Source organism: Camellia sinensis, chromosome 14 (genome assembly GCF_055761805.1).
Source record: "Camellia sinensis isolate YWXY chromosome 14, ASM5576180v1, whole genome shotgun sequence".
In the NCBI taxonomy this organism is placed as follows: Eukaryota; Viridiplantae; Streptophyta; class Magnoliopsida; order Ericales; family Theaceae; genus Camellia; species Camellia sinensis.
In genome coordinates, this window is record NC_138974.1 from 52,064,144 (window position 1) to 52,136,232 (window position 72,089).

Consider the following 72,089-nt stretch of genomic DNA (forward strand, 5'->3'; position numbering starts at 1 on the left):
GAGGTCTTGTAGACCATCTCTCAGTGGTCGTAGGTGTAGATGTCCCCGAACGCCCCGGGAGGACGAGTCCCCCCGTTCCGTTCATATTGGGTTCACTACAGTTCAAGACTCTCAAATTGTCACGGTTCTTAATCTGAACCAAAGAGTCCAAATCCAGCAAATCGTTTTGAGAAAACAAATTTTTTGAAAGAAGTGCCAAACATGGACTGCTTTGCCAGATACAGAGTTGCCACCTAAATATTTTTATGGGGGAATTTAGGAAACCCTGACTCGGTGCCAAAGGCCACGTGTCCGTCATCACCAAAGTTGCCTCGGCTCGGGAACTTGGGTACGATTGGGGAAGGTCAGCTATGAGCACCCCCTGTCGCCCAATCAAAGATCGGCCTCTACTAACCGTGATATCCAGTTTTGAAAACGTTATGTGTTCTTATTCCATTTATTAGCCTAGAATTACTATGTTATGCGCGTAGCAAACAAGTATAGACCAAATCGCCTAAATTGGAACAAAACATTGCATGTTTGTTTGGAAGATGGTTTGCTACTCGCAAGTAGGCTAAAATGCAGGTTTTGCCACCCTCGAGTGGGCTTTTAGAAAAGATGGTTTTGCCACTATCTAGTGGGCTTAAAACTCACAGTTTTAATGCATTATTCCAATTTAGGTAATTCAACCTCCATCCACAGGCATTCAAGCAGTTATATCACATAAGCAGCTAGCCTCATGGTAATCATGTTGTTATGGCAACACTCACACGCATGCGGTATGCTAAAGCATAAATGCTTACCGAGTACTCCAAGCCAAAACAGAAACTAGTTAGTAATCATATGCATGATCCTAGTTTAAGATGGCTAATGCAACACATGCGAAATGAAACTAGAAATGGGCTCGGCTATTCTAAACATGGCATGTGAAATGCTACAACTAACACGTATTCAATTTGGAATTGAAACACAATGCAGTTAGCATGATGTGCCGAGCCTGGTGCATGCAAGACAAATGCATGAATGCACGCATGCATAGCATAAGATATGCTAATTTAAATATGCCCTAGTCTACCATCATAAGCGGGTAAATAAAAGGGAAGAAAGACGTGGGGTTGGAAAACATACACACACTCACGCACACTTATTACACAATTGCCCTCGCTCAATAATTATTGACTCGTCCGAATAATACAGTCCAAAAGAATAATACAGTCCGAATAATGAATCAACTATCCTAGCTAATTAATTATTACAGACCCTCTAATTAATTAACAAATTAATAACAAAAGAGGGTGGCCACAGCCCCGCCTCGGGATGCGTGAATGATGCATTCTTGACTCGTCTCGCCCGGAAACTCGCTGCCATAGCATTGCTGCCTTTGTTTTTCACTGCCCTACTCCTCTGAGGACTGCCAAAGTCCAAGGGCATGCTCTCTGGATGTTGGGGAATACCACCGACCAAGTAGAAACACCACCAGCCTAACAGGATGATCACCGGCCTCCTTTTAACTCGTCAGCCACAGATTCCTGGCCGGTCGGCACTGTATTTAGCCGACCGGCCAAAGGTTCCCGCAGAACCGGCAATTGACAGTAGCAGAGGGCAAGCAGTGTATGGCATGGAATTTTCAGGCAAATGTATGCATGGCCACACCCCTATCATGCAATGGACTCAAGGGAGCATCCCTCGGGCCACCAATTGCGTATTTCAATGCATGATGGCCGAAGAGTCAAGTATGCATTTCAATGTCAAATGAAATACACACAAAACATACAAGGGGCCCAACCTCAATCATGGTTGATCAAGAGGCGAGGCAATGCGCAACGATGCACATGCGACCTAAGCATGCAAGCAAACATACAAACATGCAATGCAACTACATGGCACACACAATGCTAACAACATAACATGCACAACGCATTGAAACATGGCATACACAATGCAGGATGGACTTATACCAATGTGAGTGGACCTCAGCCACACTCACATCAGTGGCCAATAAGATGGAAATGAGGCAATCGAAATGCCCACAAACATGTCCAATGCATGGACCAATCCTAAGATACAACACGCAACTCTAACTAAGCATGGAAAATGATGAAACATGGCATATGAACACGCAAATTCCAGCACTGAAGTATGATGCTAAACAGCCCCAAAACATGGAAATATGGCACCCGATGCACGAGATGAACCCCGAAACTCAAAACTAGGCATACGCAATGACCTATAGCTATACAAAACACGCATTATTTGATCATGAAGCATAAAGACAGATGCAAGACAGTCCCAAAACATGCATATTTCCAGTTTATAACAAGGCCAAAAGATGCTAGCAAGATGGACTAAAAGAGCATGCAATTTTGACTAGCAAACATGGTTTACATGGCAAGTATAGGATGCACATGGAATCTCACCAAACCACCAAAAATCAGTGAATAAAACATGTGAAAATAGGCCCAAATAACCACTGATATGCAACCATGGCATGCAAAAATGATGAGTTACTTTAGAGGGCCATGCAAGGGATTCTTAAGCACATACAAGATGGACACTTAACATAGCCAAATCAACTCTGAAAAACAAATATTATGGTCCCAAAACTCACCAAATTAGCCCTAAAAAGGGACTTCAAAGCATGCAAGATAGGGTCTCTTTGGAAGGCCAATAAGACCATCAAACAAGGCAAGGAGAGAGGGGGTCACCCCCCTCTAATTTTGAGGCTCAAAAAAGTGTTCTAGCCACTAGAAATCCAGTGGATTTCAGTGGCTAGAAGGCCAAACAAAGCGTGCAACAAGAGCTTAGGTGTAAGGCTCAAAATAAGAGGCAATCAAGCATACAAGGAAGCATATGACCTCAAACAAGAAAGTGCCCTTAATCAAACATCAAGAGGGCCTCAAAAATTTTTTTTTTCCAGTTTATAGTAAACCTCGAAAATATTCACAAGTAGGGCTAAAATAACATGCAAAAATGGTCCTAAAAAGAGAAATATGAGACAAGAGGTAGTATATGGCCTCAAACAGAAAAGAGTCCTTCAACAAAGTTGAAGAGGGGCTCAAAATATGGCACTTTACAGTTTGGGTCGGAGCCCAGAAATGCTTTCAAGTAAGACTAAGATATCATGCAAGATAGAGCTTCAAAGAGAGAGAAGAGGACTTACCCTTGTAGCACAACAATGCAGCAGCTTTTGGTCCCAAAAATCAGTCCCTTAGCCTCTAAAAATGATCTCCAAGAACCTCCAAGCAATGGTGGAAGTGTGTGGTTGTGAGATGGTGTGTAAAGGGCCAAGAGTAATGGACTTTTGAGCTTTGGAGAAGAGAGCTATGGAGGAAGAAGGGTGTATCTATCAGATATATATGTATATCTCTTGTTTTTTGTTCAACCCTTGACAATGGAGGAGGAGAGGTTCTTATATAGACAAGCCAAGTGGCTTGAAGCTTATAAGACAAGCTTAAGAGAAAGGGTCAAAGGGAGGCAAGGGGGGTCAAGGCTTATCAAGGAACCTAAGGCAAGGGTGAAAGCTTCTTGAGGAAGCCAAGACAAGGGGTCAAAGCTTCCTCAAGAAGCCTTGAGGAAAGGGTGCAAAAAGAGGGGTCAAAGGTGGTCAAACGTACAAAATAGCCACACCCGTGCATGGGGGGACGGGTCTGTGTACTCCAGCTGGCACAACTGGCATGCACCATGCTTGAGGGGTGCAAAAGGGTCATATCGGCCATGAAAGGAGGTCATCGGCCAAATAAATGTCCGGTCGGCACAACAAATGGTTGGCCTGCTATTTGTTCTGGCCGATCGGCTAAATGGATGGCCGATAGGTGGCTTCCAAGGTCAAAAAGTGGCCCGTGGTGTCCATATTGAAGCCCCAGAAGTTAGCTTTCCAATGGCGCAAACCTTGCATTAAAATTCCTCTTGTGGAAAAAGTTATGCCCATTTTGGTGAAGCCGCGCAGATTCGATCCAACCGGGATGATACCCAACTTCAACCAATCATATCTCCCCCACCCGAACTTGGCTCTAGGAGATTCTTGAGTACAAAATGAAGCCCCAGAAGTAAGCTTTCCAACGGTGGTGGCCTCATAGCTAAAATCCAAGTATGCCAATGAATAAGTCCAATTCAGCGAGGGCTCCTCAACTCTCTCGTACCCAGATTCATACCGAACTTCTCCCAAACTAGTTTTCTCCTCTCCTTTCCTCTTTTCTTCAACTCCAAACCCCTAAACAAAGTGTTTTGAAAGATTTTTCAAAGATTTCATCTCTCTTTCATTCATCTCCAACTTGTCCTTGCTTGGTGTACCGAAAAGCGCAACATTTACTGAAATGTGAGCGTCGAAACATCGTAGGAATTTTATTTTCAAAACATTTTGAAAGAGAGGATTTTAAAATCTAAAATCTTTTGATCAAGATTGTTTTGATCCAAAAGGGGTATGAAGTTGGGATTTGACTCTCTCATTGCTGACGAATTTGAACCTTTGCCCTGCACACCTTTTACCACCAAGTAAACCATCAGTAACGCCCAAGCCTTAAGGGCGGTCAAAAATGGGGTGTCTACAGTAGGCTCCTTTTTGTGGTCGTAGCCTACTGTTCCCATTTGGAGACTAGTTTTCGATTTTTGGAGTCATCGGTCGTGCGCCTTTGCTCGGGACTGCTTAACATTCTTCGTTTGGCACGGTTTTCGGAACACACCTCGTTTCCTTTGTCTAGAGGGACACTGTGGTTTGGGAGACCGCTTTTGTGGTCGTATGCCACTTTTGATGCTCGACAGCTGGTTTTCGGGGCTCCCAGCCACGCGTTTTGCTTCCCGAACCCTCGTCTTCCAGCCGTTTTGGTTTGTCTTGGGTATAAACCTTACTTTCCTTGTTTGGGAAGTGGTACAAGGGTGGGAGACCAGATTTTATCCTTGGAGACCACTTTTCTCCCCGCCAACTAGTTTTTTGGTCGGGAAACTGGTTTTCTTAGTCTTTGGGCCACATTTTTTGGTTTCCCACCCCACCATTGGCTTGCTTTCAGTGTGGAGACCACCAATTCCACCTACCGACCACTTTTTTTCCTGGGAGACCACTTTGGGTGGTTGGCCAACTACTAAAAGTAGTAGGCCGACCAACTTTTCTGCTCGGCAGCTTTCCCCCTGCTTTGTCAGATTGAATGGATGCCAGCTGTGCCAGCTGGAGGGAACAGACTGTATCCTCCATACACGTGTATGGAGGGATTGCATCCAAGTTTAGCTTCTCCAAGAAGCTTGAACCCTTTGTTTTTCTATAAGAGAGGGTCTCCTTCTCCATTCCAAAGATTCTAAATTTTGCCTAAGGCACAAGTGTATATCTCCCTCTATATATCTATATTTGGTGCCTAAAGTGTGTGTGGTTCTTCACCTTTACACCACATCTCTTAACCATACACCCCACCATTGAACAGAGGTTCTTGGAGGACCTTTTTGGAGGTTGAAAAGCTGGTTTTTGGCTGAAAAAACTTGCTGGTATTGCAGTGCTTCAAGGGTAATCCCTTTTTCTCCCCTTTTAAGCTTTGTCTTGATTATTCTCTTAGCCATACTTGCATGCTTATTTGAGTTTTGTTTTTAACTAAAAGAAAGCTCCACTTTTGAGCACTTAACATGTTTGTTTAAGGCCTCTTGGGTGCTGAGGGTCTCCTACCCTCTTGCATGCCTTGTTTGGCCTTGTTTTGTGCCATGCCTTAGGGCCTTTGAGCTAATCCTTGCTTGGCCTTTTAGCCATTGAAATCCAGTGGATTTTCAGTGGTTGGCATGTAGTTTTGAGGTCCTAAATCAGAGAGGGGTGACCCTCTCTCTTTTTGTCTTGTTTACTTGCATTTTGGCCTATCAAAGGAGCATACATTTTCATACTTTCAAGGCTTGGTTCAAGCACTTTTTGGTGACTTTTTAGGGCCCGCCTAGACTCTGTCCATGGTTGGTTTGGTCATCCTTGGCATTCTTCTCATATGTGTAGTGTATTCCCATTTATGGCTCATCATGGTAACATGTCAATCTAGCATGTTTTAGCTCCATTTCAGTGTTTTTTTGGTCATCATTCGATATGTCATAGCTGTATCTTTGGCTGGTTTAGTAGCCTCTCACATGCTCCATATGCTTGTAGTGTAAATCCTGTTTACTAGCTTAGTTCGCATAAGGTTTTGGCTCTTTATTCTAGCACATGTTAGATTTGCTCCAACATGGTTTTGTTCATATTTTGGGTTGCCTTAGCTCTATTTTGAGGCCTCTTGGTCGAATGATGCTTGCCATGCATGCTTGTTGTGTAATAGCCTTGACTAGCTTTGAGTTTTGAGGTCTTTTGCATGCTTAACTCAAGATATTTGCATGTTTTGGCATCATTGTGAATGTTATTTTAGAGCATGTAGGGCTGCCATACTTCCCTATTTTCCCACCCTTTAAGTGCTCTTTAGAGTTATGCTTTTATGCCCTATTTGTAAGCCATTGCATGAGCCCCATTTTTGTGCCTTTCAAAGCCATCATCCCAACTCATTTTGCTACTGTTTTGGCCTGCATAGGGTCTGTTTGGGGTTGGTTTGGTCATTTGAGCATCGCCTTGCATGTCAATAGTGTAATATGCTTCATTAGCTTTCGATACTTGAGCCTTTCAACATGCATTGCGTGAGTAAGTTGCATGATTCGAAGTCATTTTGTATGCCATTTCAGTGCTGGTACACATGCCATTGTACTCCATGTTTCATCTTTTCAATGCTCTTGGAGACTTGTATTTTGTGCCTTAGACTTGGGCCATTGCATTATGCATGTTTGTGTGTATTTTGGTGCCTTGAGTCCATTGTGCATTGAGTATGCCATGTAGTCCATAGCATTGAGTATGCCATGTGGTTGCATGATTAGACATTGCATTTGTGCATGCCGTATTCATTGCATTGTGCATGTTAGTTGCCACGTGCATTGTGTATGCTAGTGTCATGAGCATTGTGTATGCCATGGAATTCATAGCATTGTGTATGCTAGTTGCATGTTCACATGTTTACCCCTTTGCATGCTTGCATGTCTAAGTTATGTTGCATTAAGTTGCATGATTGAGTCGCATTGTGTATGCCATGTTTGTTGCATTGTGTTTGGAATAGGCGTTAGCCCAAACACGGGAAACGAGGCACGTTTCATACTCGAAGTGATGAAATGTACCTCGATTCCCGGTCACCGACACTCTTGACTATACATGACGGAGTTCTAGGCTTTAGGTGTTTGTATGTATGTGCATTCATTCCATATTGAGTTGCGCAATTCGGCCCCTCGGCCATCATGCATCGAGATGCGTGATTGGTGCCTTGAGGGTTGAGACCTACACTCGCTTGAGCTTATGTAATGATAGGGAGGGTGGTCGCGCATACATGTGTTGCAAATACTTTGCCATGCCCCTTTCTTGCCCTCTGTTGTAGAAAACCAAAAACCAGCAGCAAAAACTTGTCGGCCGACCGGATAAAGTGGCTGGCCGACCACTTTTTCTGGTTTTCACCACAAAAAGTGGTCAGCAGGTGGTCTCCAAGGCCAATATTTGGTCGGCAGCATCCCTACAGATTCCCAAGGTGGAGTTTCATCTCTCTGGAGCTTGGTGCAAGTTTCTGAGATCAATTGCAAACAGAGGCAAATCGGGGCGTCGCGAGGAATTTCCGAACAAGGCGACTCGAGCATGGATGCATCCTTTGTCATCCAAAGCAGAGCTGAGGCAGTCTACATCATATAGTTTATATGCTTATTTAATTGCTAGCTTAGTTAATTTGTTTACATTAGTTAAGGGTTTTGTAATATTTAATTAGCTAGGGTAGTTGATTAATTATTCGGTTTGTATTATTTATTCGGACCCTTCGTCGAGAGGGCGAATTTTGTAATAAGTGTGCATGTGTGTGATGCATATCTTCCACCCCCCATTTCTTTCTCCCTTTTATTTACCAGCTTACGATGGTTAGCTTTAGGGCATGTTTCAATTAGCATCCATATGCTTCGTATGTTTGCATTCATTCATCTGTCTTGCATGCACCGGGCTCGGCGCATCATACTAACTGCATTGTATTTCAATACCAAGTTGAATACATGTATCAACTGTTGCATTTCACATGCCATTTTAGAATAGCCGAGCCTATCTTAGTTGCATTCTTGCATGTGTTGCATTAGCCATCTTAACATGCACTAGGATCATGCATCGAATACTAACTAGTTTCTGTTTTGGCTCAGAGTACTCGGTAAGTGTTTATGCTTTAGCATCCATGCATGAGTGTGAGTGTTGCCATGATAGCATGTTTGCCATGAGGCTAACTGCTTATGTGATATAACTGCCTGAATGCCTGTGGGTGAAGGTTGGATTACTTGAATTGGAACAATTCATTGATTGCGATTTTTAAGCCCATTTGAGAGTGGCAAATCACCATGTTTTCTAAGCCCACTTGAGGGTGGCAAAATCCGCATTTTAGCCTACTTGCAAGTAGCAAACCACTTTCACAAACAAACATGAGATGTTTTGTTCCAACTTAGGTGATCCAGTCGATACTTGTATGCTGTGCGCATCACATAGTAATTTTAGGTTAATAACCGGAATAAGAGCACATGTGTTTTCAAAAACAAGATATCATGTTAGTAAAGGCCGATCTTTGATCGGGCGAGCGGGGGTGCTCATTGCATGACCTTCCCCTCTCGTACCCAAGTTCCCGAGCCGAGGTAACTTTGGTGATGACGGACACGTGGCCTTAGGCACGAGTCAGGGTTTCCTAAATTTCTCAAAAATAAAATATTTAGATGGCGACTCTGTATCTGGCGAAGCAGTCCATGGTTGGCACTTTTTTCTAAAAATCAGTTTTTCAAAACGATTTGCCAGATTTGGACTCTTTGGTGATTTATCAATCTGGCATTGCACTTTGCAAGATCAGATTAAGAACCGTGACATTGAGTCCAAACTATAGTGAGCCCAATGAACAAAACGGGATTTTCCCGGGACGTTCGGGCGCGCCCACAGCATTTCAAACACACCGCTAAATATCATAGTGATGTCATAGTACCATTAGGATAGGACATTTGGCGGCTTTTTTAAAAACGCTGCCTATACTAATATAACAACGTTTTTCAAATGCCATAAAGCTATAGCGATGGCCGCGTTGTTGGTGTTTGGTACCAAATGTCACAAAAAGAATTAGCGACGTTTTTAGTACCTATAGTGGCGTTTTTAAAACGCCGCTAAAAGTTGATTTTCCAGCAATGAATGTTTCATAAGCTCCTGGAAGGGATGACCCAAACCCAAGGTCACATCTAACACGATAAGGGTTTTGAAATCATATTTAAGTTATTAGCTTACATTTAGATTTTCAATAAGATGTTATAGGCTTAAATTGGGTGATTTTAAATATTATGGTGATAGAAGTTATCTCAAATCTTCTCCCCCCCAAAAAAAAGGATTGTCTCAAATCCATCCCAAGAATGATTCTAGCAGCACAGAGGCCCTAATACAATATATCTCCGATACCTGTACCTATCTCAAACCTATCCATTCTTCCACTCACTCAAGTCTCCCACTCCAAATTCCTCAAAAAAAAAACAAAAAAAAGGAAAAAGTCTCCCACTCCAACTTCATTAACCATTGCTTCCAAGTACTTGTGAATTTGAACCCTAAAATGCACTTCACTTCATATACATCCATACAAACACCACTATTTTATATTCTAACAACTTCAGCCTAGCCAGACAGGTTATGCATCTCCAGGCTAATTCCAACCAAATTGTCAAAAAATTCAGCTAATGTATATGTTTGTTGATCAAATTTCCCCTCCCCTATATTCCCATGACCTCTAAAATTCAGACTCCTATTGTCCAATTAACATAACAAATGTTAACTAGGTTAGGTAGCTAAGTCAAGTACCAAATGTAACTGACGTTTGTTATTATTGAATAGTGTATTCAGGAAAGAAGATCCCACTACTAAGCAATCATTATCCAAAAGATTTACTCAGCCCTTCACAAGAATGCAATAAATTTTGATATGAAAGCTAAATATCTAAATGAGATTAAAAGTTCAAACTAGTTTAGCTACCTAAGATTTTGAGGAACAGGCTGGTAAAATTTCTGCTAGAGAAACTAGATGATCATTATTTCAGGGTAGTAATTTGACTAAAGCTATATTCTTATTTAAAAAAAAAGAAAAAGAAAAAAAAAACTAGCAGCTCTTTCAGGCATATTCTGTAATTTGTTCAACCAAATCAAAGTAAAATAGCAATACTAGACTGTTTGAGGAAACTTATATCAAAATTTAACACAGTCCTGGAGTGGCAAGCTACCTCTCCCACTATACATTTATGGAAAGCACTAGGACTTGGTTGCTTTGAGGAGTAGATATTCTAGCGTCCATTATGAAAGCAATTAGTTTAACGTTATGAATGTGTAGCTGACCGAACATGGTTGAGTTATTGTCAATGACGGAAACCCTCTCAACCATGCTTCAAATTTCAACTAATAATACAGAGAATAGATTTCAAACCAATTGATGAGTTTTGAGTTAGCAATAAATGCACATTAAGCTAATACATTCCCCCCCCAAATATACTAGAAAAAAGAATTCAAACTAGTAACCCAGACTAAACTACTCACGTTGATGCGGTGAATTCCAATGAAACTAAGCATGACTCGCATCCAAAATAAGACAAGTTTCAACTTAATAATGAAATTTGACATTTAGTAATAGGAAAATGCTATTCATACAAAAAAAAAAAAAAAAAAATTACAAAAATGATGTGGTAATGCAATTTTAGTAAATAAATATTATTTTTGGAGTTGTTTTAAAATAAATGGTCTATATTGAATCATAACACAATGAAAAATTTTGTGTATCAAATTTTTGTTTCTATACCAGTACTCTTAGTGATGAATTACTATTCTTTTGGATCAATATTTTCGTCTATAATTTTTTTTTGCCATTGTTTTATTAGCCATATTTTTATAATTTTGTCACTAAAAGTCTTTTTCGATATTTTGACATGACCCTTTAGTGAGGCATAAATTAGTTTTTTAACCTTTTTTATAACAAAATTTTTATTTTTAAGGACAAAGTTTTTAGCCATAAAATTCTTTTACAATCATTGAAAGTCATTGATTGACATTAATCGGTTAACAAGGTGGACTTGGGCCGATTCATGCCATATTTCTAAAGTCTAAACTCTCATCATGGGCTTAAAAATATAGTTTAGGGAACTGACCCAAAGGTCCAAGCCCAACATATTACGCCCCATTTAGACCCAAAACAAATTCAATACTCCATTAAGTCTTCAAATTATCAATCAGATGAAAATACCCTTAAATATCATCCCATTTACACGCGCGCAACCTCCACTCACGATCATCTCACAGTAGTCTGATCAGTACACTATCACATCTCCGCCGCTCGCCTCTGCATTCTCAGTCCTCCATCTCTCCACCGTTCGACTCCATTACCTCTGAAACCCTACCCTAACCACAAAACGAAGCCGTTCATCTTCTCAAATCGTCGACTATCACCAACACAACAAGAAGTCGTTCATCTTTTCCAATTAGCGACTCTCAACAACACGAAGAACCATCGCGACTTTGAAGAAATTTCATAGTTTCTGACTTTCGATTCACAGAAATGGGGAAAAGAAAAAGTAACATCTCTCTTCACCTTTTTATTTTTCATTCAAATTTGTACATTATTCTTTAATATTTTGTATATATCATACCTTTTCAATAACACTTTCATAAAAAAACCCTTGTAAAACACATTTTACATACTTCAAAATGTATAAACCCTATTTTATATAATCCCCTGTTTTAGAACATTCTAATCCCCTGTTTTTACGCATTCAACTCTTTTTTCTTATTCTTGTTGTTGTTGCTTCTTCTTGTTGTTAAATATTGATTTTTCTTTTTCTTATTGTTGCTACATTTCGTTGAATACTTCATCTTCTTGTTATTATTGTTGTTGTTTACAAAAAACAATGGACTCTTTTTATTGTTGCTAGTGTTTATAAAACTGAAACATTAGACAGTTTCATCACTCTACAAATAACATATCTAAATTTATTCAAACTACAAATGAAACTATAAAATTATACAGTTTAATCACTATTCAAAATAAATAGGTAACTTATTATAAAGTGCAAATCAAACTGCCAAATTATACAGTTTTGTAGCTATTAACAACAAATAGATATAACTTAATATTAAACTACATATAAGACTGTAAAATTATACAGTTTTGTCAATATATTACTCATGCCTAGTTGTTGCTTTCATTTTTTCAGAAATAGCCGTTCGAAGATATTGAAAAAAACAAACCAATATACCCAAAAATCCAATCAAAGATTTACGTGTCTCCCTTTTTGACAGTCCTTCACCTGTATCCACTAAAATGACCAACATTTTCCCTTCCACAAAAAGCCCTACCTCCACAACCAAAAACAACCAAAAAAACCCACAAAACAACCACACTACCTACAAGAAAAAGCCCAAGAACTACACCACAGACCACACCCACACAACAAACACCAACCACACCTCCAATCACAAAAAAAAAAAAAAAACAAAACAAACAAACAAACGAAAGCCAACAAAAAACAAGAATGTAAACACCCTATTTTTGACCGTCCTCAAGACTTGGACGTCACCGTTTGAACACTCGGTGATTATCCATGTTTGTGTTCGTTTGGAGTTCCCGGAGGTCTCGGCTCGCGCGCCTTGCCTCAGAATCTCCGAACTTGACCGTTTAGTGTCTGGTTTTGCACCAAACACTTGCATCTTGCCTTTGAGAGGCAGGGTAGGGCTTGTAGACCATCCCTACCCACCACCGGCAGTGGCTAGAGGCCACCGCCTGGTGTTTGCTGCCACCGGCAATGTACTTTGCCGGCCGGCACTATTTGTTGCCTGTCAGCACTATTTTGTGCCGGTCGGCACTCCTTTTGGCCAAGATGGCATTTTTGGCCGGCCGATTGCTGTTCAGTTGCTTTTTGAGATATTTTTAGGCAGTTGTATTGCAATGACTTTCCCTCCATACACGTGTATGGAGGGATGGCCCTCTAGTTTTGCTTAACTTGTAAGTTTTGCAAGTTTGGTAAAGAGGATAGATAGAGGCTCTCTCTTGGAGCTGAGGGGAGAGACTTTAGACATGTTAGAGAGGGAAAAACACAGAGAGAAGCTCTGGTTTTAGGGTTTGAGTTGCATACATATCCTATCTCTACATTTACTCTTGTGTGTGTTTTAGTCCATACTATTGCACACAAGCACCTAGTGTTTCACCTTCCTCTTGAAACTAGGGTTCTAAGGGCTCGTTCTTGAGTTTCTTGACTGGTTTGGAGCCAAAGGAGGCCATTGGAGCATCATTTGTGAAGAAGGCTTCAAGGGTGAGAATCTAGTCCCATTTTTCCCCATTTTTGCATTGATTTTATACCTTTCTTAGAGCTGTTTTTGTGCTTATTGTATAACATAAAAAATTTCTGTTTTTAGGCCCTCTTTATTGTTTATTAAGAGTGTTTTGTTGTTTGAGGGTTGTTGACCACCCTTAGGCCTTAAAAGGCCTCATTTTGAGCCATTTTGTGCTAGCTCCGGGATTCTGGTGTTGGGGTCTCTTCACCACTGAAATATTGAGGGATTTCAGTGGTGAAGGTGATGCCTTGAAGTCCCAAGAAGGAGAGGGCCACCCCCTCTCCTTGTTGTCCTTGAAAAGGGCATATTTTGGCCTCTTAAGGAAGCCTATGCTTGAGCGTGTGTTGAGCATGTTTGGCTTGTTTTTCATGCTTATATATCTATAATATAACATGATTTTAAGTTGGTTTTGGAACTCCATGCATGATTAGCATAGTTGCCACGTAATGCCTTGTTTATGCCTTAACATGTCTTAGGTTGTTAGCCTTTGTTGGAGCATGTTTTAGGCTTAGTCTTGTGAAGATTATGTTCTTATCTTGCCATGTTCTAGGTCTGTCCTAGGTTGTTTGGGTTGATTTTGGCATGCTTGATATAGCTCCTTTGTATTTGGGCTTGTTGGCCTTGAGTATGTGCATGTGTAGCATGCCATCTTTGCATTGTTTTGGTGATTTGGGATCATCCTATATGCCATTTCAGTCCCATTTCCATGCTTGTTTGATTGCCTTGCATGCCTCTTTAATGCTTTGGAAGCTTGACTTGCATGCCTCGTGTTTTGACTATTGTGCATGCCGTCGTTTTGGAGCCATTTAGATGCCATCTAAGTGGTCCTTAGGCCTTGTATTGATGCCCCAAAACCCTGTTTTTGGTTGATAAGCTCATACCATGTTTAGTCTTGTAAGTGTATTTCAATGCTCCTTGGATTTGCTTTGAACACTTAGACTATTTGTCGCATGTTTAGCTTGATTTGTTGCTTGGTTTGGCACCATCCTAACATGCATTTTCAATGCTTATGTTGCATGCTAATTGTCCATGATTCCCCCTTTCAAGTGTGCTTGAATGTTGTTTGATTTGTGCTTAAGTGTTGGTCCTTATGTGCATGCGTGTGTGCATGCCATTTAGCCCTCACTTTTTAGCACTTTGGCTATTGTTTTAGGCCTATTTTAGAGTTGCCTAATTCATGCATAAGTCCATCTTTCCATCTATTTGCATTGCCATATGTATGCTTGTATGCTTGCATAAGTGCCTCGCCATGCCATGTTGCATTCTTAGCTTGTATGCCTAGGTTGCATTGCATCTTGCATGCATTTCTTGTCCCTTGACTTGGGTGATAGGGATTGGGAGTTTTGCTTGATTGGTTTGCATACATTTGAAATCAAAGTTGCATACTTGGTTCTTTGGGCCATCATGCATAGGAATGCGTGATTGGTGGTCCGAGAATCGAGGCACATGCCCCTTTGAGTCATTATCATGATAAGGGACATGGTTGGTGCATACATGCCTTGAATTGTGCTGCCATGCCTTGTTTTGCCCTCTGTTGCTGTGAGTTGCAGGTTCTGCAGGCTTTCTTTGCCGATCGGCAGTGTAAGGTGCCGGCCGGCAATCTTTTCTCTGCCGACAGCTTCAATTTTGTGCCGATGGCCACATACCAGTGCCGGTGATGATCCCACTCAGCCGGTGGTACTCCCCAATGCCCAGGGATGTAACCCTGAGGTTTTGACAGCCTCCAGAGGAGTGAAGGAAGGAAAACAGAGGCAGCTTGTGCATGGCGGCGCGCTTCTCGAGGCGTTTTACTGTTTTTCTTAGTCTATTTAATTTGTGAATTAAATTAGGCAATTTGTAATATTAATTAGCTTGCGTAGTTAATTAATTTATAATATTTATTCGGTCCCTCCGAGCGAGGGCAAATCTGTAATAAGTGTGCGTGAGTGTGTGTATGTCTTCTAACCTCACGTCTTTCTTCCCTTTTATTTACCTGCTTATGATGGTAGATTAGGGCATGTTTAAATTCAGCATACCTTATGCTATGCATGCGTGCATTCATGCATTTTGTATTACATGCATTAGGCTCGGTACATCACGCTAACTGCATTCGTACTTCAAATCAAAAAGTGAATATGTGATAATTGTGCATTTTCACATGACATGTTTAGGATAGCCGAGCCTATTCTAGCAACATTTTGTATGCGATGCATTAGACACTCAACATGGACTTGGATTATGCATGTTTGCTAACGAGTTCTTTGTTTTGGCACAGAGTACGATGTAAGTATTTCCGCTTTAGCATATCGCATGAGTGTGAATGTTGCCATAACAGCATGCTTAACATGTGGCTAGATGCTTATGTGTTATAAACTGTTTTGAATGCCTGTGGGTAAAGGTTGGATTGTTTGAGTTGGAAGAACTCATTGAAATCCGTGTTTTAGCCTACTCGCGAGTAGCAAATCCCAAAGCATTTTCAAAACGAACGGATATGCAATGTTTCTTTCCAAATTAGGCAATCTAGTCTATACTTGTTTGCTGCGCGCATAACATAGTAATTCTAGGCTAATAAATGGAATAAGAACACATAAAGTTTTCAAAAACGGATATCACGGTTAGTAGAGGCCGGTCTTCGGACCGGGCGAAAGGGGGTGCTCATAGCTGACCTTCCCCGATCGTACCCAAGCTCCCGAGCCGAGACAACTCCGGTGATGACGGACATGTGGCCTTCGGCACTGAGTCAGGGTTTCCTAAATTTCCCATTTTAAAAAATATTTAGGTGGCGACTCTGTATCTGGCAAAGCAGTCCAAGTTTGGCACTACTTTTTTAAAAATCAGTTTCTCAAAACGATTTGCCAGATTTGGACTCTTTGGTTCAGATTAAGAACCGTGACGCAAGTCGAGTCGAACTGTAGTAACCCCAAATGAACAGAACGGGACTCACCCTGCCGGGGCGTTCGGGGACGTCTACAGTTTCTGGCGACTCTGCTGGGGAATTTTAGAGAGCTTGACTCGAACTCATGATATCCTGTTTTGATTTCGCTTATGTGTTTCTTTGCATTGCATGTGCATTGGTGTGCCTAGGAACACAGTGTTTGCCATCTGCCATTCCTGAACGGTTTGCCAGAGGCTTGTCTTGTCAAGGCATGTCCATAAGGCTGACCGGCTATGGGCTCTGACAGCATGGGAACACAAACCCCGGTTTACCGGGGCACCCTTTTGACCACTCGACCTAGTACATATTCGGATCCATAGTGACCATTCCAAGCTAGGACAGGTTGCTTACCCGATGTTAGGTTGTTTGAAACCGCTATGTGCATAGTGAAACCCTAGCTCCTGACAAAATAGGACAGGGAAACCCTACCCCAACATAGGGGTGATTTGGCTCTCGCTTACTTGCTTTGTGCTTTTAGAGTGTATCTCTACAGGAACGCATATACCAGTTTGCGAATGTGAGTATCGGGCCCGAGGGCACCAGAATCAGTATTGTTGAGAATCAGTTATCAGGAATCAGTTATCCGCGGGTATCAGATTCAGTATTTTGGGAACAGAAATCTGGGAACAGTGATCAGCAGTACGGTATAGTTGTTTGGCTACACCCGTGTTTGATCAGTTTGGGCTGAAATGCTGTCTGTTTTTCCTTTCAGTTCAGAAAGTTGCAGAGTTGATACAGAATAGCCAGTGTCTCCCCCTTGCTGAGGCAGGATTTATAGCGGCACAAAATACAGAAGAAGTTGTGGTTATGACGGCTGCATTGGAGCAGGGAACCGCTCCGCAGAGTGAGGCCGCCATCAGTATGTCATACCCGCCCAGGTCGCCCGTTGTGCACCCGGTTTGGACTCCCCAGTTATATCAGGCTTGTGAGCCCACCACCTTCGAATTGATGGGAATGATAGGGGACCTCCAGAGGACCGTGGCCGATCTGGCCTATGGAATGTCGGCTTCACCGCCAGCGGCGCCGTATGCCGGGAATTTTGTACCACAGGAGCCCCCGCTACTGTGGCGGATTGTGATAGAGCTCAGCCAGCCAGAGGTGGCTTCCGGCTATAGCCACGACATGCCAGCACCAACCCAGACCCTTGATCAGGCTGAGGCTAGGGGAAAGGACAAGGCAAAGGTAGACGCCGACCCTATTGAACAATTGCTGTGGGCAGTCGAGGCTCTGAAAGTCAGAGGAATGAACAAGCAACAAACATCCGCAATCGTGATCAAAGCTGTGGATGATGCTTTCCCCGCTCCAATCAAAGGCAGTTCAAGCCAGGTAGAAAATCGGGATGGGCCCCGTCATGCCCAGACAGTTCCTGTAGTTCCCAACCCTGCACCGGGAAAGGTTCAAAAAGCCAAGGCAGCGCCAGCCGATCCTTTCGCCAGCGCATCTGGCAAGAATCCTCAAACTGCAAGGTACCTGCCCCGGGGGCGCAGGGTCTTTCACGACCTCCACATGCCTTTGTCTAGGGCATTGCTAATATTGGCGAAGAATGGGCATCTTAAGCCTTTGGAGCCCCGGCCACTCCCGAAGAATCTCCCCGCCACTCATGATGCTACCTTGTACTGCGCGTACCACCAACAGTCCGGTCACAGTACCGATGGATGTTCCCGCCTTCGTCATGAAGTGCAGGATTTGATTGATAACATGGTTATCCTACCACCCACCTCAGGCAAGCCCGTCACCACTTAGTTATTGGATTTCGAGGGATCAGATACTGCGAGTATGTAAAGCGAACTGCCTGCGGGCAACATTTGGTGTGTTTTTGAAGCGTCTGGCACGCATTTTTGAGCATCGGTGAAACCGAGTTTTGTAAATCCTAGCTTGGATGTCGAGTCAGTCTTTTGTTTTTGAGTCTGTCTCTTTATCTTGAGTCAGTCTTTTTTGCTTAAGGGTCTGTCTGGTTGCATGGAGTCAGTCCCCGTTGTATATAATACCAGGTGATTCTGGGGTTGTTGTCCCGAACACCATTTTGTTTTGTAATTATTATCTGTTTTTGTCTTGAGTCTGTTTCTGCCGAGGGGCCAGTTGCACCAACAAAGCTGATTGAAACAGCTGTTGCTATCTCAAACTTCATGCTTGCTTTCAGCATAAATGCCAGAGAATTTGATCGGGCTGACAGTACATCTTGCCTGCTCCCCTACGTGCCAAACTCATTGCATTAACCTAAGTTTTCCAAAAAATAAACTTTTTTGAACACTGCGGTGATAAAAACGAAGAGGAAGGAATCCCTCGGGTTTTGCAAAATTTTGATCATTTTGAGAGAAAGAAAGGCGTGCTAAGCCTTTTAATGATGAAACCATGCTTGTCGGCGTGAGTACTGAGAAGGATCCTGGCCTGACCCAGATTGGTTCCACACTATCTTCGGCGCGAGCGATTCGTCGCTTTCTTAAAAACTTTCAAAAACAAATGTTTTACGCGGCCCTGTGAAGACCTGTGTGGAATCGCTCTTGAGATTGCGCAGCCTAGGATCGCTCTCGGCCTCAAGATTCAACTCACCCGCTCCGAACCTTGGACCCGTTCAGAACATCTAAATGGCTGATTGTCAGAGAAGGCCCGTGTGGCCAATTTTGAAGCAGCCCTTGACCAAGAGGCGTAGAAATTGAATCAGAAGGAGTGGATCTCGCCGGAAGAAGCTCGTGGAGCAACCGGGATGGATTCTCCGCAAATCAGTGCAATAGCCGTTCTCTTAGATATAGAGGGGCTTCAATTCAAAAAACCATTTGACATGGACTTGCTACACTTCTTACCCTTTTGAGAGGCTCGCTGGGTCGAAAACCCGAAAGGGCGACCCAGGCAAAAGTTAGAGCAAGAGAAAAATACAGAAAAGCAAAAAAAGAAAAGACAAAAGATACAAAAAAGAAAAGAAAAAAGAAATGAACAAAAGAAAATGAAAAGAAGCTCGCAAGGTCGAAAACCCGCATTGGGCGCCTTGGCAAAAGTGAGAGCCAAACAAAGTGAAGGTTAAAATACCCGAGTGTACCTTAACCGGAACTACGTAAGGCTTGATTCCCATGTTTGGGATACGTAGGCAACTTCATCATGAAGTTCAGCCCCCAATGCTTTCATAAGCGTCTCAGTCCATGTAATGGTTTCGATTTCATCTCAAAGTCCAGTGGCCGACACCCTTCAAGGTGATTGTGTCCATATATGTGTTGTGACCGTCTTCGTCATCTCTGTGTCCAAGAGTTCGACCACCGCCAATGAAGACCGTCTGCGGACTGCTGCGGCACCATCCAAACAAGGGGCAACTTTCCGTTGCCACAAGCCGTCGTGAGACGCCATTCAAACTAGGGGCAACTTTCCGTTGCCTTCCACCCCCCTTCAAACCAGGGGCAATTTTCCATTGCCTCCGATCCGAGGTTGCGTATCTCGAAGAGCAAGTTCCATGCTTGTCGAGCATCAGCCGTTTGAAAAATAGTTTTTGAAAATTTTTACTGAGGTTGACTATTTTCTCGAAAACTATTTCATTTTCCAAAACTGGACCATTGTTTTGGACCCCAAAAAAGGAAAATTTTCAGTGCTTGTTGCCTGAATTGCATGCTTTTCGAATCAAAAAATCGAACAAGTACGTTAATCCGACTCTCGTTTTGATCAAAATTGTTTTAGTAGAAAACAAAAACGAAAAAATGGTTAAAATGATGAACTAGGGGCACAGTCGAGCCAGGCGTTCTGTCTTTCCCCCGTCATCAACGTACTTGCCAGAAGAGCACTCTGCCCACCAGAAGAAATGGTCGTGAGCTAACAGTGTTGAGCATGAACCCACACCGTTCTATTTATCCATCAATCACCCCGGGGAGGGATGGAAAATGAGAGATTGAAGAATAGAGAGGTGCAAGTTGAGAGAAAAGTGAGGAAAAGGATTTTGAGAAAAAAATCCGAGCTCGAAAGCCGAGTGATGTGAGAATCACAAATCAGAAAGGGCGGGAAACAATGCCTAGAGAAACTGGTTCCTCGTGGTCCGAGGTCCCCCATCTTCGCTAACGCGTCTGTATGTCGTGTCTTTGGTTTTGTTTACCTCAACCTTTGTTTTAGGTCTTTTCCGAGCGTGTCTCGTTGTGTTAGGTCGTGTACCTTTATATTTGAGTCCTCCCTGCTGTGTTCAGTTGTAGGCTCGATATCCCGGTTTGAAAAACCCTCATTCGATTTCAAAAATCATTTATGCTCTGAATGCTGTGCCATTCTCTACATTTGAGCGTGTTTCGACTCCAACCGGTTCCATCTTTGAGGTCCGTCCTGTCAGATTGGGCCGTTTGTTTAGAATTTGTTGTGTGCAGGATGAACCGAATGCTGTGCTAAGGGCTGTATGCAGATTAATCCCCAGTAGAGCAAGGGCTGTGTGTCCAGAATCAGGCAGTGGGCTGCTTGGGTTATTTTGGCTGTTGGCTGTTTAAGTTATCTGGTTATTACAGTGCGAGTGTTCAATTTTCAGATAACCAATCAATTTCATTTACATTGAGGTGTAACATGATGAGATGTGATGCAATGCATGAAATGTGTAAATGTAAACACTTTTTCAAATGAAAAGTCCGTTTCATTTCATTATCTTTTCAAATGTACAAGTTTTGGAAACAAAATCTGCCTGCGGCAGTACAAGGTAATCTATCTACCAACAAAAAGAAAAGTACAAAAAAGAAGAAGATAGCAAAAATCTGCATCCATGTCAAGCACTCCGGGGGGCCGTCAGTCCGTCCTAGTCCTCTTCCTGGACGAGGGTCCAGGAGCATCATCAGCATCGTCGTCAGAGCCCGAGCTAGAACCGCCTCCGATCTCCTCCTCTGATGACTCTGACTCCGCCTCGGCCTCTGCCTCTGACTCCTCGTCGTCGTCATCATCCGGGACTGGAGCTCGCGAGCTGCTCCCGACGTGAGAACGCCCTCCTCTGGTACGGGGAAATATCCTGCCCTCCTCATCTCTCCCCCGAGCAGGGACAGAAGGCCTAGCTGGAGCGCCTCCTGCCATAGGAATCTGGAAAGGAGGCTGAAAAAGTACGCAAAAAGGGAAATGCATCAGTATACTGTGAACAGTTTAAAGGTTCAGAATGCAATGCCGAGTATAGTGTATGAATGCTGTGAGCAGTTTAACAGTGCAGAATGCAGTATATGAGTACAGTGTGAATGCCGTGAGCAGTTTAACAGTGCAGAATGCAGTGTGCAAGTACAGTGTAGGAATGCCGTGAGCAGTCTATCAGTGCAGAATGCAGCGTGCGAATACAGTGTAAGAATGCTGTGAGCAGTTTATCAGTACAGAGTACGGTGCAGAATGCAGTGTATGCAGTGTGTCAGATGCTGTGAGATCAGTGTATCAGGTGTTGTGCCGTGCGTCAGATTATGTAAAGCAGTATATGAATTGTTTGAGGCCAGTGTCAGAAGGACATACCGGTATGCTGTAGAGGGCCAGGAGATCAAAGGTCCGCTGGAGCATCCCCATCATCGAGGCGTTCATCGCCAACGACTGACGGGTATACCCAGAAGAAGCCTGCAAAAGTATCAGATGCATCAATATTCTGTGGAATATCGAGTAAACTGAAATGAATAACTGTACACAAATGCAGTAATACGTACCGGAGGTAAGTCGGGGACATCAATGAACTCGTGACCAGCCGGTGGAGGGGCGAAGCGGATCTGATAGGTCGACCCACCCTGCCCCTGGAAAGTCAGTACAGTAGGCAGGGCAGGCCAGCCAACTCCCCGTCCTCCCTGCACTCCACCCCTACCACGGACCCGGGCCCTCCTCGAAGATCCAGCCCCTGCTCCCGCTCCGGCCCCAGCCGCCGATGCCACAGGCCTGGCCCCCTCTGCTCGACGGCCGCTCAAAGGTCGCATTAGGTACGTCCGCACGTACTCCTGATAGTCTCCAGTGCCTCGGAAGCCGGCCTCCTCCCAGCCGATGGAGTAATCATCCAGCTGCTCAGTGGTGAGCCCCTCGGTCTCCCTCATGTCTGCAGGAGGGGGAACCGGGATTATCTGCTCAGGTAACCCTAGGGTCTGGCGTAGAAAACGCTCCCCCAGGTACCAAGCCCGACAGACTGGGCCCTCAAGCAAAATCCGGAAACGCGAGGTCTCCTCCGCACCAGGGAACCGACCCCGCATCACCGCCGGCATAGGAGCCCACGGCCGCCATGTGATCTGAAAATGATAGACAGTTTGTTATCTACTGTTATTGAAATATGCAGTCGAAAAACGAAGCTTAAATAAACTGAAAGTAAAGCATACCTCCGCGGGGGTGATGGTGTCGAAATATCGGCGGAAGAAGCCGAATGTCTCCCATGGTCGCCGGGTGCATCTCCCGTCGAAGCGACTCGAGAAGGGAACGGCCAGGGAAGTCTCCGCAACTGGCACGGGGGCAAGCCTAGGAAAGTAGGCGTAAACCCACAACTGCAAAACAGATGTCAGTATGACCATCAGATAAAGCAGGATATGCAGAATAAAGCAGAAATAGCAGAGCCGTGTGTTGTGCAGTGTATTATTTGCAGTGTACAGTGTGAGCAGTGTACAGTCAGTGTAGAGCAGAATGTATGTGTGTGCCGTGTGAACAGTATACAGCAAGTGTAGAGCAGACTACAGTGTGTGCAGTGTACAGAGTACAGAAAGTACGAGATAGAAATGAAAAGCGGAGAAGAAGTGTACCTCCCAAGCCCGCCAGTAACCTACAAGTAGCTGGCTGCTGCCGCGCGAAGCCGAGCTCATATATCCATAAAGGGTGGCCAGAGCAGCGCCGCCCCAATCATAGTGCAGGATGTCCCAGACGTCCACCAGTGCGCTGAGAAGGCAGAGAGGCACGGTGTTCGCCCGGTCGGCGAAGATGGTAGTCCCGAACAGGAACATGAGGAAGCCGCGAGCATACCTCTCCACGTCCTCGGGGGTCATCTGTGCCTCCTTCTCCAACACAGGCTGGACTCGAAACTGGACCTCGAACCAGGAGTATCGGACGAAACCTGGGCGAGCTAGGGGTGGCGCCTCCCCCAGTAGATGGACCTGAGCGGCGGTCCACTCATCCATGTCTGTGTCAAAAGGGATCGGATCCCCCCCTACCCCGATGCCAGTGAGCATCGAGAAATCATGAGGGGTCATCGTCATATCCCCTGCTGCAGAAAAATGAAAAGAATCGGTGGTGTCCCACCACCTCTCCGCCAGAGCGGCGAGGAGAGGTCTGCATGTGGACAATCTGGAGAGCCCTCGGCAGAAGGTGCCGAAGCCCGCCCGGTCTACGATGCGTCGGACCGCATCAGGGAGCTCATCATACCACTCCCGTGCACCAGTATTCCCATACCCGCGAATGGTATGGGAACCCTCCTGTAAACAGAAAATGACAATTGCAAGACAACATTCAAAATGCAGTTTTGAAAGGACAGATGTAGCATGTATGCAAGTTTGTCAGTTTTAGGCAAATACCGGGTGCCGATGTGCTTACAGTGAAATACGTGTGCTGTGTCAGCGTGTTTGGGTTTTTCAGAACAGATATGGCATGTGTGCAAGTTTGACAGATTCAGACAAATACTGGGTGCCAGTGTATATGCAGTAAAATACAGTGAGTGCGGTGTGTTTGAATGATTCAGGGCTAGTGCAGTGTGTGTGCATGTGTCAGTCTCAAGCAGATATCAGTTGTATGTATGTTTACAGTCAACTACGGTCTACGACATATCAGTTTTCAGCAGTTAAAGAATACAACTAACTATGACAGTTTTTGTATCCTACATTGCGGAAAGTAAAGCGGAAGAAAGAGAGTTACCTCGGAAGTGCCGAATGAAAGGTGGGAGGTAGGCTCACGCAGTAGTAACTCAGGCGCCACATGCCTCTCGAAGCTCCGGAACTGACGCAGGCCGTCGGGGGGCAGAACATGGATCGCCGGCCGGTAGGTCGCCGGGTCGAACGGGCGCTTGCTCAGTGGTAAGAGCTCAACCCCGGGATCCATCTCGTGGTCCGGGGGAGTCCCGCCACGTGGAATGTCGTCCGCCATGTAGAGAATGATGTGAAAATGGCCCGGAAAAGGGAAATCGGGTCGGAATACGAGGAGTCAACCGAAAAGTCAACTCCCGAGAGGGTCGGAAATGGCCGAGAAGGCCGGAATGTGAAAAGGCACGGAAATGAAGAGGAAAGTGAGGGGAACAAACCCCGAAAAGGCTAGAACGCCAAACGAGGCACCGAAACGAAAATGTGTTCGGTGGAAAATGTCCGAAACGCGAAGAGAATCGCGAATCCGACGACGAAACGAGCGTAGAACGCCAAGAAACGGGCGAAAAATGAGAGAGAAACACTCTAGAGAGAGAGGGCAAGAGTTTTCGGCGGTAGGAAAGTGAGGAATAGGGTTTTGAAACCCTATTTTATAACACCCAAGGTGAAAAGTCAAAACTGCCCCGCATCAGCAACTGTTTGCCGGTCGGCAATGTTTTGTGCCGGCCGGCACTTTTTTGTGCCGATGAACTTATTTTGATGCCGGTGGCCAGCCGGTGGCCTCCCCTTTCGGCCGGTGATGTTCCCACAGCCTTGTTTAGGCCATATGAGAAGTTTGTGGTCTTCATAGCTCAAGAAAGTGCAAGAAAGTGCATCTCCGACGCTCAATCGACCTCCGTTCTGACTGCAGGCCGTATCTCCAGTGCGTGGCACTCGAATTCGTGCAAGGTGTATCCTTTTTGTATCCTTTTTTAATTCAAAAGTTGCCCCATGTGTGTTGCACGAATTCATCACACTACTTCGGTGCATTACATCGCGCTGTCATGCGCCACACATTCGCGTTGTTGCACATGTTACATGCATTGCAACACGCACCCCTTTGCATTGTCGTGCACATTTCTCATGCATCATCATTGCATTGTCATTCCATGCATTGTCATGCATTCCGGAACACGTGCGTTGTTGCGCATTTAAGTCTTTTTTGTGCATTTCAAATAGTCGCACTGTTTTGTGCATTTCAAATCGTCGCACTGTTTTGTGCATTGTATTTCAACCGTGCTGTTTTGCGCATCGCACTATTTTGTGCACCTCAATTGCATCTTGCATGCATCCATTCGCGCTATCTTGTGCATCTTGCTTGTACTTGTTAGTACATTGCATTGTTTTGAACACAAACCGGCTTCGCGTAGCGTGTAAGTCCAACTTTCAAAACCGGCTTCGCGTAGCGTGTAAGTCCAACTTTCAAACCGGCTTCGCGTAGCGTGTAAGTCCAACTTTCAAAACTGGCTTCGCGTAGCGTGTAAGTCCAACTTTCAAAACCGACTTCGCGTAGCGTATAAGTCTAACTTTCAAAACCGGCTTCGCGTAGCGTGTAAGTCCACTTGTATCATTTTTGCATCTTATGAGACACACGTATCTCATTTGTTTCATTTTGCATTCCGTGTGGCATGTGTCACACTTACATTTTGCGCGTGGTCTGGCGAGACCTTAAGCACGTACGGTCTAGGAGACCTTAAATCCTTGGAAGGTGCAAGACCTTTAATGCATTGGTGTGCACACTATTGCTTTGTACATGTCTTAAGCCGCGCGTTGTCGCGCATTCCATGCAACATGCATCACTTGCATCATGTGCATCTCAAAAACAATTAAAAAACATGCATTGTCATGCATACATTTTGCATCCCGGTCTAGGAGACCTTAAATCCTCTAAAGGTGCAATTCCTTTGGTGTTTGTCGTGCCCGAACGATTTTCGGTGGTCTGGTAAAGCCACCTGCCTATGTTTGCGATGAGTTCCTAGAAGACCAACTGGGACGGTGAAAACTAGAGTTCGAACGGCTTATGCCTAGAACGCAAAGGTTCGGGAGTTCCGAGACTAAAGTCTGGTTTAAATACCCAGGGGTTTACCCTCGGCTTGAAATCTGTATGGAAGCCCCATAGGTTGAGGCGGCATGTCTACGCCTCAATTCTGGATACTGAACCAACCTAGTATATCGCCCTGTTGGTAAGATAGGGAAAGTTGCAATCATAATCATTGCATCATAGTGCATTGTCATGCATTTCCATTGTAGCTTGCATCCATTGCATTTTCCCCAGTAGGTCGCATCATACTGCATTGTCATGCATTTTGTAAATATCCATTCCATTGCATATTTGTACATATTGCATTGTAGATTGCATGCATCCGCTGCATCGCCTTCCGCCCATGGCTTGCGCCCTTCCAGGTTGAGCTTGGTCCGGTATGTGCCCTTACTTTTCATGTTAAAACACAGTTCTGCATGTGTATCGCGCCAATTCCACGCTGATATGTTGGTTGAGGGTTGCGGCACCTTTGCTGTGTTACACATGGCTCGTATGCGTACATGCCTTTCCTAGGCAAGATTTGGTTTGGCTTGCGTGCCATATCCATTGTATCCATATCCATTCCATTGCATATTTGTAGATATTGCATTGTAGATTGCATGCATTCATTACATCGCATTCCGCCTATGGCTTGCGCCTTTCCATGTTGAGCTTGGTCTGGTATGTGCCCTTACTTTTCACGTAAAACACAGTTTTGCATGTGTATCGCGCCGATTCCACGCTGGTATGTTGGTTGAGGGTTGCGGCACCTTTTCTGTGTTAGACATGGCTTGTATGTGTACATGCCTTTCCTAGGCAAGATTTGGTTTGGCCTGCGTGCCATATTCATGTGTATTACATTGTAGTGTAATTTTTTCATCCGGCATTAGGATCGTAGTCCTTTCTCCAGTAGGTCGTTTCCCCACTTATGTCAATTCCACCCAATACTTGTTCTTGCGTCTGTCTACAATACTCATAGTTCAGTTGACCGTTCTATGGTAGACAGACTTGTTACCTCCATCAATCTATTTGACATAGGTGTGGTTTCGAACCGCTCGTGATTGGATCACGATTCAAATGCTTTGCATGTAGCTTGCATTGTTTCAATTACATTGCATCTTGATTTGCATTGTTTATACATTGTTTTGTATATATTGCATTTCGTTTTGCATCCACATTTGCATTGTCATGCATGTTGCTAACCATATTGTACCTGTTAAGTTTGTTTTCTTTGCAGGCACGATATTGTATGTACGGTTCATTTGAAGCTGGTGCAACCAGACGAGCCGCACAGGTATTGTATCCTCCGAGTGAGACGTATTGAGAATTCCATAATTCTCTTACATCCTTTCTGCATTGTAGTGTAGTTTGGTATGCTAGCTTAAAACTGTCGCATGTTTGCTTCATTACAGCTTTATTTGCATGATCATAAGTTATGCTCGGCTCCGTGCATTGTCTTGCATTTTGCCCCTGCCTTCGGGCGCATATCTTGATTGTCTTGCATGTTTGTCTGAGTCTTCGGCCTTGTCAAAAATGGGTCGTCTCTGGGCTTTGACATTCACTCCCGTCATTGTTATGACTTTCGAGTTCTGTCAAAGAGGGGCAACTGTAGACACCCCATTTTTGACCGTCCTCAAGACTTGGACGTCACCGTTTGAACACTCGGTGATTATCCATGTTTGTGTTCGTTTGGAGTTTCCGGAGGTCTCGGCTCGCGCGCCTTGCCTCAGAATCTCCGAACTTGACCGTTTAGTGTCTGGTTTTGCACCAAACACTTGCATCTTGCCTTTGAGAGGCAGGGTAGGGCTTGTAGACCATCCCTACCCACCACCGGCAGTGGCTAGAGGCCACCGGCTGGTGTTTGCTGCCACCGGCAATGTAGTTTGCCGGCCGGCACTATTTGTTGCCTGTCAGCACTATTTTGTGCCGGTCGGCACTCCTTTTGGCCAAGATGGCATTTTTGGCCGGCCGATTGCTGTTCAGTTGCTTTTTGAGATATTTTTAGGCAGCTTTATTGCAGTGACTTTCCCTCCATACACGTGTATGGAGGGATGGCCCTCTAGTTTTGCTTAACTTGTAAGTTTTGCAAGTTTGGTAAAGAGGATAGATAGCGGCTCTCTCTTGGAGCTGAGAGGAGAGACTTTAGACATTTTAGAGAGGGAAAAACACAGAGAGAAGCTCTGGTTTTAGGGTTTGAGTTGCATACATATCCTATCTCTACATTTACTCTTGTGAGTGTTTTAGTCCATACTATTGCACACAAGCACCTAGTGTTTCACCTTCCTCTTGAAACTAGGGTTCTAAGGGCTTGTTCTTGAGTTTCTTGACTGGTTTGGAGCCAAAGGAGGCCATTGGAGCATCATTTGTGAAGAAGGCTTCAAGGGTGAGAATCTAGTCCCATTTTCCCCCATTTTTGCATTGATTTTATACCTTTCTTAGAGCTGTTTTTGTGCTTATTGTATAACATAAAAAAGTTCTTTAGGCCCTCTTTATTGTTTATTAAGAGTGTTTTGTTGTTTGAGGGTTGTTGACCACCCTTAGGCCTTAAAAGGCCTCATTTTGATCCATTTTGTGCTAGCTCCGGGATTTTGGTGTTGGGGTCTCTTCACCACTGAAATCTTGAGGGATTTCAGTGGTGAAGGTGATGCCTTGAAGTCCCAAGAAGGAGAGGGCCACCCCCTCTCCTTGTTGTCCTTAAAAAGGGCATATTTTGGCCTCTTAAGGAAGCCTATGCTTGAGTGTGTGTTGAGCATGTTTGGCTTGTTTTTCATGCTTATATATCCATAATATAACATGATTTTAAGTTGGTTTTGGAACTCCATGCATGATTAGCATAGTTGCCACGTAATGCCTTGTTTATGCCTTAACATGTCTTAGGTTGTTAGCCTTTGTTGGAGCATGTTTTAGGCTTAGTCTTGTGAAGATTATGTGCTTATCTTGCCATGTTCTAGGTTTGTCCTAGGTTGTTTAGGTTGATTTTGGCATGCTTGATATAGCTCCTTTGTATTTGGGCTTGTTGGCCTTGAGTATGTGCATGTCTAGCATGCCATCTTTGCATTGTTTTGGTGATTTGGGATCATCCTATATGCCATTTCAGTCCCATTTCCATGCTTGTTTGATTGCCTTGCATGCCTCTTTAATGCTTTGGAAGCTTGACTTGCATGCCTCGTGTTTTGACTATTGTGCATGCCTTCGTTTTGGAGCCATTTAGATGCCATCTAAGTGGTCCTTAGGCCTTGTATTGATGCCCCCAAACCCTGTTTTTGGTTGATAAGCTCATACCATGTTTAGTCTTGTAAGTGTATTTCAATGCTCCTTGGATTTGCTTTGAACACTTAGACTATTTGTCGCATGTTTAGCTTGATTTGTTGCTTGGTTTGGCACCATCCTAACATGCATTTTCAATGCTTATGTTGCATGCTAATTGTCCATGATTCCCCCTTTCAAGTGTGCTTGAATGTTGTTTGATTTGTGCTTAAGTGTTGGTCCTTATGTGCATGCGTGTGTGCATGCCATTTAGCCCTCACTTTTTAGCACTTTGGCTATTGTTTTAGGCCTATTTTAGAGTTGCCTAATTCATGCATAAGTCCATCTTTCCATCTGTTTGCATTGCCATATGTATGCTTGTATGCTTGCATAAGTGCCTCGCCATGCCATGTTGCATTCTTAGCTTGTATGCCTAGGTTGCATTGCATCTTGCATGCATTTCTTGTCCCTTGACTTGGGTGATAGGGATTGGGAGTTTTGTTTGATTGGTTTGCATACATTTGAAATCAAAGTTGCATACTTGGTTCTTTGGGCCATCATGCATAGGAATGCGTGATTGGTGGTCCGAGAATCGAGGCACATGCCCCTTTGAGTCATTATCATGATAAGGGACATGGTTGGTGCATACATGCCTTGAATTGTGCTGCCATGCCTTGTTTTGCCCTCTGTTGCTGTGAGTTGCAGGTTCTGCAGGCTTTCTTTGCCGACCGGCAGTGTAAGGTGCCGGCCGGCAATCTTTTCTCTGCCGACAGCTTCAATTTTGTGCCGATGGCCACATACCAGTGCCGGTGATGATCCCACTCAGCCGGTGGTACTCCCCAATGCCCAGGGATGTAACCCTGAGGTTTTGACAGCCTCCAGAGGAGTGAAGGAAGGAAAACAGAGGCAGCTTGTGCATGGCGGCGCGCTTCTCGAGGCGTTTTACTATTTTTCTTAGTCTATTTAATTTGTTAATTAAATTAGGCAATTTGTAATATTAATTAGCTTGCGTAGTTAATTAATTTGTAATATTTATTCGGTCCCTCCGAGCGAGGGCAAATCTGTAATAAGTGTGCGTGAGTGTGTGTATGTCTTCCAACCTCACGTCTTTCTTCCCTTTTATTTACCTGCTTATGATGGTAGATTAGGGCATGTTTAAATTCAGCATACCTTATGCTATGCATGCGTGCATTCATGCATTTTGTATTACATGTATTAGGCTCGGTACATCACGCTAACTGCATTCGTACTTCAAATCAAAAAGTGAATATGTGATAATTGTGCATTTTCACATGACATGTTTAGGATAGCCGAGCCTATTCTAGCAACATTTTGTATGCGATGCATTAGACACTCAACATGGACTTGGATCATGCATGTTTGCTAACGAGTTCTTTGTTTTGGCACGGAGTACGATGTAAGTATTTCCGCTTTAGCATATCGCATGAGTGTGAATGTTGCCATAACAGCATGCTTAACATGTGGCTAGATGCTTATGTGTTATAAACTGTTTTGAATGCCTGTGGGTAAAGGTTGGATTGTTTGAGTTGGAAGAACTCATTGAAATCCGTGTTTTAGCCTACTCGCGTGTAGCAAATCCCAAAGCATTTTCAAAACGAACGGATATGCAATGTTTCTTTCCAAATTAGGCAATCTAGTCTATACTTGTTTGCTGCGCACATAACATAGTAATTCTAGGCTAATAAATGGAATAAGAACACATAAAGTTTTCAAAAACGGATATCACGGTTAGTAGAGGCCGGTCTTCGGACCGGGTGAAAGGGGGTGCTCATAGCTGACCTTCCCCGATCGTACCCAAGCTCCCGAGCCGAGACAACTCCGGTGATGATGGACATGTGGCCTTCGGCACTGAGTCAGGGTTTCCTAAATTTCCCATTTGAAAAAATATTTAGGTGGCGACTCTGTATCTGGCAAAGCAGTCCATGTTTGGCACTACTTTTTCAAAAAGCAGTTTCTCAAAACGATTTGCCAGATTTGGACTCTTTGGTTCAGATTAAGAACCGTGACGCAAGTTGAGTCCGAACTGTAGTAACCCCAAATGAACAGAACGGGACTCACCCTCCCGGGGCGTTCGGGGACGTCTACAAAGAAGCTCCTCCAACAAAAAAGAGAAAGCTCCAAGAAAGCCAATCAACTCCTGAAACACAAACCAAGGCATCAAAAGGGAAAAAAGGAGCGGTCCCTGCAAAGAGAGTCCAACAGTTTTTTTACCGTTCCAACATCGGAATGGTAATCAAACTGTTCAAGGGGGTCAAATTCACAACAGCCCAAAAGACAGAGCTGCAAAAAACCCCTTTTTGGGCCATTATATATGCTCTCTCCTTAACACAACTAAAGGCCTCTTGGAGTAGATGCTACAATTCCATTGTAGTAGAAATGACAACACTCTACAACCAAAAAAAAAAAGAAAGCATTTATACTTGGCAAAAATAAAATGAAACTCAGAAACAGTAATGTGAGACTCATTTTTGGTATCAACTGTGGAGAAGACAGCATCACCACCAAATCCTATGCAAGGCCAAAGGATTTTGAGCTCGCATTTTACAAACGAAGATGCAAATCAGTGAAGAGACTGGATGCCAAGTCATTGACCAAAATGTTTCAAAAAACAAAAAAAAAAAAAAGAAAATCAACCAATGACCGTCAAGATCTTGCAAAGGTCATCACCTTTTACTTGTGCCTGAAACTTCTCATGCCTACAACAGGCCATACACTCAGTTGGAGTTTCCTCAACTATGTTGACAATCTCAACAGCATCAAAAAGTACAATTGGGTTAAGACAATAAAAGATACACTGATGAATTCAATGGCAAATGCAAACAACAACCCAAGGCATGTCACTGGATGCGTCATGTTACTCTTGGTAAACACACTACTCAACTACTTCACACAAAAATATCAAACATCCAACTATTTCAAACGATCTAACATATTTTAATTTTTTTTTACAGTACTGGTACTGCGAGCACAGTAACCTCCTCCAACCATCCAACAAAGAAGGCTTCCCAAGGTTTATGAAGTAGAACCTTGGCAAAATGTATTCCAAGTGGAAATACATCAACCTTGCTGACTTTGAATAGGTATTCAAACTCTTCTATACTCCCAGAGCACAAATCTATTCAACACTCCTTTCACAGTCATTATAGTAACAATCATGTTATCAAACTGTAAAAGTTTGCAGTTTCAAAGCACACACCTATTTAACACTCCTCTCACTCATGTTATGAAACTGCAAAAGTTTGCAGTTTTAATGCACAAATCTATTCAACAATCCTTTCATATTCACTACACTAACAATTATGTTATAAAACTGTAAAATTTTGCTTTTTCAAAGCACAAATCTATTCAACACTCGTTCCACAATAATTACAGTAACAATAATGTTGTTTCAAAGAAAAAAAAAATCTATTTAACACTCCTTTAACATTGATCACACTAACATTATGTTATGAAACTGTAAATGTTTGCAGTTTCAAACAACCTATTTTCAACACTTAACTCACATTACTCACAGTACAAATCATGTTATGAAACTAACCAATTTTACAGTATTACTGATATATACCACATTGTTCTAATGCAAGTTCACCAGAGTGCTTTAACCCCAACTGAACAAGAAATACAGTTATTGCATATCAATCAAAGCACATAAATAGACTCTTCAGCAAAGAAACATTACCACATAAAGGACAAGAAGCGAAAAAAACAAACAAAAGCAAAAAAAAAAAAAAACTTCTAGACAGTGATGAGGATGACTTTCTCAAAGAACACCAATCAGAATCAGAACAAGAACAACAACAAAAAAGAAAGAAAAGAAAGCAAGAACCACAAAAGCAACAAATTGAAGAAGCAGAAAGTGATGAACAAGAAGAAGAGAGTGATGAAGAAAAATAGGAGACTGATGAAGAAGAAGAAGAAGGTGATGAACAAGAAGACACTGATGAAGAAGAAGAAGAAGAAGAAATTGACCAACAAAAAGAAGTCAATGAACAAGAACTGACAGACCAACAATAACAACTTGAAGAAAAAGAACAAGCAAACCAACAAGAAGAAAAAAGGACAGAACAACATGAAGAAGAACTCCAAGAGAAAGTTGACACATTTCATGTACAAGGTAAACTCTTGTCTAATACTGAACCAAACTAACCAAAACAAAATTCAACATTTTTATTGGTGATGACCATGCACAAACATCAACCAAAGAGGACAACATGGACAAACTCATAGCATCCAAGAGAGCATAAATACAGGAAATGAAACAAAAAATTATGGCTCAATTGCGTAGAAATGAAGACCAGTTAAAGGAAATGTCCGCAAAAAAAAAACTAGCAGTTCCCAACAAAAATCAATGGTCAAGAGAATCAAACAAAAGTAAAGAAAACGAGAACATAAGCTAGATTTTGAATACCAACCAATGAAAAAAGCCAAAGAAACATGCAGAAACAAAATGGCAAAGAAGATACAAGGAACGAGAAAGAAAATGCTGCTGATGTACCCAAATCAACAGAGGGTACTGATGAAGAAAAAGAGAAGGAGAATGATAAGACAAAGGAAGAAATCAAAACAGAGAAAGAATATGCTGCTGAACCCAAGCCAAAAGAGGGTGCTGATGAAGGAAAATAGCAGGGGAAAGAAAAGAAGAAAGAAGAAATTGGCCAAGAGAAAGAAGCTGTTGCTAAACCCAAGCCAAAAGAGGATGCCAATCAAGGAGAAACACAAGTTCAAGTAGCTCCTGATTTGGAAAGTGATGATGATTTCAAGGAAGAATCAATCCATAACAAGCCACTCACCCTTTCATTCCGCAAAACAAACATGGTTTGGCATAGCCTATCCAAAAAATACCAAGACCAAATTCAACTTATTAATAACACACAATCAACTGCTTGTGTTTGGTCTGGCAACGAAGATGAAAATTGCATATACTTTTCAGATATATGTAGATTGTCCAACAGGGAAGCCTTAGTTCTATTCCTTTCAAAACATCTTAGCACATCACTATAACTAACAAAAACACCCACTAACTATTTTGTAGAAACAACATCAACTAAGATGGAATAAAGCATTATTCAACAATCAAGGAAACATGTTATCATCTCAAGGGTGCGAGATAGTAATTGCATCAATTGAGGAATGCCCACAACAAACCCTACACTCGTAAGATACAAACTCAATAACTAATGTTTCAATATGCTAAATTTTACAATTTTACCTACCTAATTAACTTCATCTAAAACTTTGCAGGAATGATTGTGCAATCGCCGTTTGTAATATTATCAACCAATATATCAACTGGCAACCTGTGCAGAAATCACTTCGACCAACTGAGTGGGTCAAATTTCGAGCAGAAATCATCAGTCAATTCCTCAATGATAAGAGCCGATCTTGGAATCTCGAGCACTACCAAATGTTGACAAAATACACCTTACCATAGAAACAATGAACAAACTTCTTTACATTACAAATACTCATGTGAACATATTTTGTACTGTTTTTATTTTTTATTTTTTACACGTGACAAGTTTCATCAGGTCGTTTCTAATAATTCTTAAAACTGCAAAATTATGCAGTTTCATCAGGTTATTTCTCATAATTCTTAAAACTGCAAAATTATGTAGTTTCATTATTGTGAGTTACCTTCCACACATTATAATATGTATTTCCAACATAATTCTTGAAACTATAAAATTGTCCAATTTCATGACTCAAACAAATAGATGAACTACATTTCAAAATTGTAAATGAAACTGCAAAATTATACAGTTTTGTCACTACGAAATATTAAATAAATATATCATGTAGCAAAACTGCAAGATTATACAGTTTCAATAAGAAATTTTCAACAACCTTCTTAGCATTCCACAAAAATAAAACTAACAAACTTCAAAAAAAAAAAAAAATGTTACAAAACAACTTCAATAACTAAAGAACACACCGAAAAAGAAAAAAAGAATGCAACTAACTTTATTCATTACTTCCATAATACCAAGTATCATATTTTATTATCATAATTCCTCAACTTCAAATACAAATCTAAAAGAATAGACTATGGCATCAAATAGCAGCCTTGCACGTTTTCTTATTGTGATTTCCATATTTCAAGCACCTTCCACTATAGACTCGACTTTCTTTGCGCGCCCCCCTTTCGGAGAGGCGCGAATTGGTCCTCCTACAGTTCGGACTCCTGTCACGGTTCTGAATCTAATTTCACAAAGTGTAATGTGAAACTAATAAACACCAAAGAGTCCAATTCGGCAAACCATTTTGGAAAATCAGATTTTGAATCAAATAATGCCAAAACTGGACTGCTTAGCCAGATTATAGAGTCGCCACCTAAATATTTTATTTTGGGAAAATTTAGGAAACCTTGACTCGTGCCAAAGGCCATGTGTCGGTTATCACCAAAGTTGCCTCAGATTTAGAACTTGGGTACGAGAGGGGAAGGTCCGGAAATGAGCACCCCCACTCGCCCGATCAAAGGATCGGCCTCTACTAAGCATGATATGTTGTTTTATAAACCTCATGTATTCTTATCCGGTTATTAGCTAACTTTACTATGTGACGCATACATACAAATATAGACTAAGTCGCAAGACTTGGAACAAATTCGACTCATGCTTGTTTTCGAAAATGGTGTGAAATTGCCACTCGCAAGTGGGCTAAAGCGCGGATTTTGCCACCCTCAAGTGGGCTTAAAACATGATCATTTGCCACTTCGTAAAGTGGGCTTAGAACTCACAATCATCAAATTGTCCCAATTCAAGCAACCAAGCCTTCACCCACAGGCATTCAAGCAGTTAATCACTTAAATAAACAGCCTCATGGCAAGCATGCTATCATGGCAACACTCACACTCATGCAAGTATGCTAAAGCATAACACTTACAGTGTACTCCGAGCCAAAACAAAAGCTAGTTAAAAATATGCATGATCCTAACTATGTAGAATGCCTAACGCAACACATGCAGTATGCAATTAATAGGCTCGGCTATCTAAGATGGCATATGCAACACTTTGATACATGTATTCAAATAGGTATTGAAATACGACGTAGTTTGAATGATGCGTCGAGCCTGGTGCATGCAAGACAAACGAATGATGCAAACATGCAAGCATACTGTACGCTAATTGAAATATGCCCTAAACTAACCATCGGAAGTTGTTAAATAAAAGTGAGAAAGACGTGGGGTTGGAAGACATGCACACACACACGCACACTTATTATAACAATACGCCCTCGTGAAGGAGGGTCCAAATAAATAAGTTAAGCTACACTAAGCTAAGGTAATTAATACAAACCAACAAATTAACTAACTTAGCTAATTAATTACAAACCAATTTGAATTTGAATAACTAGTTACACAAACTAATTAATTACAACACTTGTATTAATTAGCTACAACTGACTAATAATGCAATAAAGTGGCCTCACGGGTAGGGGAGACATGCATGCTCGGTTGGCTTCTCCCAAAAATCCGTTGCTTTGTCGTCGGTTGCCTCTGTTTGCACTTGCCCTAATCTTTGAAATTTGAACCAACTTCCAGATTGTTTTTGCCTTAGCTCAGATACACTTTTGCACAAAAATGGACAGGTGGCCTGTCGGCCACAAAAAGTGGCTGCCGGCCACCTTAACTGGCCAGTCGGCTACTACAAGTAGTCGGTTGGCCACTCCTTTTTCCAAGCTTCTGGTTTTGCTACAAAAGAGAACAACAGAGGCACAACAATGCATTTTTCAAGGAATGTGTGTACTGCCACCCTCTTTATCATTTCCCAAGCTTAAAAGAGTGTGGCACTTGGCTCTCAAGCCACCAATCAAGCATTTTCATGCATGATGGCCTAAAGAATCAAGCTTGTACAAGCTTAGTGAATGCACACATAAGACTCAAATGGCCACCACCGTATCATGCATGATCATGGGTGACGACGACCAAGAAACGTGACACGTTTCCTCACTTTGAGTATGAAACGTCCCACATTTCTTGTGTTTGGATTAACGTCCGATCCAAACACATGCAATGCAAACAACATGCTTATCTTAGTCATGTTTTACTTGATTCAATTTTATTTACTCATTTTAGCATTACCAAGCCATTCTTTAACCGGTTAAGTCCAAGATGAGAGTCCTCTAATCGGAAAGATGACCTAAGCAACAAGTGCCTTGAGCATGAAAGAGGTCTCATGCTGCTGGCTAGTAGAAACCCTCAAGAGAGTATTAAAGCCATTAGGCATGAGAGCCTCAAATTCACACTCAAGCTAACAAGGGGCTCAAGACCACTTTCAAAGCAAATTGAAAAGTGAAGAAGAGAGAGAGGTGGCAGACTTTTCAGTGCTGAAATGGCATGAAAAATGATGCTAAAACATGCAAACAACTCATGTACAACATGTTAAGAGCCAAAAACATCAAAACTAGTAAAGAGCATTGCACAAGAGGCATGCAATACTAAGCTTAAATGACCAAACCAGCACTGGACAAAGCCTAAACATGCCAAATCAGTAGCCAAAACATGCTGAAATTTAGACACAAAAGGCAAGAAAAGCATGCTCGCATGTTGGCTCACAAACAAGGCACAAAGCATAACTCTCAAAAGCAATGAAAGAGTGGAATATGTGAGAGAGTGAAAAAGTTACATGCACTGAAATTACATGTTATATGATGCTATAGCATGCAATCATCTCAAGCAAAGCATGCTAGAGGCCTTGAAACACAAAACTAGTAAAGCCATTTACACTACAACCATGCAAGACTAAACTCATTTGGCCAAGGCCACTCAAAACAGAGCTAAAGCATGCTGGAATCAAACTAACACAAGCTAGAATGATAGGTTAAATCATCAAGTATGCTAGGCTAGTAAGCATGATTGCACTACAAGTACAAAAAGCAAGCAAGAAGTGTTCCAACCAACCAAAAACAGAGTTGAAGCATGTCAAAGCGAAGCCAAAAACATGCTTGAACTAAGCTACAAAAAAGTAGAAAAACATGGTCAAATATTAGGCCATCTACACATGCAAACAAGACACAAGGAGGGGAAGCCACCCCCTCCTATTTTTGACTCAAAACACACTTTTTACCACTGAAATTCCCTAGGTTTCAATGGTTAAAAGGCCAAGAAAAGGGGGTTTCAAAAGTTTTGAAAGATGGCTCAAAAGGCTTTACAAGCCAAAGAGCAAAGGGAGGAAACCACCCCCTAACCAAACAAGGCTTAAACCTGCATTTTGAAACCTTAAAAATAGAGCATTTAAGAGGTTAAAACCAGCCTCAACATAGCATGCAAAGGTGGTCAAAAAACTAACTAAAACAAAGCTTAAAAGGGACAAGTCCTTACCCTTGAAGCACAACAACAAAACAACAAAGATTCTGAGCTAAAACCAAGCTTAAGACCTCAAACCAAGCTTTAAGGAACCTCAGCTACAAGATAGGGATATTTGGTTAAGGGTCTAAGTGCAAATGTGTAGAGAAAGCTCACTTTCAAGCACAAAATATAGAGATAGAGAGAATTCTAGAGAGAGTGAAATTTTGCTCACAAAAATTTTGAACCCCCAAAATGGGAGAGGGACCTCCCATTATAGAAAATCAAGCTAAAAGCTTGCTTCCGTCCCTCCATACATGTGTATGGAGATGGCCTTTAGTGATCAACAGCTGGCAAAGAAAATATCTGAAAAAGGAGAAAAATGGCCGTCGATCACTTTAGGTGGCCGGCTAGCGAGCCTACCGACCACTTTAAATGGCCGATAAGGCCAAAAAGGTGGCCAACAAGGCTGAAAAAGGAGAAAAATGGCCATCGGCCACTTTAGGTGGCCGACCGTCCACTTGTGGGGGCCGGCTGTCCACTGATGGTGGCCGTTTGGCCACCAAAAATCTGCTTGCAAGCCCGACTTCAAACGGGCGTGTCTCCTTCATCTGGACTCCTTTTCTCGTCATTCTTGTGTCTAAATTGAAGCACTGGAAGTAAGATATCCAATGGTGGAAGCCTCACATCAAAATTACAAGTGTGAAAAAAGTTATGCTCATTTTAGTGAAGACTGCTCAGTTTTGGTCCTAACCAAATTGATGCCTAACTTCAACCAACCATATCTCCCCCATCCGGACTTGGCTTTAGGAGATTCTTGAGTGTAAAATGAAGCCCTGGGAGTCCACTTTCCAAAAATGGTGGCCTCATAGCTGAAATCCAAGTGTACAAATAGATAGGCCTGATTTAGCGATGGCCGCTCAGCTCTCTGTTAACGGTTCATGCCCATCTTCTTCCCCAACTAGGTTTCTTCCGTCTCCTCCAATTTTCTTCAACCCTAAACCCATAAATAAGGTGTTTTAAAGAGTTCTTCCAAAGAGTTCACCTTTATTTCATTCATTTCTACTGTGTCCTTGCTCTGTTTACCAAAAAGCGTAACATTTAACGAAATGCAAGCCTCGGAACATCATAGGAACTTTGTCTCAAAATATTTTGGTCCAAAAATGGGGTGTAAGGTTGGGATTTGATGCTCTCCTTGCCGAAGAAATCGAGACTTTGCATAGCATAGCCTGAACCATCGAATGATCCAATCAGTGGCGCCCAAGTCTTAAGGACGGTCAAAAATGGGGTGTCTACAGCTGCCCCTCTTTGACAGAACTCGGAAGTCATGAAATGACGTGAGTGAATGTCAAAGCCCAGAGATGACCTATTTTTGACAAGGCTAAAGACTTGGACAAATAAACAAAGTGCAAATGCAGTTGGTTGAACCCGAAGGCTGCCTACGTATCCTTTTGCAGGGAATCAAACCAGCGTAGTTCTGGGGCAGGATACGAATGATACACAACGCAACAAAACAATGCGAATGATGTACAATGCAATGAAATAATAAAACAATAAGTAGTGCAAAACCACACAAATATGATAAAGGGATGGAGATGTAGAATCAACCTACGTTTAACATAGAAAAGGTGCCGGAAACCTCAAAGTGCAATTCTCTTAGTGGGATTGGTGTGTGCACATGCAGAACTATGTGTGTCGCACAAAGAATACAAGTAATTTGGTGGGATGATGTAAGTGAGGAATGATCTATTGAGGAAAGATCGTGATTCTAAATGCTGAATGTAACAAGACAAAATACGATGCAATGGATACAATAGATTCAGTGAATAAGCCGCAGGCCGAACCGCATTTTGCCTAGAAAAGGCATGGACACAAAACAAACCACATTTAACACATAAAAGGTGCCGAAACCCTCATACCACAATTCTCTTAGTGGAATAGGCGCATACACATTATCACAGAACCATGCTTCAACGAAGGAAATGTATGGGCACATGCCAAACTAAGCTTAACATGGAAAAGATGCAGGCGATACAATGGATATGATGTAATGGACGTAACCGATCATGCAGTAGATGCAAAACGGGTGACATACTCCAACCACGCTGAAATCGTGAGAAGAGGTCCGAAAACATCTAATCAGGGGCGAGCTCGATGCAACCTAAGATAAATTCCAAACATGCTAAAATTGTGTGATGAATGAGACACTCTAACCACGCTGAAACCGTGAGAATAGGTTGGAAAACAACCAATCATGAGTGCGCTTGACGCATCCTGAGATAAATTCCAAACACGCTGAAATCGTGTGAGGAATGGGACACTAACCATGCTGAAATTGTGAGAAGAGGTCCAAAAATAACCAATCAGGAGCGCACTCAACACAACCTGAGATAAATTCCAAACACGTTGAAATCATGTGAGGAATGGACACTTTAACCACGCTGAAATTGTGAGAAGAGGTCCAAAAATAACCAATCAGGAGCGCGCTCGACGCAACCTGAGATAAATTCCAAATACGCTGAAATCGTGAGAAGAGATCGGAAACAACCAATCAGGAGTGCACTCAACGCATCCTGAGATAAATTCCAAACATGCCAAAATCATGTAAGGAAAGGAGCACTCTAACCACGCTGAAATCGCGAGAAGAGGTCCGAAAACAACCACTCAGGGGTGCACTCGACGCAACCTGAGATGAATTCCAAACACGCTGAAATCGTGTGAGGAAAAGGACACTCTAAGCACGCTGAAATCATGAGAAGAGGTCTGAAAACAACCACTCAGGGGCGCACTCGACGCCATATGAGATAAATTCCAAACACGCCGAAATTGTGTAAGGAAAGGAGCACTCTAACCACACTGAAATCGTGAGAAGAGGTCCAAAGACAAACCAATCAAGAGCGCGTTCCACGTAACCTGAGAAAGCCCCGACGAACAACGATCCTAAATGCTGCTTAGCGTAAAAGGATAAATGATAGAAGATAACACAAGATGAAAATAAATGCAATAAGTGCGATGATATGATACATGTTACAAGCAATGTAGTACATGATGTTTAGGGAATGCAATAAACAAACAAAGTGGCGCTTTAAAAAGCACGTCATGGGGTGAGTGGCGATGAACTGCTCTACTCTGACAGGGATCTCCCCCCTTGTGTTCTTCCAACTCTTACCTTCAACTCACAGTACAAAGGTCCTCAAATACTGACAAGGGGTAACCTCTGCATGTTGAAGCCATGGATGTTGCTTGTCTTCCTGATCATATTCACAACTTTCCCTATTCTTCAACGGGGTGACAGACTAGGTTGGTTCAGTATCCATAATTGAGGCGCACACATGCTATCTCAATCTATGGGGCTGCCATACAGATTTCAAGTCGAGGATACACCCTTGGGTATTTAAACCAGACTTTAGTCTCGGAAATTCCAAACCTTTATGTTCTAGGCATCGCCATTCGAACTCTAGTTTCCATCATTGCAGTTGGTCTCCTAGGAACTCATTGCAAAACATAGTCAAGACGTCTCTGGCAGGGAATGGTACTCAGGGAGAGCACTTCTGATCGCCATTCTAGTTTTGAAGCAGGCTTGAGCTTGAGCATAAGGTAGAGGTACACTCGTACTTCGGAGCATTGACAAGACCTGAGAAGGTACATCCAGAATACAATCTCAGAATTTGCTGAAGTTGAAACAAACTCAGATGCTCCGATTTTCCCTCTTTTCTTTTGCTTCGCAATCCGGAACCTACATAGCTTTAGATAGGTCCTTGTTCTATTGTTCTCACATGACCTGGGTTGAACCCCTGCAATTTTATGAAAGAACAAATCGTGTTTTGTACAAATGTTGAGAATGGCACAGCACTCTGAGCACAAAACGATTTATTTTGAAATTGAATTTGAGAAATGAGTTCTTAACTGAGTATTGAGCCTACGACCGACTACAATACACCATGACTCAGCAAAGAGCAAACGAAGGTAAAACAACCTAAACACAAACATTTACACTCGAAATGACTCAAAAACAAGAATCGAGACAAAGAAAAACACACACAAAACTCAGATACTCTGCTAGCCATCGGTGGGAGACCTCTCGATTCACGAGGAGCCTGTTTCTTCGAATATTATTTCCCACTCTTTCTTATTTGTGATTCTCACATTACTCTGGCACTCAATCTCTATTTTTCTGAAAAAGCCCTTTTCTCACTTTTTCTCTTAGCGCACATCTCTCTATTATTTAATCTCTCTTCTTTTTTATCCTTCCCCCGGGTGGTTGACGGATAAGCAGGAAGTTGTGGGCTCTTGCCCCTAGTATTCGACTAGATTCTCCTTCTTTTGCTCACAACTAGTGAGCCTTCCCACAGAGGGGTTGTGATGTGACTGGATGTGCAGCAGATCCGCAACTGACATCGGTTGACGATGCCTTTGGCTAATTTGGATGTGATCAGACCTGTCCAGATGAGGGAGTGGAATATCCTACTCCATTCTAGCTTGTGCTTTGCACTTGGCTTGATACCTCGCTGCTTGAAGGATGAGAAAGTCTTTTGGCCTCTGTTGTTAGCTTCAATTGTGCCCTTTCTGGCGAATATGGTGCCCTTTTCGGAAAGTATGGTGCCTTTTCTGGCAAGGATGCTAACAACGGGAAAAAGACAGAAAACCTGACTCAAATGTGCCCTTAGTTCATCATTTTGACCATTTTTTGTTTTTGGCTTCTGCTAAAACAATTTTGACCAATATGAAAGTTAGATTAACACACTTCTTTGATTTCTGATTCGAAATCATGCAAGTTAGGTTGTGAGCACTGAAAATTTTGCTTTTTTGGATCCAAGAAATGGTCCAGTTTTGGAAAAATGGAGTAATTTTTGAGAGAGTTAATCAACCTCATTAAAAATCCTCAAAAACTGCTTTTGCAAATGGCCACTGCTCGAGCAACATGGAATCTACTCTCGAGATGCACAACCTCAGATTTGACCTTTGAATCATCTTGTAGCTGAATCTTGTAATGGAATAGGACAATTTGATTTTGAACGAAGACGAGCCAATTTGCACATGGATAAGATAGCTGAGTTGAACATGGACATACCAATCAACATGGATGAGCCAGGCAGGCTAAAAATGGTTGGGGCCGAACTTCAGGATGAAGTTGCCTACGTATCCCAAACATGGGAATCAGGCCATACGTAGTTTCAGGTTGAGGTTCACTCAGGTGTTAACACTGTCCTTTTGCACTCTAACTTCGGCCAAGGCTACCCTTCTGGGTTTTCGACCTTGGGAGCTCTGTTTTTCTTTTCTTTTCATTTCTTTTCTTCTTTTCTTTTTCTTCTTCTTTTCATTTTTTTTTTCATTTTTCTTTTCATTTCTTCTGCTCTTTTTGCTCGTAGTTTTGCCTAGGTCACCCTTCTGGGTTTTCGGCCCAGCGAGCCTCTCAAGGATAGAAAAGTGTAACTTGTCCATGTTGATCGGCTTGAGATCTCGAAGCCATCTAAATCCAGAAGAATGGTTGCTGCTCGCTGATGGTGTAGAAGTCCATCCAATGGGGGCTAAAGTTGCCCCTAGTGTTGTGGATAGGAACTCGATTGTCCTTCAACAATAAATTTTCTTCTTCTAGCTGCCGGAATTTGACTTTCTTTCCGGTCTTCATTGGTCTTGAGAAACGACTCATCTTTGACTCTTTGAGCACATCTGACATTTTTGCCCCTAGTTCAAGGGCTACTTCTGATCTGGTTTTGCAAGCTTCCTTTGATGGCATCTGACCTTCTTGCCCCTAGTTCGAGGGTTGCTTCAAATCTGGCTTGGCGGGCCTCCTTTGATGTCATACGACCTTATTGCCCATAGTTCATGGGCTGTTTCAAATCTGGCCATGCAAGCCTCACGTTGTGGTTGACCATTGAACATTCTGAATCAAAGTTCAAGGTTTGAAAGAAAAAAGGTCGAGTTTCGAGACCAAGAGTGATCCTATGTTGCACAATCTGAAAATCAATTCCACGCATGTCTTCGCAAGACCACGCAAAACATTTTTTGAAATCTTTTAAGAAAGCAACTGGTCGCTCGCACTGAAGACAATGTAGAACCAATCTGGATCAAGCCAGGATCCTTCTTAGTACTCACATTAACAAACATGATCTCATTCATTAAGGGCTTAGCACGCCTCTCTTCCTCTCAATTGATCAAATTTTTGCAAATCCCGATGAATTCCTTCCTCTTTGTTTTCATCACAGCGGTCGAAAAGTTTTGAAAAAACTAGATGAATGCAATGATTTCAAGGCACAAAAAAGTAGGTGAAAATCTCTGTCGTTTCATTCAAATCTTCTGGCACAACTGGCTCCATAGTAGAAATAGACGCAAAAGAAAGAGTGTAAAAGACAAACACAAAATAAAATAGTGATGTCCGAGGTAACACCCCCGAAATCACTTGACTCTAACACCACATGACTGACTCGATACAACAAGACAGACTCAAAACAACATAACAAAACTGACTTAATACCCAAGTCAGGAAGTAAAATAACCAACATTTGCACATTGCTCAAAACAGTGCTTGCCATGCCCATATCTTGAGTAAAAATGAGCGCCATCCGTTTGTGGTTCATCCCTCTATCACATAATCATTTTATCCCCCAAGTTCACTGACCCAATGCCGATAGACTTTGCAGGACTTGATGCGACGATGACCTTGTTATCAATCAGATCTTGTATTTCATGGCGAAGACGAAAACACATGTTAGTGTCATGACCGACTTGTTGATGGAAGGCACAGTACTTGGCAGCATCATGCTTAGCCGGAAGGGGATTCGGGAGAGGTCGAGGCTCAAGAGGTTTGAGATGGCCTTGTCCTATAAGGGTTTGGAGTGCTTTGGACAAGGTCATGTAGAGGGGATTGAAGACCCTCTGGCCTCAGGGTTAGTACTTCGAGGTTTGTGGAGTTATGTTGGATGTACCAGCAAAGGGGTTGGCAGGTTCTGACTTTTGATGATCTCTTTCAAATGTAGGATTGGAGCCAAAAGGAACGTTTTTGGTACGACATCCCTTTTCCTGGCTTGCCCCTTGATTCAGAATACTCTCATCCTGAGTGGCAAAAGTGTCATCCACAGTCTTTGCAACAACTGCGAGCACTTGCTGTTTGTTCAATCCTTTGGCTTTTAAAGCCTTAACAGCCCACATAAGGTGTTCATGGGGACCAATGCTTGCCCCTACCTTGTTCTTGCCATTTACATGCACTTTGCCGAGCGATTGGCCTTCTTCCAATGCAGCCCGTCCTAAGATTGGGGAGCTTTTTGACATGAAATCCCTGGTATATGATGTGGTCGATGATGGAGCCAATATCCCAAAGGCCAGATCTGCCATAGTTCTCTAAAAATTTTCAATCATTCTCATTAGCTCAGAAGTAGTGGGTTCACGGGTTTGAGATGATTGGGGGTCAAGTGCATCCATCTTGCATAAGTCCATGCTTTTTGGAATGAACACCTCAGGCTTGGGTAGATTGGCTGGGGTGTTGTATATACTGGGGTTATAGGCAGATGGGAGTGTATGGATTAAATTGAGATGTAGAGGTGACGGGTCAGTACTAACCTGGGGTCCTTTTGGTGGAGCTATGGTCTCTTCGTCAATAAGATCTTGAATCTTATAACGGAGGCGAATGCAACGGTTCGTATCATGACCGTCCTATTGATGATAGGCATAGTATTTAGCTGGGTCATATCTTGGTGGAAGAGGATTTGGAAGGGGTTGAGGTTCTATGAGCTCTAGGTACCCTTCTTCTCGCAGCATTTTCAAAGCTTGGGAGAGACTCATGTAAAGAGGATGGAAATTTCGGGTTTGGGCCTGAGTTGAAGTGGTTGGTTTTTGGCCATTGAGGAAAGTGGTGATAGTGTATACTTCTAAGCATTTTGCAGTTGTGCTACCATCAATAGTAGCATTGGAACTGCGAACAACATTCTTCTTCACAGGCTCATTATCTTCCATAAAGATCCCTTGTCTGAGGACATCCTTAATTTGAATCCCCATTTCATGAAGGTCTTGGAAGGTAAACAGAGGTAGGATGATTATGTTTTGCAGCAACTTGCTATGCAGATTCCAAACAATCATCCTGATCTGATCTTTGTCGGAAGGCCTAGTAGTCACCGTCGAGGCTTTTGCTCTCCATCTCGTCACGAACTCTGAGAAACCCTCTTTTAGCTCTTGGTGGGTGACTTCGAGATCACGAGTTGTGATCTCGATCTGTGTGTTGTAGGAGTATTGAGCAACAAAGGCCTCAGCCAGCTCTTCCTAGTTCTATTTCATAGAGTCCTCCGATTTAGCATACCAGATTACGGCTATCCCAGACATGGTTCGGCTGAAGAGAGACAACTTCTGGGCTGGGGTCAAACCCATTGGCCTCGAGATATTAGAAAACTGGCGGAGATGCACCATTGGGTCTCCAAAGCCATCGAAGAGGTCGATATGCGACATTTTAAACCGCTCTGGTAAGGTAACTGCAGATTCAGTATACTCGTCCTCTAAATCCAAGATGGAGTTCACTCCTTGTGTTCGTTTGAATAACTTCGCCAGTTTATTGACCTTAAGTGCAGTTGGGTCAACCTCAAATTGAAACGGAGCTTCGGCTTGATAGACAGGAGCTTTCAAGGCCTGTTTTGGGATTGGCTCTGCCGGATTGCCTTGAGTCTCTTGGACATTAGCAATACGGGCAGTGGCTCCGGCTGTCGGGTTACCCATGAGAGGTGTATGAGATGCAGAAGCCTTAGTCGGTTGTGGTTGTTGTTGTTGTAGCCGGGTTATCACTTCGGCCTGACGAGCCGTGACTTCAGCCTGACAGATTGCGTCCTGTTGCAGTGCCTCGATTGTCTGTTGCAGGTGCTGTATCTGTTCTTCCACACTGGCTAGGGGATACTGAGCCATGGGAATGGGTGATTGATCTCATGCTGAGCTGAATGCTGAGAACTGTTCCCAGACCAGACTAGACCCAGGTGAACTGAGGTGTGACTGTTGTAGAAACTGTACTAGTGAATTCTGCCTGAATCTCCTCCGTCTTGTAACGAGTGGGGGTGAGGTAAACACAAGTTGCTTCTGAACCAATTCCAACCTGACAAAGTCTATCGATACAAGTCCAGAGTACCCAGGGGATATTAGAGCCTTCTGAATCTATGGTTCCAAGACTACCTTGCAAAAGAGAAAACAGACAGCATCTCAGCCTGATTTCACTAGAACAGATATGATCACAGCTGAATGACTGTGTTCTCTACTGAATCTTGCCCCACAAACTGATACCAACCATGCAACTGATATGCACATTCATATACAGCTTCACTGTAAAGCACATACAAATTAAAGAGAGCCAAAACACCCCTATGATGGGGTAGGGTTACCCTGTCCTAGTTTTGTCAGGAGCTATTTGTTCACTACGCATGCATGTGGTTTCATATAATCCTATATTTGGGTGAGCAACTTGTCCTATTTTGGAACAGTCTCTATGGCTTTCGATATGCATCTAGGTCAATTGGTCAAAAAGGATGCCTCAGCAAGACCACCAAATATACCTCTCGCTCCTAATACCGAGAAGTGAAAGGAGGATCAAATGGTACAGCGGTAGCCCAGATCCAAGGTTTGTATTCCCATCGTGGCAGAGCCCGCAACCGGTCAGCCTTATGGCAAGCCTTTCCAAGTGAGCCTCTGGCAAACCATTCAGGAATAGTAGATGGAAAATACTGTGACTTAGGCGCACCTATGCAAATGCAATGTAAAGAAACACACAAATGTAAATAAAACCACATATCATGAGTTTGAGTCAAGTTCTCTAAATCCTCAGCAGAGTCGCTAGAAACTGTAGACTCGACTTTCTTCACACGCCTCCCTTTCAGAGAGACGCGAATTGGTCCTCCTACAGTTCGGACTCTTTTCACGGTCCTAAATCTAATTTCACAAAGTACAATGTGAAACTGATAAACACCAAACAATCCAATCCGAGAAATCATTTTGGAAAATTAGATTTTGAATCAAAAAATGCCAAAACTGGACTGCCTTGCCAGATTACAGAGTCGCCACCTAAATATTTTATTTTGGGAAAATTTAGGAAACCCTTACTCGTGCCAAAGGCCATGTGTCCGTCATCACCAAAGTTGCCTCGGCTTCGGAACTTGGGTACGAGAGGGGAAGGTCCTGAAATGAGCACCCCCGCTCGTCCGATCAAAGGATCGGCCTCTACTAAGCATGATATCTTGTTTTATAAACCTCATGTGTTCTTATCCGGTTATTAGCTAACTTTACTATGTGATGCACACATACAAGTATAGACTAAGTCGCAAGACTTGGAACAAATTCGACTCACGTTTATTTATGAAAATGGTGTGAACTTGCCACTCGCAAGTGGGCTAAAGCGCGGATTTTGCCACCCTCAAGTGGGCTTAAAACTCACAATCATCGAATTGTCCCAATTCAAGCGACCAAGCCTTCACCCGTAGGCATTTAGGCAGTTAATCACTTAAGCAAATAGCCTCATGGCAAGAATGCTATCATGGCAGCACTCACACTCATGCAAGTATGCTAAAGCGTAACACTTACAGTGTACTCCGAGCCAAAACAAAAACTAGTTAGAAATATGCATGATCCTAACTATGCAGAATGCGCAATGCAACACATGCAGTATGCAATTAATAGGCTCAGCTATCTAAGATGGCATATGCAACACTTTGATGCATGTATTCAAATAGGTATTGAAATACGATGCAGTTTGAATGATGCGCCAAGCCTGGTGCATGCAAGACAAATGAATGATGCAAACATGCAAGCATAAGGTATGCTAATTGAAATATGCCCTAAACTAACCATCAAAAGCGGTTAAATAAAAGGGAGAAAGACGCGGGGTTGGAAGACATGCACACACACACGCACACTTATTACAACAATACACCCTCGTGAAGGAGGGTCCGAATAAATAAGCTAAGTTACACTAAACTAAACTAACTAATACAAACCAACTAATTAACTAACTTAGCTAATTAATTACCAACCGATTTGAATTTGAATGACTAGTTACACAAACTAATTAATTACAACACTTGTATTAATTAGCTACAACTAACTAATAAAGCAATAAAGTGGCCTCACAAGTGTGGGAGACATGCATGCTCAGTTGGCTTCTCCCGAAAATCCGTTGCTTTGCCGTCAGTTGCCTCTATTTGCACTTGCCTTAATCTTTGAAATTTGAACCAACTTCTAAACTATTTCTGCCTTAGCTCAGATACACTTTTGCACAAAAATGGACTGGTGGCCAGTCGGCCACAAAAAGTAGTGTAGACACCCCATTTTTGACCGTCCTTAAGACTTGGACGTCATCGTTTGAACACTCGATGATCATCCATGTTCATGTTTGTTTTGAGTTCCCGAAGGTCTCGGCTGCGCGCCTTGCCTTAGGATCTCTCAACTTGACTGTTTTGTGCTTGGTTGTGGACCAAGGACTTGTGGTTTTTGCACCTAAGGGTAGGAAGTGGCTTTTTGGCCATCCTCTTAACCCACCGGCCATGGCCCGAGGCCACCGGCCTTGTTTTCTTGCTATCGGCTAAAAGTGTTGGGCGATCGGCACTGTATTTGGTCGGCCGGCCATTGTTTTGGTCGATCGGCCACGTTTTCTAGCTGAGGCCTTTCCTTTGCCTTTTTCAGGCATTGTGCATGCCAGTTGTGCCAGCTAGTGAGCACAAACTCTGCCCTCCATACACGTGTATGGAGGGATTTGAACCAACACTTAGCTTCTCTTGGAAGCTTTGAATTGGACTTTCTATAAAAGGAGAGCCTCCCCTCCCTTTCCAGAGGTTCAGCCAACTGATATAGAAGATATATATCACTCTCTCTCTATATCTCCTTTCTCTCTATAGTTGTGTGTGTAATAGTGTTCTAAAAGGTGTTCTTGTTCATATTTTTGCACTAAAGCACCTAGTGGTACACTATCTCTTAGTTACTGAGGTGCTAAGGAGTTGATTTTAGAGTTTTTGAGTTGGTTTTGATCAGAAGGAGGTGCTGGAGTTGGTGTTCTTGAAGTGTTCTTCAAGGGTGAGAAACTACTCTTTTATTCCCCATTTTTGCATAAGCTTTTAACAATACTTGCATACTATTTTAAGCTTAGTGTCCAACTGAAAAAATTTTCTGTTTTTATATGCTAAATATGTTTGTTTAAGGTTACTTTTGGGTTAGGGGTTGTCTACCCCCTCTTAGGCCTTGTTTGGCCTTATTTTGTGACCTTCTTTTTGAGCTTTGAAACCTTTTTTCTTTGACCTTCTCACCACTGAAATCCAGAAGATTTTCAGTGGTGGAGAAGTGGTTTTGAGGCCATGAATAAGGGAGGGGCACCCCCCTCCCTTTGTGTCTCATTTGCTTGCATTATTGGCTCACCATAGTAGCATGTTTGCTTAGCATGTTTTTGCCCTATTTCAGCAAGTATTTGGTGTTATCTTGGCATGATATACCTCTGCTTTAAGTTGGTTTGTTGATCTCTTGCATGCACCATGTACTTACCTTGTAATCCCCTCTATTGCCTTAACATGTATCTTGCGTTTAGACCATCATGCTTGCATATTTCGGCTCAACTCCAAGAAACTTTTAGTCATGTTTCACCATGTTTAAGCTTTGTTTGGTGTTGATTTGATCATACATGCATTGCTTTGAATAGCCTTAGTTCATCCTTGCTTATTAAGCTTTGTGCACCAAGTTGGTAGCATGCATTGTTTTGACTATTCTCATGATTTGGCATCATTTGAAATCACATTTCAGTCCATGTAGTGTAGCCACACACTTATGTTTACCATCTTTTCAATGATTTGAAGAGTTGTTGTTTTGTGCCTTAAGATTGGGTCGTTGTGTATGTCTCCATGATTAGGTCTTTGGGATGCCATCTCATTGGGTTTTGGGTCTTATTTTGACATATTATAACTCTATTTTTCATTGCATAATTCATTCCATGTTTGGTTATGATAGGCGTAGTATAATGCTCCCTTTGTAGCCTTGCATGCCCCTTGTTTGTGCCCATCTTTTTAGCATATTTTGGCCTCATTCCATGCATGTTCGAGCCTTATTTTGGCCTGCCCTAGGACTGTCTTAGGTCACTTTGGCCCTTTGGGGCTTGGTTGATATGGCCATGGTGAGAGCCCCTTGACTAGCTTTGGGCATTGAGCCCATTGGCATGCTATGCTTCACTTGTGTACATGATTTGGCATCATTCTTCACAAGATTTCAGAGCCCATGGCATTGTCATGTTCTGATGTTTATCCCATTTTGCTCATGGTTGAGGATTGTGCATCATTGCCTAGCTTAAGGATCCATGCATGTGCTTGCATGTCTCCCTTTTTTTTGGTACCTTAATTTGGGTGTTTTGGCTATTGTTTTTGGTATGGCTGAGGTCTATCCATCTTTAGTGTAAGTCCATGGATCATGCATTTGTGTATTGTTGTATGCCTATCGCATCACATGTTGTTGCATCCTTATGGTTGGTGTCATTGTTGCATGCCTATCACTTGCGTATTTCCATATCTAGGTCGCATTGTAGTATTGCATACTTGTTGAATTGCCATGCTGTTTGCACATTAGGTTGCATCACATTGCACTTGGCATGCTCATATTACATTGCCTTACATTCCCATGTTGCATTGTACTTGGTTGCGTGCATTGCATTGTGTTTGGTTTGGGGTGTCAAACCAAACACGAGGATCAAGGGACATTTCGTACTCGAAGTGACGAAACGTGCCTCAATCCTTGGTTGCCGACACTCTTGATCCAACATGATAGAGTTCTCGGCATTCATGCGTTTTGTTGCATTCATTCCACATTAATTCACACACTTGGCTCCTTTGGCCATCACGCATTAAAATGCGTGATTGGTGGTTCAAGGGTCGAGAGCCATACTCCCTTGAGTTTATAGCATGATAGGGAGGGTGGTTGTGCACACATTATCTTGTAAATGCCTTGCCATGCACTGTCTGTCCTCTACTGTAGCAAAAACAGAATTTTGCAGGAAGATATGGCCGGTCGGCCGTCTTTAGTGCCGGCTGGCTACCAAAATCTGGCTGAGAGCCTTATAAATGGTCGATAACCATTTTCCAATGGACGGTGGTCCTATCTCTTGGTCAATGACATCCCACAGTGCTTGGGGAGTGGTTTAGAAACATCCCTGGGACTTGTGCAGTTTTCAGAGGAGCAAAACAGTGCAAACAGAGGCAACATGTGGCATGGCAATGGGTTTCCCAGCGAGGCGATCGAGCATGCATCATTCAATCATTCCGAGGTGAAGCTGCGGCGGCCTCCTTTTGTAATTAATTTGTTAATTAATTAAGGGTTTGTAACAATTAATTAGCTAGGATAGTTGATTAATCTTTTGGTTTGTATTATTTATTCGGACCCTCCATCGAGAGGGCGAATTTGTAATAAGTGTGCGTGCGTGTGTGAATGTCTTCCAACCCCACGTCTTTCTCCCTTTTACTTATCTGCTTTTGATGGTTAGTTTTAGGTCATGTTTCAATTAGCATACTTATGTTAGCATGTTTGCACACATTCATTCGTATTGCACGCACCGGGCTCGGCGCATCATACTAATTGCATAGTATTTCAATTCCAACTTGAATACGTGTATTGAGTTGTCACATTTCACATGCGATTCTTAGATTAGCCGAGCCTATTTTAGTTACATTTTTCATGTGTTGCATTAGCCATCTTAACATGAACTAGAATCATGCATGATTTCTAACTATTTTCTTGTTTTGGCTCGGAGTACTAGGTAAGTGCTTATGCTTTAGCATCATGCATGAGTGTGAGTGTTACCGTGATAGCATGCTTTCCATGAGGCTAACTGCTTATGTGATATAACTGCCTAAATGCCTGTGAGTGAAGGTTAGATTACTTGAATTGGAACAATTCATCAAAATGTGTGTTTTAAGCCCACTCGAGGGTGACAAATCCACGTCTTAGCCTACTTGCGAGTAGCACTTTCAAACCATTTTCATAAACAACACATTAGATGTTTTGTTCTGACTTAGGCGATCTAGTCTATACTTGTGTGTTGTACGCATCACATAGTAATTCTAGGCTAATAACCGGAATAAGGACGCATGTGTTTTCAAAAACAAGATATCATGTTTAGTAGTGGTTGATCTTTGATCGGGCGAGCGGGGGTGCTCATGGATGACCTTCCCCAATCGTACCCAAGTTCCCAAGCCGAGGCAACTTTGGTGATGACAAACATGTGGCCTTAGGCAACGAGTCAGGGTTTCCTAAATCCCCCCAAAATAAATATTTAGGTGGCGACTCTGTATCTGGCAAAGCAGTCCATGTTTGGCACTTCTTTCTTAAAAATCAGTTTTCCAAAATGATTTGTCGGATTTGGACTCTTTGGTGATTTATCAGTCTTGCATTGCACTTTGCAAGATCAGATTAAGAACTGTGACATATTGAGTCCGAACTGTGGAAAAGCTTAAGCCCTCAGGGCGCGTCTACAAGTGGCTGCCGGCCACCTTAACTGGCCGGTCGGCCACCCCATTTTCCAGGCTTCTGGTTTTGTTACAACAGAGAACAATAGAGGCATAGCAATGCATTTTTCGAGGAATGTGTGTAGTGCCACCCTCTTTATCATTTCCCAAGCTCAAAGGAGTGTGGCACTTGGCTCTCAAGCCACCAATCAAGCATTTTCATGCATGATGGCCTAAAGAATCAAGCTTGTACAAGCTTAGTGAATGCACACATAAGACTCAAATGGCCAACACCCTATCATGCATGATCAAGGGTGACGGCGACCAAGAAATGTGACACGTTTCATCACTTTGAGTATGAAACGTCCCACATTTCTTGTGTTTGGATTAACGTCTGATCCAAACACATGCAATGGAAACAACATGTTTATCTTAGTCATGTTTTACTTGATTCAATTTTATTTACTGATTTTAGCATTACCAAGCCATTCTTTAACCGGTTAAGTCCAAGATGAGAGTCCTCTAATCAGAAAGATGGCCTAAGCCACAAGTGCCTTGAGCATAAAAGAGGTCTCATGCTGTTGGCTAGTAGAAACCCTCAAGAGAGGATTAAAGCCATTAGGCATGAGAGCCTCAAATTCACACTCAAGCCAACAAGGGGCTCAAGACCACTTTCAAAGCAAATTGAAAAGTGAAGAAGAGAGGGAGGTGGTAGACTTTTCAGTGCTGAAATGACATGAAAAATGATGCTAAAACATGCAAACAACTCATGTACAACATGTTAAGAGCCAAAAACATCAAAGTTAGTAAAGAGCATTACACAAGAGGCATGAACTACTAAGCTTAGATGACAAAACCAGCTCTTGATAGAGCTTAAACATGCCAAATTAGTAGCCAAAACATGCTGAAATTTAGACACAAAAGGCAAGAAAAGCATGCTCGCATGTTGGCTCACAAACAAGGCACAAAGTACAACTCTCAAAAGCAATGAAAGAGTGGAATATGTAAGAGTGTGACAAAGTTACATGCACTGAATTACATGTTATATGATGCTATAGCATGCAATCATCTCAAGCAAAGCATGTTAGAGGCCTTGGAACATAAAGCTAGTAAAGCCATTTACTCTACAACCATGCAAGACTAAACTCATATGGCCAGGACCACTCAAAACAGAGCTAAAACATGCTAAATTAGTAGCAAAAACATGTTGGAATCAAACTAACACAAGCTTGAATGATAGGCTAAATCATCAAGTATGCTAGGCTAGTAAGCATGATTGCACTACAAGTACAAAAAGCAAGCAAGAAGTGTTCTAACCAATAAAAAAAGAGTTGAAGCATGTCAAAGCAAAGCCAAAAATATGCTTGAACTAAGCTACAAAAAGGTAGAAAAGCATGCTCAAATATTAGGCCATCTACACATGCAAACAAGACACAAGGAGGGGAAGCCACCCCTTCCGATTTTGGACCTCAAAACACACTTTTTACCACTGAAATTTCCCTGGATTTCAGTGGTTAAAAGGCCAAGAAAAGGGGGTTTCAAAACCTTTGAAAGATGGCTCAAAAGGCTTTACAAGCCAAAGAGCAAAGGGAGGAAACCACCCCCCAACCAAACAAGGCTTAATCCTCCATTTTGAAACCTTAAAAATAGAGATTTTAAGAGGTTAAAACCAGCTTCAAAATAGCATGTAAAGGTGGTCAAAAAAGTAACTACAACAAAGTTTAAAAGGGACAAGTCCTTACCCTTGAAGCACAGTAACAAAACAACAAAGATTCTGAGCTAAAACCAAGCTTAAGGCCTCAAACCAAGCTTTAAGGAACCTCGGATCCAAGATAGGGATATTTGGTTAAGGGTATAAGTGCAAATGTGTAGAGAAAGCTCACTTTCAAGCACAAAATATATATATAGAGAGAGAGAATTCTAGAGAGAGTGAAATTTTGCTCACAAAAATTCTGAACCCCCAAAATGGGGGAGGGACCTCCCATTATATAGAAAATCAAGCTAAAAGCTTGCTTCCATCCCTCCATACACGTGTATGGAGATGGCTTTCAGTGATCAACAGCTGGCATAACTGGCAAAGAAAATATCTGAAACAGGAGAAAAACGGTCGTCGGCCACTTTAGGTAGCCGGCCGGTCATCTCAACTAGCCGACCGGCCACTTTAAGTGGCCGACAAGGGGGAAAAGTGGCCAACAAAGGCCAAAAAGGTGGCCAAAAAGGCTGAAAAAGGAGAAAAATGGCCGTTGGCCACTTTAGGTGGCCGGTCGTCCACTGATGGTGGCCGGCCGGCCACCCAAAATCTGCTTGTAGGCCCGACTTCAAACGAGCATATCTCCTTCCTCTGGACTCCTTTTTAGGTCATTCTTGTGTCTAAATTGAAGCCCCCCAGAAGTAAGCTTTCCAATGGTGGCAGCCTCACATCAAAAGTCCAAGTGTGAAAAAAGTTTTGCTTATTTTAGTGAAGACTGCTCAGTTTCGGTCCTAACCGAATTGATACCCAACTTCAACCAACCATGTCTCCCCCATCCTGACTCAGTTTTAGGAGATTCTTGAGTGTAAAATGAAGCCCCGGGGAGTCCACTTTCCAATGGTGGTGGCCTCTTAGCTGAAATCTAAGTGTGCAAATGGATAGGCCTGATTTAGCGAGGGTCGTTCGACTCTCTCTTAACGGTTCATGCCCATCTTCTTCCTCAACTAGGTTTCTTCCCTCTCCTCCAATTTTCTTCAACCCCAAACCCATAAATAAGGTGTTTTAAAGATTTCTTCCAAAGGGTTCACCTCTCTTTCATTCATTTATACTTTGTCCTTGCTCGGTTTATCGAAAAGCGCAACATTTAACGAAATGTAAGCATCGAAACATCGTAGGAACTTTGTTTGAAAAATATTTTGAAAGAGAGGGTTTTAAGGTATAAAATCTTTTGGTCGAAAAATGGGGTGTAAGGTTGGGATTTCGCGCTCTCCTTGCCGAAGAAATCAAACCTTTGCATAGCATAGCTTGCACCATCGAATGATCTAATCAGTGGCGTCCAAGTCTTAAGGACGATCAAAAATAGGGTGTTTACACCCACACTTAATATGCTTCACATTCTCACCCATAGAAGGTATCCTTTTCTTCTTGCTCTACCCTTGCTGCTTCTTCGTTATAGGAGGTTTGCTAATCGAACTACCGGCACCATCAAAGTCAAATCTCTTACTTGAAGGCACTAGATAAACAAATTCCTTGTTCGACTCTCTAAAACCATTCATACGAAAAAAGGATTAATGAAATCATACACATCTGTACCACTACTACGCAAAGCATGCACAACATGACAACAAGGAAAACCATTCAATTGCCATTCATGGCAAGAACAAGTCCGTCTACCAATATCAACATAAAAAGAAATAGAAGAATAAACCTCAAGCACAGTATCACTAGCAACAATCACATCCTAAGACTTAGCTAGCTTCAAAGAGTCCACCAACTTCTTTTCCATAACTGGACACATTTTGGTAGTCCATCTTTTAGATTCAGCCCTTCTATTAGACAATTGAGTCATGATTTGAATCCTAATCATATCAACCATACAAGTAATAGGAAACTCATGGGCCCCACCAATCTAATTATTGTAAGCCTCGGCAGCATTAGATGACATCTCACCATATCATTTCTCTCTAAAAAATGCATGCGCCCACTTAGCATTTTGTAATCCATTCAACATACTATCAACTCTACCATTCCCAGCAATATGCCTCAATTTCTACATATAATGTTAGAAAGAAGCAACAGTTGGCGTATAAGCACATTTAACTAATATTTTCATCAAAGTCAGCTTATAGTTAGTACGAAATCCCATAAATTTGTCAATCAAATTTCTCTTCAAATAGTTCAAGCAATATACATGATGTGCATTGGGAAAAACCACTGAAAGAGTGTCTAGCAATCCATGTTGACGGTTGGACGCAAAGGTCAATCTCCAGCTTGAATCAACAGCTTTTAACAACTGACTTAAAAATGACATCCAATTATCTTGATTTTCAGCCTCAACAATTGCAAAAGCCAAAGGAAACATGCCTGAAAACAAAATAATATGAAACTGCAAAATTAGCAGACTCACAATACAATAATAGAAACCAAAATCCACCAACTACCAAAACATAATGACAAACCAAAACTATACTAACTGGAAGTAAATACATACCTTGATTACCCTCCTTTGATGTTGCTACAAGCAAATGCCCCTTGTAACACCCTTTCAAGAATGTACCATCAACAAACAACAACGAACGACAAAATTCAAAGCCATACAAACATCCATAAAATGCCACAAACAACCTTCGAAAACACCCACTACTTTCATCCACATCTAATTCAAACACACTTCCAGGATTTGTTCTCATACTCGTCTCAAGGTCCTATCGAAGTTGGTCAAAAGAAGATGCAAAATCACCAAACAACCCACCTCTTGCCTTATCAACTCCTAACCATGTAACTTGATAAGAAACATTTATACCATATTGCTTTTTCTACTTTTTTTTTTTAACTTTAATAGGACGAGTCAACGGATTATTACTAATATCATTATGCACAATATCCGACACAAGTCTAGAACCAACCATTTTGCTATAAGATCTACGAGCAGCAACCCCACAAGTATGCACATTATCCAATTTCATAATAAAAAAAATACTAGAATTCATCAACATCCTTCCATACACAAACCATTTACAACTCATAGACGACTTCATTATACATTCAGTAGTTACTCTTGTTGCATCGCTCTTCAAATAATTCACTGCAAAACCACACTCAACTGCATACTTAGCCAATGCAATGCGGAACACCGGCACTCCACCTTCAAATTATTGGCCAACACCGTGTGTAATCTCATTCCAACTAGCAGACAACAAAACTCTCTCTGGTTCTGGATAAAAACTAGGAAACAAACCACCAAAATCATCACAATCGTTAACCAAAGAACTCTCACAAATTACAGAATCAATCCTAGAAGAATTATCATCAACCTCCACAATTCTCCTATCACCCACAACAACATTAACAACATGAGAACCACTACAACCTACCATTGACATCATATTCCCCAAATCATCATCACATTCAACAATAATATTAGAATATCCAGGAATAAAGAAAAACAAACAAAAGTTACCAACACTCAACTTCTGGAACTTTGCAGATATTTTCTCAACAACTTCATGATAACTACATCCCTCACTAATCTTAATAGCAGCACAAGACTTACTGTATTTGCTCATTAACATGAAACATCCCTCCATATTACAAATCTCAAACTAGCAAACGATTGTTCACAGATTCCAAACTGTAAAATTATACAGTTACAACATATCAATATCAAAACTTCAGAATTCACAATTCCAAACTACAAATTCAAAACACATTAAACTATACAACAAACAAAATAAAAAAAAATCAAAATCATTACATTATATCACATACAAAAATCACAAAATAAGTATCAAACAAACAAAATTTATCACAAAACGAAGAACAATAACAATATTGCCAAACACAAACCAGAGATCACACAAATTTGCTTATCTATATATATACATACATATATGTATAGAGAGAGAGAGAGAGAGAGAGAGAGAGAGATCGCCTATACACAGAGATTCAGATCTCACAACGAGATTGACCTCACAGTACAACGAGATCGACCTTACAGCACAAAGAGATCAACATCACGGAGAGAGATCGAGATCACAGACAACCTCGCATAGGCGAGATCACACTCTAATATTTGATTTTTCACATATATATATATATATATATATATATATATCAAATCAAAGGGTAATACAGTCATTTAAAAAATAAGAAAATAAAAAGGGGACCTCCGGGTACGAAACTTAAAAAACTGCGGACTTATTAGTCTATTAAAAATATAGTGGGATTGGAAGGGAATAGATCCCCTACATAGGACTACATAGTAATTTTCCCATATAGTTTATAGCCTTTAGACTGGACCTAATTTGGATATTAACATATAAAACAAATTAGAAAAAAACTAACAAATTATAATAAAAAATTCCAAATGTATTACATAATTAGAATTGGATGTTGAATCATAAAAAAATTAATTTTTATTTTTATTGAAATACATAACTACATTAACTATGACTATATTACTAAATTTTATGCATATTTAATCTTTTGTAAAAAAAAGTTGGTGTGCTCCTCATTTTTTTATTTTAATCTTATTTTTTTCGATATATATATATATATATATGTGTGTGTGTGTGTGTGTGTGTACAAAAAAGAAAAAAATATATATATATTATTTAAGATACGTGAGCTTAATATGGGCTATGTCTTGAAAAGTCCATCTAGCAGGCCCAGGTGCCCTATCCTTCGACCTAAGCCCAATTCACATTTTTAGTGCTGGGCCAGGCCATTCTGAGGCCTAGGCCTGAGCAAAAGCTCGATAGGCTCGAGCCAGGCAGTTGAGGTTTACTGTCATGTATGATTATGATATTGCCCAACTTTTATGCTCATTTGGATTGGACCCATGTGCATATCTATCTATCTATATTATTAATATGTGAAGGCTACATCTCATATTTTGAGTTTTTTCAAAATGCCTTTATAGTTGGTATTTTTATAAATTTCGTAATGTCAATCACAAAATGCATAATTTTGTTACAAATTGATGTAATAAAATGTTCAAAATTTTGTGGTTAAAATTTGTGACTTGATTACGACATTTTTTATTACGCTAATTTATAATGTGATTATGCATTCTGTGTTAAAGTTACGAAATTTTATAATAAAATTACATATTTTGTGATAAGGTGCACAGCATGTACATAGCATTTTCCTTTTTTATTTGTATATCATTCCTATTACTATATACATATTTAGAAGACCAAAAAAAGTTGTAAAATTTTCTGCGGCAAATCAACCCAACTTCAATATCTCTATACAGTAAGAGGGAGTTGATTATGCTACAGTGTTTGTGGTTCTCTTTTTCAATTTCCTATTTTGCTCCTCTACTTTGTTCTATTTTCCTAGCCAGTTCATGGCTCTTATACAGTAATTTGTCAGAAACAGACACGTCGCCTTTTGCTACAGGTTTTGGTGGGTAGGAGAGAGCCACGTCTTCGTATTTTCTCAATCTATTCTCTTAGAATTCTCTATTCCTATCTCAAACTCTCACAACCCCCCTCTCTCTTCCAACGGCAATCAACAATGTCGAACAACTCTCGCTCTAGGCCACCATCATCATAGGTAACAAAATTTCCATTTCTCTCTCTATTTTTTTGAAATTTGGTTCTTCTCTAATCTGATGAGTGAAATAGTTTTGAATTTAGTTCTGAAATGGTATTATTTTTAAATGTCTTCTATGATTGAAATGGGTTTATGAAATGGGTTTCGAAATGGTTTCTATCATCGCACCGTTTCAAAAATGGTTTGTCATAATTTGACTTCTTGTTATAAGAATGGCTGCTTTATTTTTAAAGGCAGTCTCTCTTTTCCTCTCGAAGCTTTCCTATTGCGGATTTTCTTCGACAACATCAACTGGCCACTTCTCTGTAAATTTTTAACTTTTGGTATATTTGGGATCGTGTAAAGTTTGGGTTTTTGAAATTGTTGTTTGTGTCCATGCATCGATGAAAAATGGAACCCTTATCTAGCATATTCTTAGCAGTAAAGTCTTGCATCATGTTATATGAGACATCCAACCACATGATTGGCTTGTACTTTCGAGTTTCAATCACTGTGTTTGGTTTGAGTTTTTTGAATTAAGTTTTTTGGTTTTCGTGTTTTTTTTTTGTTTGTAGGGAATATTTTTTAAATTTTAAACATTTTTTTTTTTACTTTTTTAGATGCAACTTACTTAGATGTATCTAAAAAGTAAAAAAATTGTGAAAAAATATGTTTAAAAATTAATAAATACATAAAAATACAAAAAATGTACTGAATTCTCGTTTTTTTTTTTTTTTGCATTTTTGGTATTTAGTGAATTTTTAAAAGGTTTTTTTCAAATTTTTTTTCTTTTTAGGAATATTTAAGTTAGGTATGTCTAAAAATTAAAAAAATTGCTGAAAATATTGAAAAAATTCAGTAAAAACAAAAAAAAAAAAACATGGAAAATAAGAAAGTAGAATTTTCTAAAAACTGTTTTTGAAAAATGATAACCAAGCATAATTTTCTCCTTATGACCTTGATGGGTTTTGAGATGGCCTGAACCATAGAGTTATGTCTAATTTTCCAAAAGCAATAGACTAATGGAAATTGCTTTTGGCAAATTGAGATTGAAGAAAAATGGCACTTTTAGTTTTGTAGAACAAGAAATGCAAGAAATCAAAATTATGGGATTTCATTATTTGAAAAAAAAAGGTATTAAATCTTATAAAAAAAAATTATTTGTAAATTTTGATTTTAGTGTTTTTTTGTTGTTGTTGTTATTGTTCCAAGTGTGATTACATGTTGATAATGATGACTGAAGGACATTGGGGCCCCAATGGAACTTCATAAGGTAATATCAATTAATTGTCAATAAAATTAAACTATTTTTTTTTTTCATTTTTTAGTGGCTTTTGTGATCTTGAATTTCTATATTGCTTATTTTTGTCATTTTTCTAATCGCAATCAAAACGGAATGGAAGATAAGTACTTATTTCTTTTGGTTTGTTCTTTTTTCTCATTTGACAATGCCATTGCCTAATAAAAAGAGCAATTAGTAGAATATGTAGAGAGGAAAAAAAGTGCAATGATGTGAGTAATTTTTAAAATTTTTTGGATACATAACAGTGAATTACTCATTTTGGCTGGTTTAATACATTTTAACTAGGACATAGGATACATTGCGTGTTATGTGGGGTTTCTTCAAGCATTGTTTGAACTTATACTTGCATATCTTTTCTTGCATCTTGATATAATAGTGGTGTTTGTTGTGAGTTTGACACTAGATTTCTATGCATTCAGGTAATATTAATTAAGCTCAATTGTATTGTTGCAGCTTGAGGACTACTCAACTACTGGTTTGTTCCTTTTAGATTGGAACATCATACAAGAACTACTTGTTTTTTCTATACTCTAAATTGAGAATTTTTAGTCTTTCTGAATTTTAGGGCATTCTTCGGGAAAAGTTTGATGTAACAAGGGAAAGCTACAAATGATAAGAATTATCAGAATATCACCTTATGAGGCGAACTACAAGATAAAGTTGTGGCTTACTTTCTTTGTTAAGAGTTAATGAATTGGAGATTATATTTCTTGGAGGGTGATTATGTTGATTATATTGTCTTTTATTTATATAGGAATGCAAACAAATGGAAATGGGTAGTATTATGAGTTATTCCAAAATACCAGATTGGGGAATCTTACAATTCTCAATTTTTAGATTTGTGATATTTTACATGGTATATTTTGCTTCTATTACTTATAATTTATATAAAGGAAACAAGGTGTTTCTATGAGCTTAGTTTCTTTTCCTTATTTGATGAAAACCAATATACTCATAGATGGATTTACTTTGTTTTAATAATCTTTCAATCTACTTATGATTGATCTCATTCCTTTTAGGCATCTTGGAATTTATTCTTGGTGGTGGAAAATGTATTTATACCAAGAATTAGAACAATTTGAGATCAAAGCTTAAAAAGCAGGTATTGACTGATTCAAAGATATTTTCATCTTATGTTTTGATATCTGTAGACACGCCCTCGGGCTTATGCTTCTACAGTTCGGACTCCAATGTCACGGTTCTGAATCTAATCCAGCAAAGTGCAATGCGAGACCGATAAATCACCAAAGAGTCCAAATCTGGCAAATCGTTTTGGAAAATTGATTTTTAAGAAAGAAGTGCCAAACATGGACTGCTTTGCCAGATACAGAGTCGCCACCTAAATATTTTATTTTGGGAAATTTAGGAAACCCTGGCTCATTGCCTAAGGCCACGTGTCCGTCATCACCAAAGTTGCCTCAGCTCAGGAACTTCGGTACGATTGGGGAAGGTCATCTATGAGCACCCCCGATCGCCCGATCAAAGATCGGCCTGTACTAAACATGATATTTTGTTTGTGAAAACACATGGGTTCTTATTCCGGTTATTAGCCTAGAATTTACTACGTGATGCGCACAACACACAAGTATAGATTGGAACAAAACATCTCACTTTTGTTTATTAGAAAATGGTTTGAAGATGCTACTCACAAGTAGACTAAGACGTGAATTTGCCACCCTTAGGTGGGTTCAGAAAAACATGATTTTGCCAGTCTAAAGTAGGCTTGAAACATAGATTTTGAATGAATTGTTCCAATTCAAGCAATTCAACCTTCATCCACAGGCATTCATGCCGTTATATCACATAAGCAAATAGTCTCATGGCAAGCATGCTATCATGGCAACACTCACACTCATGCAAGATGCTAAAGCATAAGCACTTACCTAGTACTCCGAGCCAAAACAATAAACTAGTTAGAAATCATGCATGATCCTAGTTCATGTTAAGATGGCTAATGCAGTACATGCAAAATGCAACTAGAATAGGCTCAGCTAATCTAAGAATGGCATGTGAAATGCGATCACTCGATATACGTATTCAAGTTGGAATTGAAATACTATGCAATTAGTATGATTTGCCGAGCCCGGTACGTGCAGTACGAATGAATGTATGCAGAGATGCTAACATAAGTATGCTAATTGAAACATGACCTAAAACTAACCATCAAAAGCAGGTAAGTAAAAGGGAGAAAGACGTGGGGTTGGAAGACATTCACACATGCACGCACACTTATTACAAAATCACCCTCTCGACGGAGGGTTCGAATAAAAAATACAAACCAAATGATTAATCAACTATCTTAGCTAATTAATTATTACAAACCCTTAATTAATTAAGAAATTAATTACAAAAGGAGGCCGCCGCAGCTCCACCTCGGAATGATTGAATGATGCACACTCGATCGCCTCGCTCGGAAACTCGTTGCCATGCCACATGTTGCCTTTGTTTGCACTGTTTTGCTCCTCTGAATACTGCGCAAGTCCCAAGGATGTTTCTGAACCACTCCCCAAACACTGTGGGTTGTCACTGGCCAAAAGATAGGACCACCGGCCATTGGAAAATGGCTATCGACCATTTGTAAGGCTCTCGGCCAGATTTTGATAGCCGGTCGGCACTGAAGATGGTCGACTGGCCATATCTTCTTGCAGAATTCTGTTTTCGCTGCAGCAGAGGACAGACAGTGCATGGCAAGGCATTTACAAGATAATGTGTGCACAACCACTCTCCCTATCATGCTATAAACTCAAGGGAGTATGGCTCTCGACCCTTGGACCACCAATCACGTATTTCAATGCGTGATGGCCAAAGTAGCCAAGTGTACATTTTAATGTCAAATGAAATGCACACAAAAACCCATAAATAACCCCAACCTCTATCATGGTTTATCAAGAGGCAAGGGATATAAACATGCAAGCAAAACTAGTGCAACATGAGCATGTTAATGATCGTGCCATACAAGGTTAAAGATAACAAGCATGCCAAATGTAATGCAACCTAGATAAGCAAGCAAATATGCAAGGCATGTGACAACATTTAAAGATAGGCAAGCATGTAACAACATACGAGGCAAGCATGCAACAACATGCACGGGACAATGCATGCAAAATGCAAAGCAACTTAACAAAAGGGGCATGCCAAATGAAATACAACTTAAGCATGCAACAACATGCAATAGGCCAAGTATGCAACAACATGCAAGGCAAGCATGCAACAACATGCAAATGATGGACTGAAACCAATATGGACAGCTCTCAAGTAGGCCCAAATCAGTGGCCAATATGCTAAGGGATAAGGGACAAAATCACATACAAACATGCATGGTAATTTGCCTCACACTTAAGCATCAAAGGGCAACTTTTAAGAACACTTAAAAGGAATGAAAAGCGTGCAAATGTAACAACATTGCATGTTCTAAAATGCGGCTAGGAGTGATGCCAAATCACATAAACAAATCATAATCATAGCATGCACAAGGCTTAAAGCCTAAGACTAGTGAAGGGACTTGAACCAAAGATACACAAAACAAAGAGCATATGGCAAGCATAACCCAAAACAGTCCTGAAGCATGGCAAAGTAAGCTTGAAAACATGTAACGACCAAAGCCAAAACAAGCTAAAACAAAGGGGCAAAAACCATGAGACATGCAAGACTACCGAAGAGGTGTTACATTGAACCTAAGACAACCGAATATGGCATGTTTTAAGTCAATGGAAACAGAGGTATGGCATGCCAAAATGAGCCCAAAAACCCATTTAGATGGCATCCCAAATGCTTGAGCACGGTGTCACACATGATGACACATTCATGAGACATAACATACCAACTCCTTAAAGCATTAAAGAAGTTACAAGTGCAAGCATATGAGCATACTATATGGACTGAAATATCATAACAAGTGATGCCAAACCACTGAAATGGTTGAAATAGAGCATACTAATGACTGGAGCACCCGAAGCTAACAAGCTACATTATATGGTAGCTATACAAAACAATGTAAGCATGACCAAGAAGCCCAAAATCAGAGCTTAAGCATGCCACGACATGGCTAAAAGCTTCATGGAGGTGGGCCAAAACATGCAAGCATAGTAGTCTAAATGCTAGGTACATGTTAGGGCAAATCGTGGGATTACAAGACAAGTGTACAAAGCATGCATGATATGTCTAAACCAACTTTGGACAGAAGTAAATCATGGCAAAATAACACCAAATACTTGCTGAAATGAAGCTAAAACAAGCTAAGCACACTTGTTACAACACAAGCCATATATGCTAACATTCAAGACAATAAGGAGAGGGGATGACCCTCTCCTATTTAGGACCTCAAAACCACCTCTCCACCACTGAAAATCCTCTGGATTTCAGTGGTAGAGAGGTCATACAAAGACAAGAACAATGGCCAAAAGGGATGGCCTAAAACAAGGCCTAACAAGGCCTAAGAGGGGGGAAACAACCCCAAACTTCAAAGTGACCTTTAACAAAATTCTAAACCAAGAAAAATTAGAACTTTTATCAGTTACAAGTTAAGCTTAAAACAATAACCAAGAAGGACTAAAAGCTTAAGCAAGAGAGGGGTATCTAAAGCAAGGAACTCACCCTTGTAGAACCTCTTCAAGAAGGAAGCTCCCACTGGTTTTCTGAGTTCAAACTAACCCAAGAACATTGAAATCAACCTCCTAGCACCTCAGCAACCAAGGATGGTGTTCTTGTGTGTGTTTGTGTACAATAGTGTAACGCCCTCAAAAATAACCCATTATATATATCATTGACATGCATTACTTAAAGAAGACAATATATTAATTCATTCATCAGAGTATTACTAAATAAAGCATTACATGTAACATTGAATAAAATGCCTTACAGGCTTACATCTTTCCAAGCCAACACTTGGATACAAAAATATGAGTTCTAACTCAAAACAAGAAAAGCCCTAGGCTTGAATGTTGACATGTACTAATAAATAAAGACAATTAACTAAAGGTAGTCTTCTTCAAACCAGAAGCCAAACCCTCCCAAGCTAAGTCCTTGGAGGTAGTTTATCACTTGAACTTGAAAATGATGTTCCCATAAAGGGTGAGCCACAGCCCAGTGGAAATATACTAAACCACTTATAAGCAATGAATAAAGCAATAGTATTCAACAGATGGTTAACCAAGATAATCAATTACTTCATTTTACAATCTCATGACACTATTGTCTAAGATACGTTTTACTTTCCAATTTTATCAACATGGCTCAGAACCTGGCCAAACTTACAACAGTGAATCACATATATAATATTCACATCCTTCCAATATCAACAAACAAATGAGACTCAAGCTCAAATCAAACACTTCATACTTCCAGATTGATACACATTTTAGTGCTGTATCAATAAAACACTTCTATATAAATAAGCACACATAAAAGTGATGCTAATGGAGTCCATCCCCTATCTCCTCCCAAACAAAATCCGGTTTAGAGGTCCATCCCCTATCTTCCCCTAAACCGTGGAGTACATCCCCTACATGTTAAAATACCAAAACTTAGAACAAAACCTATATAATGGAGTAGGAAATCCCTACCTCAAAGAAAACAACCCAAATGGAGAAGATAGAGATGAATGCCCAAATTCCAATGTGCTCCAAATCACCAAATGTTCAGATTAGAATGAAGCCCAAGCCGCCCTCTATCTTTCTTACAAAGAACTTAAGATGGATTCACACTAGAAGTAGATGAACACCTAAAGACAAGATGAGTTTTGAGGGAGAGAAGTCGGACCTAGGGTTTAGAACCAAAAAGAATAAGAAAAGACTGATCAAAACCCGCTGCTGGGTATATAAACTGGACAGGCTCGCTCGAGCGAAGACTTTGTCGCTCGAGCGACCAGACACAGAGAAACTACGCTCGAGCCAAGGAAGCCTTGCTCGAGCCAACAACTCAAAATCTCGCTCGAGCGAAAGAAAGCTCGATCGAGCGAAGAACTCAAACCCTTAGGTCTCCAACAAGACACACGCTCGAGCGAAGGAACTATTGCTCGAGCGAAGGACGAACTAACTCGCTCGAGCGAAGAAAATCTCGCTCGAGCCAAGAATGAACAGCTACAGGTCCAAAACAAACGCAACCATTCGCTCGAGCGAAGAACTCCTCGCTCGAGCGAAGAACCAAAAACCTGGACAGCAACACTTGGTTCCTAAACCCAACCAACCTGAAACAAACCTGCCCAACACATCCTATAATTCCAAATGAGAAAATAAGGGACAACAACAACAATTATACAATGACAGAATCTACGGAACCTAAGTCCGGATACAATAATCAAGTGGGAAAAGACCGGGGTCGCTATAACCTCCCCCCCTTCAAAGAATTTTGTCCCCGAAATTAAGCATAAGTTTTTAAAAACAATTTTTTTTTTCATTAGTAAACATCTTAACCCAAAACTGGTCATTTCATCTCTTTATCAGGAGGCATCTCATATTAAATATATAACACAACATAAATCTCAACCTGTATCATTATTATGCATTATTCCTTTCAATGTTAACAATCCCCATATCATATTCAATTGCATGATATATATAACACACTCAGCAATGTAATCAACATATGCAATGCTATACTAAACTTCTATAATGAAGTAAGTTTCAAGATACACCCATTTACCAAAACATACTCAACGTTTTACAACTTAAGACATATGTAAAGCTCTTAAGTTCAACAACATTACAAAATCTAAATACAAGATTACAAATGAATAAACATGTCCGGGTATTTTTCGCGGACTTCCAATTCACGCTCCCAAGTGGCTTCCTCCACTCCATGATGTTTCCACAAAACGTTTACCAAAGGGATGGTCTTGCCTCGCAAAACTTGATCCCGCCTATCCAATACCCGAACCGGTCTCTCCTCATACGAGACATCCTCATCAACCACTAAATCGGTCCAATCCAACACATGTGATGGATCCAGCTCATACTTCCGAAGCATACTCACATGAAACACGTCATGTACTCCGGACAACTGCGGCAGCAAAGCTAAACGATAAGCAGCCTCGCCAATCCTCTCAAGGATCTCAAATGGACCAATGAACCGAGGGGACAACTTCCCACTCTTCCCAAACCTCATTAAACCCCGTCTAGGTGATATCTTCAGTAAGACATGATCACCCACCGCAAACACCAAGGGTCTCCTCCTACGGTCGGCATAAGATTTCTGACGACTCTGTGCTGTAACAAGCCTCTTACGGATAAGCTCAACTTTCTCCGTCGTTTCTCTCACTAACTCTGGACCCAACAGAGGTGCATCACCCACCTCAGCCCAACACATAGGAGATCTACACGGTCGGCCATACAAGGCCTCAAATGGTGCCATACCGATACTAGATTGGAAACTGTTGTTGTAGGCAAACTCCACCAACGCCAAGTGCCTCTCCCACGACCCACTAAAATCTAGAACACAACCCCAAAGCATATCCTCAAGTATCTGAATAGTACGCTCGGACTGTCCGTCAGTCTGAGGATGATAAGCCATGCTAAAGGTCAACTTAGTGCCTAAGGCACTCTGCAAACTCTGCCACAACCTGGCAGTAAAACGAGGATCTCTATCTGAGACGATCGTCACTGGGACCCCGTGCAATCTCACTATGTCCCGAATATACAAGTCGGCAAGATGATCCACCGTATCTCTCACGCGCATAGGAATAAAGTGCGCCGACTTAGTCAACCGGTCTACAACCACCCAAATAGCATCACTACCCCGCTGAGTCCTCGGAAGACCTACAACGAAGTCCATAGTGACATGCTCCCACTTCCACTCGGCAATAGGCAAGGGTTGCAACAAACCCGCTGGCCTCTGATGCTCGGCCTTCACTTGCTGACAAGTAAGGCACTTAGATACGAAAGCTGCCACATCTCTCTTCATACCCTGCCACCAAAACTGGCGACCCAAATCCCGATACATCTTAGTGCCTCCCGGATGCACCGCAAGGCGTGAATGATGAAACTCTCGGAGTACCTCCTCTCGGCAAGACTCCGGCACAAACAGACGGTCTCGGTATCTCACACTCAGGTCGGAATACACCGTCAAACCCTTCTCAACCTTCCCACCGGAAATCTTCTCACAGAGAGATTCTACCTCAAAGTCACCTCTCTGAGCCTCTAACACTCGAGTCACAAGTGAAGGCTGTGCAATAACGGAAAGCAAGGCCGCAGCCTCAACGGATTCGCCCAGAAGTAAATCAAACTCCCCAAGTGCACCCAACATCTCCCATTCTCGGATGGCTATACTAGCTATGACACCAACAGGTTTTCTGCTAAGGGCATCGGCCACCACATTGGCCTTTCCCGGATGATAATGCAACTCAAAGTCATAATCCTCTATGAACTTCATCCACCTCCTCTGTCTCAAGTTCAAATCTTTCTGTGTAAACAAATATTTCAGACTCTTATGATCCGAGAATACCTCAAATTTCTCACCATAAAGATAATGCCTCCAAATCTTCAAGGCAAATATAATAGCTGCTAACTCTAGATCATGCGTAGGGTAATTCTGCTCGTGAATTTTCAACTGACGTGAGCCATAGGCAACTACTTTCCCCTCTTGCATTAACACACAACCTAGACCCTCTCGTGAGGCGTCACAATAGACTGTATAACCTAACCCTCTCTCTGGAATAATCAATACTGGAGCGGTGGTCAGTCTAACTTTCAACTCCTGAAACGACTTTTCACAAGTCTCACTCCATACAAATTTGACTCCCTTCCGAGTCAATCTAGTCAAAGGCGAAGCTAATCTGGAGAAATCTTTCACAAACCGACGGTAATACCCAGCTAATCCCAGAAAACTGCGGATCTCAAATACACTCTTAGGCTGTGCCCAATCCTGCACCGCCTCCACCTTAGATGTATCAACAGACACTCCTTCCCCGGATACGACGTGGCCTAAGAATTTGACTTCCCTCAGCCAGAACTCACACTTCCCAAACTTGGCATACAGCCTATGGACTCTAAGTATCTCAAGCACCACCCTCAAGTGTGACTCATGCTCCTCCTCAGAAGGCGAATAGATAAGGATGTCGTCCACAAAAACGACTACAAACTGATCCAAGAATTCCCAGAAGATCCGGTTCATCAAGTCCATACAGACTGCCGGTGCATTGGTGAGCCCAAATGGCATCACCAGAAACTCATAATGGCCATACTGCGTACGGAATGCCGTCTTCGGAATATCCTCCTCTCTGACCCTCAATTGGTGGTAACCTGATCTCAAGTCTATCTTAGAGAAACAACGGGAACCCTTCAACTGGTCAAACAGATCATCTATACGAGGCATAGGGTACTTATTCTTAACCGTAGCCCGATTCAATTTTCGGTAATCTATACACAGTCTCAAAGCACCACCTTTCTTTTTAACAAAGAGGGCTGGTGCTCCCCACGGCGAAACACTAGGACGAATAAAAACCTTATCTAGCAACTCCTGGAGCTGAATCTTCAACTCAACTAACTCGGCTGGGGCAAAACGATAAGGTGCCATAGAAATCGGCGCCGTGCCGGGCA